Below are 72089 nucleotides of genomic sequence, written 5' to 3'. Positions count from 1 at the left end.
TTCTTTTTGACTGCACTTTTTGCTCATCTTTCCACCCCAACCACCCCCCACTGAAGTTCGGGTTCCCAGATAGTTGTGTCTGTGAAAATGTCCTTCCGACTTGAAAGACGCAATGCAAGGTGATTCAAAAGTCCTTGCTCATAGGTCTATATGAAGTGTTTAAACTACATGCAAATAGATGTTTAGACATATCAACTCAGTGACATAACCTTTCCCGATCACAATGCATCAGCTGCACACTCCCTACAAATCTTGGTGGCCTTAAAAAAAGAACATAATTAATAATCAAAAACTCTATGAGTAAGGGCTTCAGATTCACCCTGTACAAATGTAAACTAGTGTTGTTGCTGTTATGAGTTGCAATCTTAGTTGATTGTTTATGTGTGTGATGAGGATCAACACTTCATGATTCTTTAAGTCGCTCACTGAGGACCCCTCTTAAAGGTCATTCTTTAACAATCACACTCTGGGTTCCTCTTTATAATTCAGTTTGTCATAACTCTTCCCCACCCCTCCATACCATGCATCCACTCCAATCCCTCGGATTGAATGTTTTGCCATTTGTACAGTCACCTACAATAAATAAATCATTCCAACCACATTATACACATTTTTGAAACAATTTCCAAAATCAAGTGAACTTCTTGCTGTTAAAAGGTACCAGCTTTGAGTGCACTTAAAACAAAATCTGCACTAAAATTGTTGATCATTCAGCCTACAGGCTATGTTATTTTGAAGCCCTGTTTACATATATATGTATATGTTTTTGTATTGCAAACCATCTTCGGTTCTTCTTTCATAACTTCCATCAGATGGATCTATTTGATATTGATCCTGAAATGTAATTTAAACAAAGCATATGATTTCTATTGGCTGATGTACACAAACATGACATTCACTTCTGAAGAGAAACACTGGGTTTATTTATAGGTCCTTCAAAGCGGCACAATATTTTGACATTTAATGCCTGAGAATTTTAAACTACTCTCTATGTGGGACATAAGAGGAGATGTGACTGTCACCCAACACTATCACAATTAGACCTCATGATGCATTTCCATCTTACGTCACTGAATTTATAAACACAACATCAACTTGTAATTATATAGTGCCCTTCACATAGGATAACATCCCAGAGAGATTTGCAGAGACTGAGTCAGGTGACAAACAAGGGAGGTGGCAGAAGTAACTGTCTGCTGGGTTGATGAAACAGTTTAATTGCAGTTTGGAAAAAAATGGTATGCTGAGAAACGTATGAAGGGCCAAATACACTTCCATTTAATATTAAAATAATCTACATTGGAGAGAAAAATGTAATTTGGCACCCAACTTTATGTTAAATTGGCATTTCCTATAAATGTTGGGAGTTTATCACAAGCCTATAATTGGGTTGCAATTTCCAGCTTCCTTAATAGAGAGTTCAATCAGAGAAGAAAGCAGTGGATATGTTTGGATACTAGTCTTAATGACTTCTCACTCAAAAATTACTTGATGATCACACACGTTTAAATCATTTTAACTGCCACTAGTTTCAAAAGTTTGCACAGAATCCTGAAATCTAAGTGTTTTCCAGAGGCCAGAAATATAGCATCTTGCCTCGGACAGCCCATAAAATATACAGTCAATTGACTTTACAGTATATTTTGTGAAGCGCTTTGTGACATCTTAATGGCATGATAAAGCACTATATCAAAAGCAAGGATTATTAATATTATTAAAATGACTTACATGCACACTTCAGTTGGCATTATTTTCAGTGATGGGAGAAAAAAATTACAGAAGGATTCACTTTCATGGGTAAATCACTCAACTGAAAAAATTGTTTTCTTTGAGAAGCACCAAAAGGAGTATCAATGTAAAAAAATATTTTGTTTTACATGCATTATTAATTCACAAATGTTTTTGTAGATTGTTTCAGCAGATGAAGGCTGCATTACAAGAAGGAGGGAGCTCAGAAAATGTTTTTGGTCTCAGAGAACAGATCTCATAAGTCCTTAATGCACTGGCAAGTGCCAAGCTTTGTTATCTTCTTCAGTCTTTTTACTTTGTTGTTTGAACCTTTCTTCGACTTTTACCTCAACATCAATATTTCTTTTAACAAATTTCTAATATCACTTACAAGGGGTTGCTTTGTAATATTGTAATGTTGGCAATGATCAATGGCTGTTTGTGGGACACTGCTGTGTGAAAATTGGCTGCTGTATTTGCCTACAAATAAATAAACCTTGATTTGATATAGCAAGTTATCACGTTATCAAGACGTCTCAAAGCACTTCACAGGATTTTACTGTGAAGTGTAGTGACTATGTATTTGTAGGCAAATGCACAGTCATTACACTTTTGTCCTATGATAAGATGTTAAACTAATGTCTTATCTGCCTGTACAGGTAGATTTTAAAGATCCCATGACACTATTAGAAAAGAGAAGTGAGTCTTTCCTGGTGTCTTAGCCAAATATCCCCTAATAAAATTGGTTACTCACTTCATCACTGTTGTGGGACATTGCTGTGTGCAAATTGGTTGCTGCATTCATCTACAAGACATCTTCCGCCCGTGAAAGGTTCTATATCAAATGCAAGGATTATATTATTATTACTTTACAGAAAAATCTCATGAAGCACTTTGAGGAGCTATATCAAATTAAAGGATTGTCATTATTATATTTTTTCTCCTTACTCTACTCAGTATATTCAAGAAGGTTTGAGCTTCAACAATTGGGCTGCGTCACTGTAATTTCATGAAAAGTGCAACCCAACTGGCATGCGTTTTTTGACTATCAGAAGGATGCAGCCCTATTCTTTAAGACATAATCAACATTCAAGATATTAGTTGCAGGAACTCTTAAAGGTTTCATAACTAGGTACCTTGAACTCTTAGTTTTGCTCATCTTGGGATGTGCAAAACATTGACAGTTTCTCAGTAATAACAATACAGGAACAATTTCTTTACAGAATATTTTAACGAAACTTGCAACATTCTTTTAACGGGAATTTTCAAACAAATTTTATGTTTTTTCTCCTACTATGCATATTCTACATCTTTAAGAGTGTATTAGAACTCTGACTTACAAAAGTGTATCCACGGCTCATTTCTCTCCAAAGGAAAAAGAAAGTCAATTTCTGAAACTATCATCAATTTCTCAATCACCTCGAAACATGTTGCTACCAACAAATTAATATTCTCCAAATGCATAGTGGGGGGAGGGGGAATGGCATAGATTCCAAAGTGGAATATAAAGCAATTCGAGCAAATTATGAGTTTGCAGGTAAACCTTATTGTACAATAGTGGATATGCACAACCCATCATTCATGGAATTATTCTGAACGTATTTCCTGGGGTTCTACGCATATAATGCTGATGCTATTTTTCTCCTAATAGCTTTCCGTCTCTTAAGATTGAAGGATCATTTCATTGAATCATTTGTGTCTGGAGCTGTGTGCTTTTATTGCTTAATAAAAATGGTTTGTTCTTCCTTGATTGATTGTGCTCTGGATCGTATTAACATTTTATATTTCTAATGGATCCCCTCTATTTTTGTTGGCCCTGTGCAGCTTTATAAAATGTTGTCCAACTCAGCTTTATATGACCACCCATTGGGGAAACACAGCTTCCCAGAACCAACTCAGCGACCCATCAACAAATAGAAATGTTATAGCTTTAACCCAGTGTTACTCACTGAACTCACTGACATGTTGCCAAGGTCAACAGTAATGTCTTACTCATTAGCTAATAATTAGAGCAAAAGCAGGTGCTCCTTCACTACCCCACGTGAAGGGCACTAGATCAATGAAAGTTGTTGTTTTGTAATTAACAATGCTCCAACTTTCTACCCCATCATGTGGTGGGATGTACATCTGCACCATGTTATGCTACTGATATCAATTGATTCACTAGAGGCTATTGCCAGAGCCTAGTTGTAGGAAAAGACAGAATACCTGCTAATCTAATGAAGAAATTCTAACATTGATATTCTCTTAACGTGAAAGGCGTTATATATATAATATACCTTATATATATATATATAATGTAAATGTATATTCATTGTATATTCAACTAACCAGTAGTGCAATACCAAAATCCACCAGCTGGAAGCCCAGTGCATGGCCAGCGTTTTCGATATAACTATTGAGAAGGTTCTTGGGAGATCTGCTGTTCAGCACACCCAGGCACCAATCAATGTGTTTAATATCATAAGGTTTCTAAATTGAATACTAGCATTAATTATCACATACGTTTTGACACATTACAACCTCACAAAATATACCCCATTGATTTTCTTGAATTAAATCAATGAACTACTATATTTTCATTTTTTTTCATTAAATGAATTCCCGTAGATTTCATATATCCTTCATTTAGGATATATGAGTTATCCTTATCATTACTTTGCAACTTAACATTATGGGATGAACTTTGTTACATCTCATGCTGTGTTTGATAATGATAATCATCACATTGATGAAACGCTGCAAATTGCACCCTTAATATTATACTTGTACAATAATAATACTAATGATCTTACTTTTGACATATCATCTTTCATGTCAGGAGGATATCTCAAAGTGCGACACGGAATTTTACTGTAAAGTGTAGTGATTGTGCATTGTTGACGAACATCTACAATATAAGGTATATTTTAAACTTCTTTGTGTCTGGATCAACTTGGATGTCCTGCTCACAGAAGCTCTCAGTTGCTATGTTGAAGGCTCTTAACAGAATTCTTTGTATTGATTGTTGAGAAAGAGTGGAAGGAGCAGAATAAGATTGCAGCCACTGTAAATACTGTAATGTTCTTATATTACTGTGCTTCAACTTTTCACTTTGCCGCTGCAAAGGTCTCCATCTAGTGCCACAGCGAAGAATTTAAAAAATCACAAGGTCACCCACTTGAAACCATCCTTCCTGAAAACCCGCTCTACCATCCTTCCAATACGGAATCTAGCTGTTTCTTAAATGAGTCCAGCTTCCCGGCCTCAACCACCCTTTGTGGTAACCCTGTTCCAGTCGTTGATAACCCTTTGTGGCAGTCTCTCAGCATCTCTTCCCCCACACTCTGGAACTCTATCCCGCAATCCCTCGGCCTCATTCCCTCTCTTGCCTCCTTCAAGTTCCATCTAAAGACCTTTCTCTTCACCGTGCCTTCAGCCACCCTCCAAAGTAATTTGTTGTTGTTGTTTTGGTAGTCCACTTTCAGTGCCAGGCATGACCACAGCACTCAAAAGTACTGAAAAGCAGAACAGCCAGCTAAACTCATTGGCAAGACTAGAAGGGGCAGACCTGTAACTGAGACATGGATTCTTCCCCCTGACTCCTGTTAACCCTGCAAACCAAAGCCCAAACATTTAGGATGATCCTGGTTGCAGTCAGAGCTTTGCTAGTCAGTGATTTCAGTAGAAAGCTATGAGGTATATTTTAAAGTTTTAGTTGGTTAAACTCTAGCAGTTGCATAACACATTGGCTTCCAAACTGAGGTCTATCAACCCCTGGGGGCTGTAGGGTGGATTGGGGGTGGGGGGTGCACATGGCACTGTTGTCACCTTCCTGTCACTCTCCACACTACCTTATACCTCCTGCTCTGCCTCTCCATAGTGGGAGGAAAGAAATATTGTCAGTGTAGTGACTGTGTTTGAAAGTAAATTTGACTGCATTGCAGCGCACCACCAGCCATAATAACAATAACAACAACTACTTGGATTTATATAGCGCCCTCCATGCCGGACGGCGTCTCAGAGCTCTTAACAGTAATGGATCCCGGGGCCGAGCCGGGGGGAGGGGGAGGAAGGTGACCAAAGGCACAGTCAAAAAGAAAGGTCTTCAGCAGAGACCTGAAAGTAGGAAGAGAGGGGGTGAGGCGAAGGAAGTGAGGAAGGCAATTCCAGGGCCTTGGGGCATAGTGGCTGAAGGCACGGCCACCGAGGGTGGAGCGGAGGACTCGGGACAAGGAGGAGGCCAGACCCAGAGGAATGAAGGCAATGGACACTGTTTTGAGGAGAGAGGAGGTCAGAGAGGAACAGGCAGACAGGATCCGGATTTAACACCTCATCCAAAAGACAACACCACCCACAATGCAACATAACCCCAGCATTTTATTGGCGTGTGAATGAAAAACCCACAATTCTTCTGACTCAGAGGTGAGGTGCTATCAACCGAGCAAAACGACAACAACCATAACCACAACCACAAAATTACATTTGTATAGCACCTTTAACGTTGGGAGGACATTCCACGGCCCTGGACAGTCAGAGATTTGGATCCGAGCTGGAGTAACATGGTCTGGTAGTTGAGGGTAAAACTCACTATGTCACGATCAAGGGGATGATGATCGATTAGACAACTGCCCTTCGGTCAGGGGTCACATAGAGATCATTGTGCTGAGCAACTCCACCAGACAGTGACAGCGCCAAAATAATAATAATAATAATAATCCTTGAATTTGATATAGCGCTTTTCACGTCTTCTAGATGTCTCAAAGAGCTTCACAGAATATACTGTAAAGTGAATTGACTGTATATTTGTGGGCGAAATGCGGCAGCCAATTGCACACAGCAGTGTGCCACAAACAGTCGTGGATTGAAATTACCAGTTTGTTATTGTTTTTATTATTATTGTAAAAGGCATCATAAGGGATTTGACTCCTGAGGGGGAACGTCCTGGCCAAAGGAGAAAGCACAGATCAAAAGGTAACATTTTGCCACGCTTTCAATTCAATGAACCATGGTGGAGGAGAAGGAATGTTAGACTTTGGAGTTCCAGCATTTTCTATATTTCACAACTAGAATTCCCAGTATCTAAAGGATTTGTTTACATGGGTCCAGAGGCCTTTGTTTGACATGCTATCTCTAAAATTAAAGCAATAGTTGATAATTTGGGGACGAACAGGTTGGTACAGTGTAAATTGTGGCACTAACCTTTGAGAGAGCAGTCAAACTGTCAGGCACCAGGTAAGAAATCTGAATGTGTGTGCAATGAAAAAAGAGTCACTCAGGCAAATTATAGAACCTTCTGGGCAGGAAATTAATAAATTACTGAAGCTTGAAGTGGGAATATTTGCCATTTTCCTGTTGGAAATTAGATTCCCTTGAAATGAACACCATTATTGTGATAAAAAGTTCAAATTTGCTATGACACAGAAAAGATTCTGCTTATGCAGTTACAGACGCCTCTTGATCACATTAGGCATTATTCCTTGTGGGGATATGTATTTCTGTTTGGTGCATGCAAATTGGAATGTCACAGCCTATCAATCAAATGTTCAGCTGGATAGCAGTGATGCATTGCACAGAAAAAATCAAATGAATTATCTGCAGAGAACGAGTCTTCCAGATAACCCCATATGAATGGTTAACTTTATTTTTTTTTCTCCAAGGGCTTGAATGTTTGTGTTCATCAGGATGCAGCAATGACAGCTTTGAGGAACAGAATGTGTTCGTCCTTCATCTGCCCTGTGTCTGCACAAAGCACTGTCAGGTTAGGTGCAGCATAAGTTATGCCCTGTCCTGTGCTTAACCTGCCAGCAGGAGTGAGATGCAATGAATAGTGTCAGGTCAGGTTACACTGGCCATGCAATGCACCGTGCTTTGCATGCATGTATGCACAAGTGCGGTAGTGCCAATGACTGTGAAATCAAACTTTTGTCAGAAGGTAGATATAACCAATGATCACTGGGAATTATGTCGCTTCCAACAGTTACATTGGAGTTCATGAAACATTACTTTACCTCTGGACTACTAATCGTAGGTCTCAGTTCAGTAGCGATGATGCAGTCAAACTGCTTCGGTTTCAGCCATTCTATACTGGGAGTTTTTTGTCGCACATATGGGTGCAAATTTTACTAGTACAAGCATTAAATAAATACAGTTCATACTTATCAAAGACTATATCAAATGAAAGGATTATTATTATTATTACTCCTTCAAAATGGATTGGATTATATTGAAGCCCTTTTGATGATTTGCTGCAAATACCTCTTTGAAATACTGTGCTTTGAAATCTTTTACTGTTTTTCTCTCCAGGATAGATCCTTCTTTTTTGAGAAGCAAGAGATAATAGAGAACAACTTTCTCAGAAGCAAAAGTTCCTTCACATGCTTTGAAGTTTCAATGATGTGATAAGCTGCAAGACCAAATGCAAGGATTAATGTTACAAGAGCTATGTTTTTCTTTTTTTTTGATTTTTTTCTTCCCCAAGGATAAAAGTGACCCTCTTCCAGGTTGCCATAGACATCACTGGATGCTCATCCAGGAAGCAGTGTCTGTAGTGACCTAAAGATCTGGAAATTTGTAAAAAAATATATAAAGGTTGCTTAAAAAAACATGAAAATGTATTTTTTTTGTCAGATTGCAGAACATCGCAGAATACAACAAATATTGATGTTTACCAATTTTTATTGATTTCCATCAACCCTAGTTATGTTATTTATCAAAACCAGAAACAGCACATATTAGTTTCAGAATTGTATTATCTCATAATTTATGCAAAAAATAATCTAAATATAACATGCTCTTAACTGAACAATGCAGCAATATTTATGATAAAATATCCACATATTAATACCCCAGTTTGAAATAGAGATCACACTTCTTCATATCAGGTACAGCACCAGAATACTAGTTTGGTGTGAAATTATATTCTATCTTGTTACCTAGTCATATGCTGTCCATGTTAATATTTTACTTAGGAGGGTGGCCGAAGTTACGGCTGAAGAGGAAGGTCGAGACTTGAAGGAGACAAGAGAGAGGGTGAGGCAGTGGGATTGCGGGGTAGAGTTCCAGAGTAGGGGGCAGAGATGCTGAATGCGAGAGGCCTTGGCAAATATATGACAAACAAAAGAATTTGCAATTGTGAAGAGACAAAGATTGTCTGTGAACTTGTGTCTAAACTATAGAAACCGGTGACTGATTCTTCACCAAATTATTCATCTTTTGAAGATCTTTTACAAGGAATATTTGATCAGACTTATATTCATATTATTCAGCTGGTCATCCTCTGTTTCCATTAATCAATATAAAAAGTATGACACCAGTTGTCAGACTTAATCTGTGATGTTTTTAAAAAAGATATTTGTTTTTTTTTTGATGTTCAAAACATTGATGTTCTCGAGGTCGAAGTCCAATGCTGTGTACCAGATTTACTCTACACCAGCTGCTTAATCCAGGTCCTCCTTGGCAAATAGATGTGCCTGCTGTGAAGCCTCCTCCACCTCCAGGGTGCCTGGTGACAGGCGAGTGTAGGCCAGTGTCCTTCCTCCTTGCAGCCGCTTCTCGTGTTTGCCACAAATCCATCTCATCGCTTGATCCTGGACTTTGCAAATAGTTCAATTGCTGTAAATCCTCGGATTCTAAATGTCACTCAGAAAATGTCAATTCAATGGCACAGGGTTTTTGAATTGTCTTTTGGAGCTAAACCAATATTAAGTACCCCACAACAACAACTTGCATTTATACAGCACCCTTCATGCAGGATAGTATCTCAGAGCACTCCACAATGACAGGGATGGACACCAAGCAAGGGAGAAGGGGGAGAGGGAGGTGACCGTAGCTGCAGTCAGAGAGATAAGTCTTCAAGTGGGATTTAAACATAAAGAGCGGGGGAGGGGGGAGGCGGAGAGATTGGTACAGGTTGTTCCAGAGATTAGGGATGTTGTAACTCAAGGCATGGTAAAGGCTGGTGGTGTGGAGGGATCAGGGGGTGTGCAGCCCATTTCCACTGAGCAGAGTGCGTGGGCAGAAAAATGGGAGCAGGCAGTGGAGTGGGATACACATAGGTCAGAGAGATAGAGAGGTACTAGAGGGAGAAAGGATTTATAGGTGAGTATTAGGATCTTGGAGAGCCAGAGGAGCCTGGTGAGGATTGGGGAGCAGAGTTTGGTACGAGTGAGGATAGATGCAGGCAGCAGAGTTTTGTATGAGTTGGGCCTTGTGGATGATGGAACTGAGAGGACCAGCAAGTCATGTATCCCAGATACAATTGCCAAAATCATGATGAGCAAACCGTTGTGTCTTATTTGGCTAGCCATTTAGGCTAGAATTTTAATTCAAAATCAATGTATTTTATAATAAGTGCTTTTACAATTCAAAGTATATGATGTCCGAGCTTAGCTGCTGAGAGCACAATGAGAATCACTATCAATCTGGAACTCTGATATACTCAGTGACTGCAAAAACATTTGCGTTTATTTAGAAATGGACTTCTAAAAGTTTTCAGGTTTGTTTTTCAAAGGACCACCTAACCTAACACTGGAACTCTCTGCTGACACATCCAATGTGATTAGGAGAGGGAAGTATAAATCGGTTTCCCAGTGCACTTTGCTTTAAAACTGAAAGCCATTTCACCTCACCTCCAGTAGTATTAGCAAGGCATTAATTTATTTAGCATCAATGCTTTTATAATGGAAGATTAATGACAATTGAGCCCACTGAAGGACAAAGGAATATTATCCTTCATTATTTCCCTGTAATGGCTTACAGTTCATAAAAGGGACATATATAGAGCACAGAAGATTAGAAATCTAAATCCATTAAGATAACTAAATATAACACCAAGGCCACTTTATAATGATAGCCACATCATCTGATATGAAACAAACATTCAAGCTTAACTCTGCGATTTTCAACAGGGTCGTAAAAACTCTCCGCTGCCTCTGTGATGTAGACAGTTAAAACTAATGGATAGATAGCTCAGTGCAGCCTGAATCTACACCACAGATACCTCTAGATTAAAAAAACAGGTTCACATGACTTTCAACAACAACAACAACAAGATTCCATTTATTGAGCGCCTTTCACGTCGGGAGGACATCCCAAGGCGCTGTACAGTTGGGTCAGGACCCGAGCAGGGGGGAAATGGTCAGAGTGAGGGGAGGGAAGGGAGGGAGCGAGGAGGGGGTAGAGATTCGAGAGAGGAGCTGAAGGCACGGTCAAAGAGAAAGGTCTTGAGACCGGCCTTGAAGGAGGAAAGGGAGAAAGCAAGGCGAAGGCACTGGGGGATAGAGTTCCAGAGCCTAGGGGCAAAGCGTCTTTGCAAAGCAAAACCAAGTAAAGCTTACAAAGCACAGTGCATTATTTATTTGTGTGAAAAATTAAACTTTTGTAATTATTTAATCCCTCATATTATCACAACCATTTTGCAAACTCATTCAAAATCCCTCAATGTAAGATTCTAAAAGTAGGACTGAGTTGTATGTTTTGCAAACAGAGCTATTAGGAGCTGCTTCGAAACTACCCAACATTTTGAACTTTTATAGTATCCTTCATGTAAGGGATAAAGTCTCAAAGCATTTTACAAAGATTAAATGAGCATGCTGGGTGGGAAATGGAAGGGTGTGAGGGGTAGGTGGCTGAAGGCACGGTCTTTAGATGAATTCTGAAAGCAGATAGCGAGAAGCAGATAATTTTGAAACAGAGTTCCAGAGGATCGGGGGTAAGTGGCTGAAAGCTTGCCCTCCAATGGTGAGATGGACATGAAGCAGGCCAGAGTGGTGAAGTGGAGAGAATGACCAAGGGAATAAGAAAAGGAGATAGCAATTCTGTGAAGCGCTTTGGAACGTCTAGAAGACGTGAAAAGCGCTGTATCAAATGCAAGGATTATTATTATTAAGATTAGCAAAGTTATGGGAGATATTTGAAAGCTGGAGCGAGGATCGCACAGTTGATCTGCTGCAAGACAGTGATGCTGGGCAAGCTTGGGGAGATGGGCTTGTACAGTGGGAGAGGTTGTGAGCTGTGGAGTTCTGGATGGCTTGCAACCAGGGTATTGAAAAAGTCAAGACTGAAGATGGTTGAGTTCCAGAGTGTGGAGGCAGAGAGGCTGAAAGCCCGGCCACCGGTGGTAAGGATGAGGATCTTGAATTTGATCCTCTGGGGGATAGGGAGCCAGTGGAGTCGGGCGAGGGTGGGAGTGATCAGGTTACGGAGCCTGGTGCGTGAGAGTACACGAGCTGCAGAATTTTGGATGATCTGCAGCTTGTGAAGGGAAGAGTTGGGAAGGCTGATAGGATGGAGTTCCCGGAATCGAGCCTTGATGTGACGAATGAGTGGGTGAGGGTTTCGGCAGCCTGAGGGGTGAAACAGTAGCGGAGTCTGGCAATGTTGCGGAGGTGGTGGTGGGCAGTGCCAGTCCTGGCGCAGATGTGGGGGAGAAAGGACAGTTCACGGTCAAACAAGACACCCAGGTTCCTGACTGGCTTAGTGAGGTTGAGTGTGCAGCCATGGAGGCTGATGCTGCCAGCGCCTGAGGTGCAGAGGCGCTGGCACAAGCCAATCAGGAGGACCTCGGTCTTGCTGACATTGAGTTGGAGAAAGTTGCCCCTCATCCAGGACTTGATGTTGGACAGGCAGTCGGTTAGGACCCTAGTAGTCCTGGAGTTGAGGGTGGAGGCAGAGAGATAGAGTTGGATATCATCCGCATACTTGTGGAAATTTACCCCATGTCTGCGGATGATGTCACCAAGGGAGAGCATGTAGAGGGTGAAGAGGAATGGACTGAGGACAGAGCCATGAGGAACACCGCACAAGATGGTGCAAGGGCTGGAGGAGAAGCCGTTTGCTGAGACAAAGTCGAGGTGGTTTGACAGGTAGGATCTGAACCAGTCAAGGACAGAACCTTGAAGGTTGAGGTGGGAGGAGAGGTGGTGGAGGAGGATTGAATGGTCCACAGTGTCAAAAGCGGCGGAGTGGTCGAGGAGGATGAGGATGGGCTGGTAGCTGAATAGCTGTGTTGGGTCACGGGAAGGTTTCTTCAAGGTGGGTGTGATGGCAGCTGTTTTGAGGGGGGTAGGAACAGTGTCAGAGGACAGGGAGAGGTTGATGATGTCGGCGAGTAGTGGGGCAAGGAAGTGGAGCTGGGATTTAAGGAGAGGGGTGGGGATGGGGTCCAGGGAGCAAGTGGTGGGCTTCATGGAGGATATGGTGGATAAGGAAGGATGGGTAGTGGTCGGAGTGTGGGTGGGGTGGGGGGAACGGGATAAGGAGGGGGTGAAGTTGGGAGGGCAGTGGCAGCTGAGCGGATTCCCTCGATTTTGGACTCGAGGAAGTCCAGCATTCCCTTGCAGTGAGAGTCAGAGGAGAGAATCTGCGAGATGTGGCGGGGAGGGCGGAGGAGCCGGTTGGTGGTGGAAAACAGGAACCTGGGGTTGCCCTTTGCCTCCAGGATTAACCTGGAGTAGAAGGACGATTTGGCCGAGGTGAAAGCGGAGCGGTAGGTTTTGATGAGGTCCAGCCAGATGTGCCAGTGGATCGTTCGGCCGGATTTGATCCAAGTTCATTCAGCAGCCCGCACCTGGCCCTTGAGCGAGCGGAGGTGTCTGGTGAACCAGGGTGAGGATTGGGAATAGGAGTCAGTTTGGGAGGTGAGGGGGGCAAGGACATTGAGTGTGGTGGAGAGGGTGCTGTGGAGGAGAGTAAACGGAGAGGATGGGTTGGTGTGGCAGGTGGGCCAGAGTGGGAGGAGTTCAGAGGACTTCAGGGCAGCGGAGTGGGATTTCAGGGAGCTCTTCTTCCAGGGGTGGTAGGAAATGGTGGTAGGTTTGGAGGCAGTGAGGAGAGGGATATAGAAGTTGAGAGAGATGAAACGGTGGTCAGAGATGGCCTTGTCGGTGATGGCGACATCCGAGATGCTGAGGCCCCAGATGATCACCAGGTCGAGTGGGTGGCCGTGAACGTGGGCATTTACATTACATTTTTTATAGCGCCTTTCACATCAGGTCATTAAGAGGACATCGCCTGTCCCAAGGCAAGGGACAGTCAGGGATTTGGACCTGAGGCGGGGGTTGGGGTCAGGAGAAGGATAGAGGGTAGGGGTAGGAGGGTGGCCAAAGGTGCAGTCAAAAAGGAGAGTCTTGAGGAGTGCCTTGAAGAAGGCAAGAGAGGGAGCAAGGCAAAAGGACTGTGGGATGGAGTTCCCTGAATAATAATAATTATTATTCATAATTATAATAATAATTATTATTATTCTCTTATTATTATCTTATTATTATTATCCTATCCTCTGAACCCCTTGTTTTAATTTCTGTCTTGTTGAATATTCGCTTCCCCTTCATATTCTAGTGCAAATGGCTAGTGCACATGAAAACAAGACAGATTGATATAAAATAATTATACCATGATAAAACCTGAGAAAGTTACAGTACAGAAGGAAGCCATTCAGCCTTTGGTGGCTCTCAGAAAGAGCTATCCATCTGATCCCATTCTACTAGCTCATTCCTGTTGCCGAGAAAGAGAAATTTATAGTGTTTTTTGATTTTTGTGGTAGATTTCATTTCCAGGTTTCTACATCTGGTACAATAAATGGGTTGACACTTTGTCAGAGTAACAGACACAGGCACTCTGCACAGAGGAAAATCATTGTAAAGTAAAGTAATACTTCAGCAACATGCTGGGGCTCTGCATGTCAGAAATCACAAGATCAACTGAGAGGTTTGGATAAAGAAAGCCCTTTAGCCCATTTGATCTCGTCCTTCCAGAATACCCATCCTCCCATTACAGTATCAGACCGTTTCTTGACTGATTCCAGTATTATGGGCTTCACCATCCTTCCTGGAATCTATTCCAATTGTTAACTACCTTGTGTAAAGACATACAAATATTTTCTGGTGACTGTTCTGAAATTTTCTTTTCCAATCCTGAACCGTTGCCGTCTTGTTCTGTTGTCTTGTATCTGAAATTATTGTCCTGATTTTACATTCTCAATTCCATTTAGAATTTTCTATACTCTATAAAGTCCCTTATTGACTTCTCCTTTAACAATGGGGATTATTGACGTTTCTCTCCTCTGCACTTCCTTTAGGGCCTGGTCAACCCCTTCATGTCACAATGACCTGAATTCTGTCAGTTTTGTTGACTGGAGCTCAGACGGTTTTGACATGGTGAGCAATGTGTCAACTAATACCCCTAGATCTCTTGCCCCTTGGCAGAGGAGTAGTTAGATTAGACAAGCTCTTCAGTTTTGAAAGAAAACATCAAGGATTTACAAAGATTTGCAAAGAATGTACGGGATGGTAACAAGCCACTCGGCCCAACCAGTCCTTGGGGATGTGTTTATTGTACTCCACACATCTTCACCCTTATTTCCTTACGCGCTCCCATACCCTTCTATCCCCTCTCCCTTATGTGAAAGTCAAGCTTTCTCTTGAATGCATCTGCACTATTTGATTCAATCATCACTTCAGACAGTGAATTCCACAATCTCACTACACTCTGTCGTAGTTCCATCCAAATCCTCTTTTCGATCCTATGTGTCACTACCTTATACTTGTGTCCCCTGGTTACAGACTCCCCAACCAACCTGGAAACAGCCTATTTATGTTAACCTTTTCAAACACTTTTATCATTTTAATTCTTCTATTAGGTCCCCCCTTAAATATTTGTGCTTTTGTGAAAACAGGCCTAACCTCTCCAGTTTATCCTGATAGCAGTAACCGGCTAGCCATGCTATCATCCTCATAAACCTACGCAATACTCTTTGTTTCACTGCTATAACCTTCTTATAGTGTGAAGACCTGAATTGGACACAATGCACCAAATGTGATCTAACTCAGGTTTTGTATAAATTCAACATTATTTTTATATTCTAACCCTTTGGATATAAAGTCCAAGTGCCAAATGGCCTTTTTATAGTCTTATCTAACTACCTGTCATGCTAATTTTAGAGAGTTGTACATCTAAATCCCCAGATCTTTTGTCTGGGGCGTGGAGTCCTGTAGCTCAGTGGTTAGAGCACTCGCTTTGCAAGTGAGACACCTGGGTTCAATTCCAGGCAGGGCGAAACCTTGGGCAAGTTTCCTTACTCCACACGCCTAATAATAATCCCTCCAAAAACCCCAAACAATAATAAATTGGTCAATTTCCAATCTACGACTGTTTGTGGGACACTGCTGTGCGCAATTGGCTGCCGCGTTCGCCCACAAATATACAGTCAATTCACTTTACAGTATATTCTGTGAAGCGCTTTGGGACGTCCTCCCGACGTGAAAAGCGCTATATCAAATGCAAGGATTATTATTATTATTATACAAAGCCCTCCATGGCCTCGCCCCACCCTACCTCTGCGACCTCCTAACCCCCTACCAACCCACCCGTTCCCTCTGCTCAGCCGGCTCTGGCCTGCTCCACGTCCCCCGCCCCACCCGCCCCACCGTTGGCGGGAGAGTCTTCAGTCACTCTGCCCCCAACCTCTGGAATTCCATCCCCCAGTCACTCCGCCTCGCCCCCTCCTTAGCCTCCTTCAAGTCCCACCTCAAAACCCTCCTCTTCGACCATGCCATCGGCCACCCTCCTTCCCCTCCCCTCCCTTCCCCTGCTCCGGGCTGAAATGCTGTCCTCTGTCCAGCGCCTTGGGACGTCCTCCTGACGTGAAAGGTGCTATACAAATGTAATCTTGTTGTTGTTGTTGCGTTAGGAAACAATCTCAACAGAATTGTGTTAAATTCTTTGATCATGTAGCTTGCACTGTCTGTGGCATCTGCAAGCACTTTATCAAAGTTAACTTGTTTTTCATCGAAGACTCGTAGCAGAGCTTGTGACACAGTGGTGTGGTTGACTCACTGCAAGAATGTTACTCCAATAAGAAGAGGCTTCTCCTCATCTTTCTGCAGCGGCTATGCCAGCTCTGCCAGAACACTGCACCCGCTGGAATCAGTGGTCTCATCCAGGAACAAGTACACAAACGTGTCCTCAACATGTTTCTTCAAAAATACTTCATGCTCAGGAATAAGATCCTTATATTAATAATAATAGTAATAATAATAATATTCATTACTAAGCTGCGATGGTGTTGGAATAGTCCCTCCCTGTTTCGTGTACATGCAAAAAAACTGTAAAGTGAATTGACTGAGCGAAACACGGCAGCCAATACCGTTCAGCAGTGTCTCACAAACAGCTGTGGATTCATTGACCATTTATTGGGAGGAGAGGATTATTACCCCCGGAAAGCAATCCACCAGTCGACTAACAACTGGGTTCCTACTTACTGGAGTATTTGGAGTTATTTTTGACATTTTGAAAATATACAGACAATATCAAAGAAAGTTACAGAAATTAGATATCACTGGCCTTTTCTTATTTAATAACTCTTAACAAGCTGGAATCTTGTTATTTCCATTTTCCTTAATTCTATGTGCTTTACTGTTGAAACACATTTATCTTGTACAGTCAGATCATTAATGGGATAAATACTTTATTTTGTTTTAAGTACACTTAAAATTACCTTAAAAGCAAATATTACAATAATGTTCTATTTGAAAAACTTCTCCTGAGTAAATTTTCAAGTTATAAAATACTATTGTTTTTCTTAAACAATTATTGCTATTTTTAAGGATTGCTTATGTGAAGAATTCTGGGCACCTACAAAAAAAAATCCTCGCATTTGATATAGCATCTTATTGCGTATCTGAGACGTCTCAAAGCGCTTCATAGAATATACAATAAGGTGAATTGACTGTATATTTTGTGGGTAAAACGTTGCAGCCAATTGCACACAACAGTGTCCCACAAACAGTTGTCGATTGAGTGATCAATTTATGATTGTTTTTAAGAAATTATTACCTCCTGGAAAAGCAATCTGCCAATTGACTAACAACCTGCATGCTGCTAGGTAAACAGAGCTGTGTGGAGTAAGGAAACTTGCTCAATGTTTCAGCCTGCCGGGAATCGAACCCAAGTCTCTCGCTTGTGAGGCGAGTGCTCTAACCACTGAGCTACAGGACTCCAATCAAAAATCAAAAAGACTTGTGAATATTTTCTAGCCAAAACTTACACAAGTGTGTATGGTTGAGTAATACTGTATTTTATTGGACGTGTAGAGTAGCACTGCTTTGTGAGTAGCTAAAAGCAGGTACAAGCAAGGTAGACATTGAATTTACAATAACAACAAACAACAAATTACATTTGTATAGCCCCTTTCATTTCAGGAGGAGGTCCCAAGGCACTAGACAGTCAAGGATTATCACAGAATGTATCACAGAAAAAAGACCATTCAGCACAGCAGATCTTTGTGGTAGTCCTAGCAGACAGGCCATTCGAATTTTTAATGATTTTGTTACATGATAGATGTTCTAAGGTCATGCTTTATTAATAATTCATAACTTACCATATAAGAGTAAAGAAAAACTTCCTGGTGCCTGTCCTGAAACTACCATTTGCTACCCAGAACCTGTATCTTGTTTGGTGTCTGCATGCATCCAAAATATTGTTCCTGATTTACTTTCTCAATCCCATATAAAATATTGTTAGCAGGACACAAGGTGATGTGCTTGGCAATGGAATGCTGGAATCAAGTCAACCCTCTGTGATGGTTCCCTGAGCCCAGATGGGTCCACAATACTCCAAGACACTGCTGATGACAAACTTGCCACCCTGGCTCATCAGCAGAATTTGGAGGGGTAGGCCGGCTACTCGGTGCAGGGATTCTTCTCATTCAGCTCCCATTATCATTGCAAGCCAATTCCCTAAAGGGTAGGGCGGTCCTAATTGGACAAGCGGTGGGACGCTTGCCAGACAATGCTCGTAATGGCAAACTATACAGTTTTAGTTGGTTAAACTCTAGTAGCAATCTGGGTACGCTCAGCCTGGCTTAAATACTCTTAAATGTGACGATAGGTTTCTGCAAATGTGAGACACTTGGCTGACAAAAAAAAAGGTTTAGAGTCAAGGTTTGGGACTACAGAGTAGGCACTGGGCTACGGCTGGAGTTTGATGAGTTAAACGTCTCAAGACCTTCCTATTTGATGGTGCCTTTGGTCATGCTCCCACCTCCATCCTCCTTGCCTGCCAATCCCTCCACTCCAACTCCCAGCTCGGGTTTGTACCTTGGCCTTGTGACACCCCCCCAACACGAAATTCTCTCTATAAATGTAATTTGTTGTTGTTAAAACTACGTAGTTCGCAAATGAGAGCACTGCCTGACAAGCTTCAAGCGGCTTTTCCAGTGAGGACCACCCTACCCACTGCATTGTGGATTAGGCTCACATGGTCAACAGGAGCTCAGGGCGAGAGGCCCTGCCCTGAGGGACTGAGCTGTCCTTCCAGGTCCTACAGATCAGCCTGACCGGACTGTCCTCAGCCTGACCGGACTGTCCTCAGCCTGACCGGACTGTCCTCAGCCGCGCCGGGCAGCCCTGCCGAGCCGTCCGGCTCAGGAACCAGACAGGACACCACCACAGACAAGGGGTCCATTGCCGAACATCGGCAACAGAGAGGGGGCGCTGTGCACACAGCGAGACAGACCTCCGGGGGGAGGGGGCGCTGTGCACACAGAGAGACAGACCTCCGGGGGGAGGGGGCGCTGTGCACACAGAGAGACAGACCTCCGGGGGAGGGGGCGCTGTGCACACAGAGAGACAGACCTCCGGGGGGAGGGGGCGCTGTGCACACAGAGAGACAGACCTCCGGGAGAGGGGGCGCTGTGCACACAGAGAGACAGACCTCCGGGAGTGGGGGAGGGTCTGAGTGCGGAGCTATGTTGAGGCTGCGAGGAGCTGAGAGGAGTAGGAACATGGAACCCGCGGACAGAGGTGAGAGCGAGAGATGGGGGGAGACCGTGTGTGTGGGAGGGGGGACTGTGTGTGGGAGGGGGGACTGTGTGTGGGGGGACTGTGTGTGGGAGGGGGACTGTGTGTGGGGGGACTGTGTGGGAGGGGGGACTGTGTGTGGGGGACTGTGTGTGGGAGGGGGACTGTGTTTGTGGGATTGTGTGTGTGGTGGGGGGGGTAGGACTGGGAGGGGTTGTGGTTGGTGAGGGGTGTGTGTGTGGGTGTGGAGGGGTGTGTGGAGGGGTGTGTGTGTGTGTGGAGGGGTGTGGAGGGGGGTGTGGAGGGGTGTGTGTGGGGGTGTGGAGGGGTGTGTGTGTGTGTGGAGGGGTGTGTGTGGGGGTGTGTGTGTGGAGGGGTGTGTGTGGAGGGGTGTGTGTGGGGGTGTGGAGGGGTGTGGAGGGGTGTGTGGGGGTGTGGAGGGGTGTGTGGGGGTGTGGAGGGGTGTGTGGGGGTGTGGAGGGGTGTGTGTGGAGGGGTGTGTGGGGGTGTGGAGGGGTGTGTGTGTGGAGGGGTGTGTGTGTGGAGGGGTGGGTGTGGGTGTGGAGGGGTGGGTGGGGGTGTGGAGGGGTGTGTGTGTGGAGGGGTGGGTGTGGAGGGGTGTGTGGGGGTGTGGAGGGGTGTGTGGGGGTGTGGAGGGGTGTGTGGGTGTGTGGGGGGGGTTGGAGGGGTGTGTGTGTGGAGGTGTGTGTGTGTGGGGGGGGTGGAGGGGTGTGTGTGTGGGGGGGTGTGTGTGTGGGGGGGTGTGTGTGTGGGGGGGTGTGTGTTTGTGGAGGGGTGTGGGTGTGGAGAGGTGTGTGTGGGTGTGTGGAGGGGTGTGTGTGTGTGGGGATGTGGAGGGGTGTGTGTGTGTGGGGATGTGGAGGGGTGTGTGTGTGTGTGTGGGGGGTGTGGAGGGGTGTGTGTGTGTTGGAGTGGGTGTCTCTGTGTGGTGTGGGCTGTGTGTATGTGTGTGGGATACCTTGCTGTTAAAATTACTGTCTGGCAAGCTTCCTGCCGCATGTCCAGCGAGGACCACCCTCATTTGACATTTGGCATCCTACAAATTTGTGCCCTCATATCATAGCTATTAGGTACCAGAAAAGTCAGCGAGATTCCTGGTGAGGAGCACAGCTCAGCATTAAATCGTGACAGCGCATCCTCTGTCCTCTTGCCAACAGCGCTGTCACACACTTCTACCTATTGAGCGATGGTTCCATCAGTTGGATGTGTGAAACTTGAGCAGCAACAGACTTAACTCTCTAAAATCAAGGTGCATACCAAGTCCTGGATATATAACTGTGTGTTCACAAACCTGAAGTCCAGGTAATACCTTCCAGCAGCTGTTGTTCCAACCCTCAAAGTTTCCTTAATAGCTGTTTGGATACCTGTCTTCAGTGTGGTGGGAGGAACGTTACAGGACTTCTTGTGACATGCCAGCCACCTGGGTGGTTTGGAGATTCAAGTCCAGTGTATCGGGCTTACTAAGCACCAACTCCTTAATGCAGATCCTCATGTGAGGGTTTTGAAGAACAGATATGCCTGCCCCGCACTTCATACTCATGAGCTCAGACCAATGAAAGGAAAGTGTTTGGACACCAGGTTAAGCTGGTGGTGTATAAAACCACCAGCTTAACCTGCATCAGGACCTCGCTGTCATTGAAGAGAGACAAGAATGACCAGAGTGCCCATTGTCTCTTCTCATTGCAGTTCCATAGGACATTGTCCAAGCTAAAGCTCGTGTCCACCACACCACCACATATCAATATGAATCAACAATTGGGATGGATGTCCCTTCTATCTTCTTGTCAATATGTGCAAGGTCCCGCCTCACTGCACAGTCATAATACCCTTGATGCCACCCACTTCTTGTCCCACTCACTGGCCCAGAGTTCAAAATTGTGAGTGCAGTGCACATGAATCCCAGGTGAGTCCACTTACAGCACAATGTGACCTGCAAACCGAAGAATCTGAAACGTCTGGAAAAATGCGCTTGAGGTCCATCCCGCCCCTCACCCTGATGCTATCCAATACGCTATTGATGAATACATCGAATAAGGTTGGTAACAGTAGACAGCCTTACCTCACACCTCTTTTGAAAGGAAATTATTTAATGTGACTTCCATCAACCCTTATGAGTGCAGTGCTCAAGTCTAGGGACCAGTGTGGGACTCAGGTTCAGATGATGTTTGGAAACTTTTTTCAGCACAGCTTACACATCTAAGCGTGTATTTCTTCCTCTCTGACTGAGCCATTTCCAGCCTATCCTGTTTATATTCCTATTTTTAGGCAGTGTCTCTTCACACTTTCATTAATTCATTTACTACCCTGACCCTGAGGAAAACATTTGGTTTAAATCCTTAGCAACAAGAACAGCCACACTGCTCCACAAGCAGATTGTGCGTGCGTGTGTATCACACACCTGACTGGCTTGCAAGCAATAAATATCTGCATGCAAAGAATGTAGAATCTCTGCTTTGAGATCTTTATATCTCCACATCCCCCGCCCCAACCGCCCTACCATCGGTGGCCGGGCCTTCAGCCTCTCAGCCCCGAGGCTCTGGAACTCCATCCCCCAGTGCCTTCGCCGCCTCCTCCCTTTCCTCCTTCAAGGCCGGTCTCAAGACCTTTCTCTTTGACCGAGCCTTCAGCTCCCCTCTCGACTCTCTACCCCCTCCTCGTTCCCTCCCTTCCCTCCCCTCACCCTGACCATTTCCCCCCTGCTCGGGTCCTGACCCAACTGTACAGCGCCTTGGGACGTCCTCCCGACGTGAAAGGCGCTCTATAAATGGAATCTTGTTGTTGTTGTAGAGCAGCTGGAAAAAGCATTTCCTCCACATAATTAAAATAATTTCTCTTTTCCTTTCACTTTTCTGACAATCTGTTCATCTCCTGCTTGGATGGTGATCTGCTGTGGTAAAATTGCACTTTTGAGGGGCAAAATAGTTTTTAAATAGGATAATGAATTAGACAAATCTGCTGCTCAACATACAGGTATTTGCAGATGTTAGCACAGTGTGTCTTGAATTCATCATTAATGCAGTTTATTTTTTGCCTATCCAGTAGAAATGCTTTTGATTGATATTTGAACAAATGTAGTGATTTGGCATTTTACAAGAGATGCCATTTTCAGTGTTTGTGAATTTGAGGGAATCCATTGTGTCTCTTTAGACCTGCAGATCGAACTTATTATCCAGGCTCTGTTGTGCACAGATGGACATAATATAATGAATGTTTCACTATATCACCTGGAGAGAAGATGGATAATTGCATTGACTGTAGTGAAGAAATTTAGGGCAATAATTGTACAAAATATGTTGTCATGAAGCCATGCAGATTGTCTCATTAAACCTTGTATTGTATCACTGTATTGTATTGCGATAATAGCATTCTGGAGAGTTTAGAGCTCAGCTTTATTTCTGGAATCATCTTTCGTCAGTCTTCTCTAAGCCTTGTAGCAATATATCAGTGGCCTTTTGAATGCCAAAATATGCCTAAAATTCTAAATATTGATCTATACAAGCAATATACTACAGATCGCAAAATTAACCAAAGTTCTATTTTCTATCCAGTGAAAACTGATGAAATGTGTATGTAGGTGGACAACAGGTAAGGACAAGAAGAGGTTAAGCTGTTCCCCAGTTTGGATAACCTGCCAGCATTCATTGTCTGATCCCATCTGTCTCCTCAGGTAGATGTTAAAGAATCCATGGTATTCAAAAAGGGAAGGCATTTTATCCCTGTCTTGGCCAACACATCCCCTAATAAAGTTGGTCACACTCCATGGCTGGTTGTGGTACATTGCTGTGTACAAATTGGCTGTTGCGTTTACCCATGAAACACACACAGTCACAACACCTCACAGTGTACGCTGTGAAGTGCTTTAAGACATCTTGACTACCTAATAAGGTGCTATATCAAATCCAAGGATCAATGTTATCATCATCAAGGGGTGCATGTAAAGAGCTGCCACTTGGTGAGGTACGTAAGACGACTGCCAGTTTCAGTTCCAGTTTTCAGGAATGGAGACATACAACCTTCATCTTGTGTGGATAATGTATCTAACTTGTATTTATTATAACCAAAACTAAACTAGCAAAGTGGGAAAAAAAATAGTATTTTGTATTTGTAAGCAAAATAAAACCTTATGGATACCAAGAAAGAAATTATTTTGGCAACAGAATATGTTGACTGAAGAGCATGTAAGTGTAATGCTGTTCTTATGCAGGATTGAATTTTGCCAGTGTAATCCACAGAAATATCCGTAGTCTTGGATTAGTGGAATCTGTGGAAAAATCAGACAAACCCTACAGGGAAAAAGAACATTTTGAGTTCAATAATTTAGTGTGCACATGTTTTCATTGAGCAGGTAGCAGATTGATGTGACTCTCTGCAACAGTGGCTATCTGGTGAAGCAAACTGAAATAGACATAAGTTTCAGTTAATGATGGCTGCTGTCATTTACAGAAAACGGTCCAAAGACTATTAAACCAAAGCTCTAAAATATACTTGTATATTGTATGCAATCCATCATACACGTATCCTCTCTCACATTCTGGGAAAACCACAGCTGAACAAGAAAGGTGAACCTCGAAATTTGTAGTATGGTACAGAATATGTAATATTTGATTTGAATGTGGAAGGGGCCTGAATGTTTGTCCAAACTGGGGAAAGGAAATTCAAATTAGGCTGAAAAGTCTGGTAAATTGGCACATTCATGCTGCATCAGACAGCTACTTTTTGTGTAGACAACAATAACATTAACTTGCATTTATATAGCACTTTTCACATAGACTTCATGTTATAATTCTACTATGCCTTAATGATGAAAAGATACTTCAAATCAAAGTTTGATCCTAAACCATGTTTCAGACAATGTCAGGCTTCAGTTGTTTTTAAACATTTGAATAATAGATTCCTGCACTTCCAATGCTCAGTTGATGCAATACTTTCAAGTATTGAATGCTGTCAACATTGAGTTAAATACATTTCTTTTAACCATGTATTTCCAATGATTGCACCTTAATAAACTCGTATTGAAACTGGAATGGTGCAAATTTCTTGCAGGAGCAAGAGTTATACATTTTAGTAATACAGTAAAATTTGCATAAGTCATATCAGTTGGGACTATAATATTTAATCTGACTTGCGTAAAGTATGAGTTTCAGTTAACTTGCATAAGTCGTATCATATATGATGGGTCAATACTTTCCCATGATTCAATGCAGCCGGTGAGTGCCCTCGTGGAGATGGATTTGGGGTGTATTGGGGACCAAGAAACCATTACAATTTAGCTATTTATCTGATCTACTAAATACGACTAGTGCAAAGAAAGTGCTTTTTGGTAGGAAACCGAATGAACTCTAGTGCACGTACAACTTGGGCAATTATACGATTATAAAGATAAGACTTTTTATTGTAGTCTAGTAGTGTTTGGATGTGGCTAATGATGGTTGGATGTCAATGGTGGATCAATGTTTTACAATGGATACTCATCTCATTGTGTCATTAAATGCATAAAGCTTCTTGTAGACATTTTGAAAGTTGGCTCCCAACAAAACTTGTGTGCAAAGGACAGTGAATGGATTTTTACATTTTCTACTATACTGGAAGACCAGTTCTTTGATTTGATTTAGTGATTAATATACTCTCCATTTGGCAACAGATTTTGGTGAAAATTGCAATGAGTTCCATTCTGACAGAACCAGAGAAATGTGTAGCAGGAAGCCTGATTTTTACTTATTAAAAAATCAACATCTAATTTTATTATTCTGCGAATATACATATATATAGCTAACTCTGCAATCAGGTGTTAGTTTTTTATACTATTAAAAGAGCTAGTCATATGATTGGCTCTTTAATATTAAAAGTCAATTTAAAATTCTTGGGATGTCTGTTGACTGCACAAGAGCTCTGAATATACAACTGTGACGTGAGCTTGGTTCCATTCAAACCCACTATGTTATTTGTTTTCGTCAGCTCAATCACAATAGAGAACTCTCAGAAACTGGTCTAGTGGAGTCTGTAGCTTAGTGGTCAGCGCCTCACAAAGAGAGCACCTGGGTTCGATTCTTGGGCAGAGCGAAACTTTGGGCAAGTTTCCTTACTCCACACGCCTCTGGTTACCTACCAGTAAGTTGGAACCCGGTTGTTGGTCGATTGGCGGATTGCTGTTCCGGGGGTAGTACGTAAGCTTTGGTTTAATGGCAATTGGATCGGTTTCTGAGTTCTGCAGTATTAATAGAAAAGATAAATCGACCGGGTTCAGATACCAGTCTTACTGTCTGTATTTGTTGCCTTAATTTGTAGATCTTAACTTGACTATAAATATGTTAACCTACTTGAAGTTTAATACTTTCCTATGATAACTGATAGCCTAAGCATTAACAATATTTTGACCTTTTTCTACTGCTCTTATAGAGACTAGACGCTTTAGTGATGCAGGTGACCCAGGCACTGTTATTGATCTTAACCCACTCTCGGAAGAAGAAAAAGAAGAACTGAGCATGGAGATGGCCAAGGTAAACCAGAATGTTCCTGCAAAATAGCTTTTAGACATTATTGTTTTGCCAGAAATAAGTTTCAAATTATGTATTTCAATGACCTTAATTAATCCTGGGCATTCATTCCTGGAGGTGTCCCTTTAAGATTGTTTGATATCCATGACATCAGCCTTGTGATTTTTTTGCTCCACATTGTATATAAGAGTGCAGTGCCTGCTGGAAGTTAGGTGTTTGATTGACTTACTGTGGCTTTGGGGTCTTTTGAGATTTGTTTTGTCAATGTATGTCTTCCAGAGCTGGTGTCTTGCACTGTAAACTGAACACAATTTGGATGTGACAGTGAATTATTTTATAGCAAATATTATTTGTAATGTACTTTAATGCAGTAGAAGTTAAGCAGGTTCTTGAATTTGGTGATGCATGTGAAGAGCAACTAGGAACAATGTTGGAAAAACGTTCTGTGAGTGCTTCTCTAGTAGGAAGCCTCCTTTGCACAGTTGTGCTTTGTGCAAAGCAATGTCTTATAGCTGTCTAATGTTTTACAGTCTTATAGCTATTTCTCTTGCTTTTAATATCAGCTTGAAGATGAAATTTCCACATTGCGCCAAGTGTTGGTTGCCAAGGAGAAACACCTAGTTGATATAAAGCAGAAGATGGGCATCACTCCACTGAATGAATTCAAACACAATTTAAGCAAAAGCTGGCATGATGTGCAAACTTCCATGACGTAAGTTTTTAGATGAAGTTGTCAGCTGCACCTTAATTGGTTAAAAAGAAGTTTAAAAGCGAGATAAATTAAGATCAGAAGGGCCAAAGGGCCTTCTTCATCCAAACCAATCTTGTGATAATTGGGAAGCAAGGTTATTAAGAGGGATAAGGAAAAGGTGGAGAATTAAGAGTTCTATGGTGATGTAATCAACTGATGGAACAGGCTTGGCTGGCGGAATAGCTTCTTCCTGTTCTTGAAGACTGTGCAAAATGTTTTGTCTTGCTGTGAGGAGAAATGTTTTCCTGCGATTCATTTCAGTAATATTCAATTTTGACTGATCAGAGGAGTTATCTATTGAAAATGAAGATAGATTATTAAACTACATAGATATTGAATATTGCCTATTTTGAAGAGTGCTTCTAAGTTGAATGTAACAGATGTTGATGTTGGTGATGCATCAGGAATATTGCCCCAATATCTTCTGTCAAGTCAAATTAGGAGTCAGATTTGCACCTACAAGTTTAGTTCTTATTCTCTCACTGTCTGTGCCAATATGATCACCCATCAAACTGATAATGTGATTTTGGCTGGGGGTAGAAAAACACAGATTACTTTTCGACACATAGAGCAAGGAAATCCAAAGACTCAATCCATAACTACATGTTAATCAACTTGTTATGAGCAGCATTGGTAGAGACGTAGCTTGTCTCGTGCTTTGCCAAGTAGTTTAGCAGCTCTTTTGCAAAAACACTGTAGAAGTGTTGTTGCATCATTATTCTCAATGGGATTTGCCAGGTGTGAATTATGACCCATAATGTGTGGAAAAGAAAACAATTGTTTCATACCCTCATAGCTAAAACACTGATGCTGTTAACGTGTTGCATAATCCTGTTAGAATTCCTGGTATCTTTTAAATCGATGATGAAACAACTATATCAATTTGCTTCAGTTCTGCAGCTCTGTATGTTTTTTTTCTCCTTTCAATTCCATTTTAACTTGACATATTACCTGTTGTTGTGCACTCACAATCTGGATAGAGAAACCATCTAATTAATTTTTAAACATAAAGTCATTTGAAACTGTGTCTGTGAAGTAACACCCAGTTTGATCTTTTGTTTACTCACTGTACATTATAACCGGCTGCCCTAAATAGATCGTTATTACCATGGAGAAGTATCCACATGTGAGGAACCTTCCTGAGTCAATTTACTTTAGCTGTTCGAGCACTGACTCGGAAGAATAGCTGGATTAAGTTTAATAACTGTGCCTGAGAGCTGATCTTGGAGACTCATGATGTGTACCGCTGTCTACAAATGTCATTTGAGCTCTGGGTGTTCGTTTCTTTTTATAAAATATTTAAACTGATGAGCAGCTTTTTTAAAAAAACCCTCCTAAATCTTGCCTTCAAAATAGGCTTATAATTGAAGGAACTGCTACTTATTGGGATACTACAACGCAACCAATTTACATTTATGTACAGTAATGCCTTTCGCATCAGGAGGATGTCCCAACCCACTGGACAGTCAAAGATTTGCAATTGTGTTGTTTTTCTTTGGTCAGTCAGGTCTGATACATGCAGAAACCCATCACCATGCTGAAGAGCACCCAACCAAACAGTTGGGACCGTGACAGATAATAATAATCCTTGCATTTGATATAGCGCCTTATCAGATAAATTAGTCGGTGGGATTTTACACCAGGATTTCGCATTTTAAAACAATGTAGTTAACCTCTTTAAAGAAGATTAATGACATTGAATTAGTGATATTTTTAAGTATATTCTTAAGGAAATGTTTTAGGGTTCAAATCCAAAAAGTCAAAGTCCAACAGCAACACTGTTGAAAATAACAACAACTTGCATTTGTATAGCGCCCCTCGTGCAGGGTAGCATCCCAGAACGTTTGACTGTGGTGGAGCACGATGCCGAGCCGTGGGCATGGTCACTTTCCCAGCTTGTAGCAAGAGCTAGACTGCTTTCATTTTTTTCAAAAATCTTAAACACTGTCAGCTTGACATCACTTGTAACTTGGCAGCTTAATTGGTTGAGCACTTAACTCCCAACCAAGAGCAATTCAAGTAGATTGCTACTGCGAACAAAAATAGAAGTCGTTGGGAACACTCAGCAGGTCAGGCAGCATCTACGGAGAAAGGAAAGTGAGTCAGAACGGACCATTTCTCAGCGAAAAGTTTGTTTAAACACTCGTCCATGCATTCGTCACCTCCTGCCTTGACTGTTTAAATGCCCTCCTCGCCGGTCTCCCAAGCTCCACCATTCACAAAATCCAGCTGATCCAAAACTCCGCCACCCCCATACTCACCCATATTAAACTCCTGCTCCCTATTGCCGAACGGATTTCAAGATCTTCACACTTGTCATCAAATCCCTTCATGCCGTGGCATCTCCCTACCTTTCCGACCTGCTTACTCCCCAACCCACTGCATGTCCTTCGTGCCCTCCGTTCCACTATCGATGGCCGTGCTTTCAGCCACTACGTCCTAAAACTCTGGAACACTCTTCCTCTATCCCTCAACCTTGTTCCCTCCTTTCCCATCTTCGTTGCACCTGAAGACCTTCCCCTTCGGCTGTGCCTACGGTCGCCTCCTCCCGGCTCGACATCGTGTTCCACCACTGTTAAGTGTTCTGGGAAGCTGTGTTTTTTTTGTTGTTAAATTGCCCTCCAAGCAATGTTGCTGAGCAAGTATATTCTGTGACTTACAGTATAAACTCCCAAGTCAATCATCAACTCAGAAGGTTGTGGGTTCAAGCCCCACTTGGGACCTTGAATTCACAGTCTAGGCTGACACTCCAATGCGATGGAAGAGGTGTGTTGAATGTTTGGAGGTGCCATCCTATGGATGAAATATTAAACCAAACTTCTGTCTGGCAGTTCGGGTGGAAGTTAAAGATCCCAGTCCATTATTTGAAAAAGAGAAGGGAGTTTCTCAAGGTGGTTTGACTAACAGTCCCATGCATTTCACTTCATGTGAGATGTTGCTGTGCGCAAATTGGCTATTGGGTTTACCGAGATAATGCATAGTTGTTACACTTACAATCTTTAAATCCTGTGGAGCGCTTTGAGATGTTTCAATGATGTGATAAGGCACTATAATAATGCAAGGATTATTATTGTTAGAACCAGATTTCCAGGTATCCTGAACTTTTAGTCATCCAACAAATAAGATAATAATCAATATACATCTGGTGCTAAATTTGAAATTAGGCTTGGAATGTTTATGCTTAGGTTCAATACTGATGCTCTGTGAAGGGAGGGGTATCAAATTAATTTTCTATGATCACTTCAACATGTAACATTTCAAGAATGCAATAAATTCAGGAAGGTCCTGTAGTCGGTGTATTGTGTAATACAGCTGCAGATGAATTGTGTTGCTATGGAAATGTGGTGCATTCTCCTTCAGAGTGAAAGCTCTGAGCACAACATTTATCATTAATTGTGTGTTTGATGCAATTGAGAAGTGTGGATGTCTAATAATAACAGCGACATCCTAACCCATTTTTGCTCTTTTGAATGGACCAGACAATCAAAATGAGTTGAACTTGTTTTTTTTTAAAAATGTCCTTTGATTTTAAAGGAATTATAGGCAAAGATCTGTTTTGTACAAATATCCTCATTGGCTTGGGACACTCTCATAACGTGAAAGATGCTCTATAAATATAAATAGCATTGCATTATATTAGCTCTTCTACTTTCCTTGAAGATTCTTGTAGTTTCAGGTAGTATTTCATAAACCATGAGGATAACTTTTCACTATTGACCACTACTGTCTCTTGTATATTAGAAGCCACAGTAGCCACAGTCTTGGCTACTGTGGTGGCGCCCTGAAGAAATGGGGAATAAAGATTTGAAACGATTGCTGTGAGCAAACACGTGCCCTGTTTTATTCATTTAGCACAAGAACAATAACAACAAGATTAGATTTGTATAGCGCCTTTCACGTCGGGAGGACGTCCTCTATATTGGTTGAAGTTTCAAATCCTATGTGCAGGAGGTATTTGGAGTTCACAATGGAGTTATCCATGTTTTTGCCACTATTTAAAGCATTCCATCCAAAATTGTCATGAATAGGAATCTTGGCTGGATTTCCGCTCTGACCAATTTCGCCTCCCTGTGCAGCCCTGGCTTGAGATCAGCAAACTCATCACAGACTGGGATTTAAATTAACAAGCTAGGTAGTGCAGTGAGCTACTCTTTATACCGTATAATGTTTTCACCCTTCCCCCACTTGTGAGGGATCTCTGTTGTAAACTGGATTCCAATCATTACATAAAGCAGTGGATCAGTGCCCCAAACCACCTCCCACCTCGCTCAGCAGTTGGGTTATTAAATGTACAAAGTTAATCTTGATAAAAACCTGTTTTCAGGTAAAAACCTAAAATCAATCTCTCTCTGTTTTACAGGTGTTACTTTACTTTCATGTTTTTCTTCTTGTTCCTTCATCACACAGGTACAAAAAGACACAGGAAACTCTTACTAATGCAGGACAGAAAGCGACAACAGCTCTAAGTAATGTAAGCTCTGCCTTTAGCAAGAAGCTAGGAGAGATGAAGTAAGTACAAATTGAAACAAATTGGTACTGAAAATATATTTTACTTTAGAGCCAAAAGTATTTTTTGTAGGCAGCACATGCGGAAAGACCCTCTTGCTTCATGACATTTTGAAGTAAGTCATGATGACCTTCATTGTTCATAGCCCTGTAATACAGGACACATATCAAAGCATCCTCTTTATAATGTGCTTTTACTTCTGCAACATCCAGAGGAAATTTTAGAATGGAGGGAAGCGGGTCTACTGTAGCTGAAAACATAGATACTTGTATGCGCTATTCCAATGTGAGCCGCTATTCTTTTTCCAGTTTAGTGTTGTTTGTGTTGTTTGTTAGATATGTTCATAACTCTGGCTGTTGTTTTGCTGTAGCTTGTATTACTTCAACCTACTGGTCCCACAAAGGTGAGATTGAAATTGGTTTGATATTTTATTTAGAAAAGATGTAGCTACCAAGAGGCCCGTTTGCTTCAAAATTCACTCTTCTTGTAGTTAATGGGCTAGTGCACGTACAGTTTTGACTGCAATTTAGAAATTGTGGCTATCCTTTTAACTGAGAATAACAAACTCTTTCTTCTCGTACTCTTCAGATTTGTTTAAACATGTACTTGTATAATATTCTTAGTTGACATGAGTGTTACAGAAGAAATGCTAAGCAATAACACTAAGATAAATAACATACAGCATAATAAGCACAAGTTTAGGAACTAATCAATACAAAATAACATCAGATGTGCTCCGGACCTGGTTTGTATAAGCAATTGGAAATGAATGCACTATCATCTTGCCTCAATCTCTGTCTTTCCATGTTTGAAGGAAGTATGAAACTATGAACAAGAAAGCTGACTAGAACAGTGACCACAGAAGTTGCTCCTGCCTAAGAGCGGATAGAACAACAGATCCTGCGACTATTTCCTGGTCTTTTTCATCCACCTCCTCCCTAATGACAGCCCAACTAGACTCGATCAGTAATTCAGCAGATCTGAACTGGTCCTTGGGTCAGCAGTAGTCTTGTGGCCATACTCCAGGAAGGGAGCCCATATTTGTGAGAACATATTGCTTGTGACTACAATTTTTAACGTTGACTGATTTCCATATTTTTATTTTCTTGGTAATGATAATTGTACTTGGTTTAAAGTGTTAGAAGCCAATTGCACTCCATGTACAATTTTCACTCACTTTCATATTGAAGCATTCTATTTTCCTTTAATGGTTATTGTATTTTTAAACACATTAGATACTGTGGCCCCAGGGGAAACTGGGTCATGAAAGGAATTCATAGGAAATATTAGCTGAGGCATAAGTTTTGCCATGAATCTATTCCTCTTTCCCCACCATAAAATTGCATTTAATTCTCTACTGTCATTTACCTGTCAGCATTGCCAGAACAGTTTCTCATTAAAATCTAAACCAAAAAGGAACGAAGCTTTCCAATAAAATAGAGTAGTGTATCACCACATAAAATGACAGGACGAGTTTAGAATTATGGCTTTTCACAGCATTTCGTGTGAACCTTCTTCCAAGTGATTTTTGTGTCCTGCTGTTTGGAACTACCTGCAATCAAAAGAGCCTATCTCTGTTAGGTCTAACAGCAAGAACTGTGAAGCATGAGGGAAGGATGTAAAGTCCTTTTGCAAACAATTTACAAAGCATGTTTAGAATGATAATGAAATAATCTCAGTGTTGTAGTTGACCATCACCACCGCTGTATATTCTAACTGCTCCCCGAGTGAGTTTTTTCTTGTAGTTGAGGTCTGCTTTCACTTCTAATTTTTTTCTTATATAACAACACATTACATTGTTTGTGGTTTCAATTAGGATAAAATTGAGATTTAATGACAATACTGATTGATGAGGATTTTGGGTAGTATTTTTTAAACATTGCCACCTGTTGGCACTTAGTTTTGCCTTTATAACCTTATGTTCTCATACTTTATCAATCATTATTGCCTAAAGGCACATCTAGCCACATGATTATAGCACTTCTGCTTGAATGCAAGTTTTGTTCTGAAAATTGTCTGTAGGCCCGATTTGTATTTCAAAACGATCTTTGATTTTCAGTGGCATCCGCATTACGTTTTAAACCTTGAGAGTACAGAGAAGAGAGCTTTTGTTAAAAACTCTGCATGTGTGTGATATATGTTAAATTTGCATGCTTTAACTTGATTTTTTCTCTCTTGGCCTTACCAAATAAAGATCATGAAATTGGATTATGTGTTTGAGTGGAGAACGGGAGTTCCAAAATGGAGAATTCAAATTTTAAACATTAAGGCCTAATGGATATAATAATTCTTGCATTTGATACAGCGCCTGATTATGTCGTTAAGACGTCTCAAAGTGCTTCACAGAATATACTGTCAAGTGAATTGACTGTATTTCATGGGCGAAATGCGACAGCCATTTGCGCCCAGCGGTGTCCTGCAAACAGTCATGGATTGAGTGACCAAATTATTTTTTTTTGAAGGGGAAGACAGTCGAATAGTTTGAACTTTGGAATCTGAATCAGTAGTTGTTTTTATTCTTTTCCCTGTTAAAATAATAAACTTAAAAATACATGTGACAAGTAATAAATACAATATTAATCTTAAATTCTTCTTTGGTGCCCAAGGGGAAGTTCATTTAGTTGTAAGAGCCCCACGCTGTAACGCACCAAGTTTATTGAAAATAATTTCAATATTTTTTGTTTCACTAACTGAAGCAAAATGAGTTTCAATATTAAATGCAAGTCCTATATCATTCTGTTTTTTTGCTATGCGTGGTAAAGATTTTAACAGATTATTCGTGGAGTCCTGTAGCTCAGTAGTTAGAGCACTCGCTTTGCAAGTGAGAGACCTGAGTTCAATTCCAGGCAGAGGGCGAAACCTTGGGCAAGTTTCCTTACTCCACACGCCTAATAATAATCCCTCCAAAACCAAAAACAATAATAAATTGGTCATTTTCAATCTACGACTGTTTGTGGGACATTGCTGTGCGCAATTGGCTGCCGCGTTCGCCCACAAATATACAGTCAATTCACTTTACAGTGTGTTCTGTGAAGAGCTTTGGGACGTCCTCCTGACGTGAAAAGCGCTATATCAAATGCAAGGATTATTATTATTATATTGTTCAAGAAATGCCCTGTCTTCAGAAAAATACAATTTCATAGATTTCTGGGTATAATTTCTCTGCCTTAAACATTTATTTGGTAGGGCCTTTTGCATGTAGAGTTCTGAATATAAAATGACTTAATTCATTTAAATGAAAGCCTGCCAGAGCTAGTAACAATCAACCGGGATGAGATGGAATCAGTGGAGGTATAAGTACTATAGTTAGCTGGCAGTGCTAAACCCTGCATAAGTATTTGCATTGTTTTGGTACAGCTTGGTTATAGACTTGTCTTAATTGCCTGAAAAGACCGGAGGTGGATTGTTTGTTCTTTACAAAGGGCCAAAGAGTAAACTAATACATTAAAAAATGCGTCAGTAATGGGATACTGTAAACACTAGTAGAAATGCTCAGCTGTAATAATATAACTTTGAAGGGGTTGGTATGGTTTAATATTCTATTGGAAGTGGCTGGTTAGCCTGGAAAGATCATTATATAAATGTTGGTTAAATGTGTGGCCACTTCAGACTATAGGGGAGAGCTTCTGTGGCATGGAGAAACTGTGGTGTTTAGGAGTAAAAATCTGAGGGTGATGGTCACGAACAGGTAACGTTAGCATGATTTGACAATGGGCGCAATCAGTAATTTGTTCACTGCCAAAATACGCTTAACATATCAGCCCACAAAACTCCAATCCATAAATGATTTTGAGTCCTTCAAATAGCTGAGAGTATGGTAAATTAATCTATATGTAAAGGATTTTCAAAAAGTGAACTGTTGTACTTGATTGTTCAGGACTGTATATGAAAAGGATCATTGAAATGGAAATCTTTAATCAGGAAGGAAAGAAAGAGAATTGCCTGCCACCAGCAACACTTTCTTTTACATAAATAGAAACATTATTATCTTGTGGGGGGAAGAGGAAAAGAAAAGAATCTTAAAAGAAAGAAAATTAAAATGGGAATTAAAAATAAATTGAAGTTATTAGAAAACTTATATGTGCTTATAATGATTAAGCCATTCAGAAATGGCTGTTTTAGTTCACGAGTCATAGATGCATAGATTGTAATTTTGTAATGTTGAGGCGGGGAAAACCATATTTTAAGTATGGTCGTACTTAATATATCTGAAGCTCAAGGCAAGTAACTACTCTAGTACATATCAACATATTTATATTCTGTCTGTTAAATTGACATTTTAGTGGCATTGAGTATTACCACAAAGTCACAATAAATTGGTGACATTTTCTACCCTGCTTTAACTTGTGTGGCAGCTTCCCTAACTCTTTGCAACCTCTGTGGATTGAATACCTGTATTTACTTGAATTACATTTGCTGCTTAGAAACCTAAATGTATGGGAAAGTGCACCATAAAGGATTTTGTATTTTTTGGAAAATGGCACACAGGAGACAGAACTTTTGGCATTATATATGGGATGTTCATTTGGTAGGTGAAAATGTCTTGCTTGGTGACCAGTGTGTTACCTTTAAAGTTGTTTATGGACAATCTGGCCATGACCTTATTCCCAGTTTATTTCCTATCATTGTGTAAGCCTCTACTCAATCCTTGTGTGGGAAAAGTGAAGCAGTGTGATTGTTGGGCTTGGCCAAGACTGCTGTCATTTATGAAGGGACTAGTCTGCCTCGGAGATGTTTCTTTAGTGCAGTGGTTGTGCTGGACGTTCCTCTATTTCTCCTCTTAGATGAAGCATTTTAAACAGTGATCCATGTCTTGCAGAAGCAAAAATAAGAAAGTTGATGCTGACTATTGTATGCCTTCTTGTGGCAGCAGAAGGCTCGGGAAGAGGTTATGTATTGCCCTTACTTTGTTTTGGCGTGTTTGTTTTTCTAATAAATGTTTCCTTGTTTTTGATTATCTGCTGCAAGAAGGGCACAATCCATTGGGTAAGCTGCACAAAGATGGTGCTTCTTTCTCTTTACTTGCACGTGTGTTATGGTAAGCAGCCAGATTCCAATCAGCTGTTGCAGTGTATTGATGTGAAGATGTTGTTTTATAGAATCAATAATTATTGGTATAAAGCATTCTCTGCAGCTTTTGTAAAAATGTTTTGATGCTCTGATGTGTTATGGTAAGTGTTTTGCATTGTCAGATTGTTTATTTTTAATTTGTTCTGTTATTCAGAAATAATTTTACAATTTTGTCTTTCATCCCTTATAATAAATACTTCATTATTTTTATTTATGGAAAAGCCCTTATAATACTGAACATTGTTTTATTTAGGCAGTGTAAGACTGGTTTAGATTCTGTAAACTGAAACAGATTATTTTGAATTTCTGTCAGACTCTCCTTATTTCCCCTTCCTTTTTTTAGGTGGTACAGAATTATTCTAGTAAAATGTCCACTAGCTATACTAATGCGGACAACCTCTTTGCTTTTATTAAAACATTGTGGTTTTAGATGGTAATCCCCACAGCGTATTGGCTTTCCAGATTCTTCTCTATTGTTGCCACAACAGGGAGTTCACTAACTCTAGTCTAATGATGGGGAAAATAAAAAAAAAAACTGATTAGAACCTACATCCCTTAGCAGTTCAGGACAGGAACTTACATGACCTGGAGAATTATAGGAAGTTGCAGTGGAATGAACCAAGACTGACCTATCACACACATGGACTGATAGCAACTGTAGGCAAAGCCAACACACTCCCCACACTCCCGGTAGAAAGACAGAGAGCAGTAAATTAAGGGATGAAATCCTCAGTGACTGAATGTTCAAAGAAAGTGGTCAACTGCAAAGATGAACAGGATAGGTTACAGGAGGACTTGAACATTCTTGGGATTTGGGCAGATTGATGGCAGATGAAATTTAATGTAGAGAAATGGAAAGTGCTTTACATGGGAGCAAAAAATCCAGGAAGGGACTATTATTTAAATGGTAAGAAAATAATCTGTATGGAAAATGAAAAGAACCTGGGGATCCTCATTGATAATAAATTGAAGCTATCTAAACAGTGCTCGGTAGCAGGGAGTAAGGCAAACCAGATGCTGTGTTGTATTAAAAAGGCAATATTGAGCTGAAATAGTGGAGTAATTCTGCCACTTTATAAATCACTGGTGTGACCGCACTTGGAATACTGTGTGCAGTTCTGGTCACCAAAATATAAAATGGATATTGCAGCGATTGAGAGGATCCAGAGGAGGGCGACTAAAATGATTGAGGAGATGGAGGGACTGGACTACGAGAGGCTAATAGATAAACTGGGCATGTTCAAGTTGGAGAAGAGAAGTTTGAGGGGCGAGTTGATTACGGTCTTTAAAATTCTGAAGGGAATAGATAATGTAGACCATGATGAGCTTTTTATCTTGTACTGAACAGTAGAACCAGAGGACACGGCCCATGACTGAAGGGGGGTAAATTCAGAACAAATCTGCGGTAACACTACTTCAATGAGGGAGCAGTAATCTTATGGAACAGATTCCTTAAGGAGACAGTGGAAGCAGAAAATGTTGTTTGTTTAAGAACAAATGAGATAAGTTTCTGGTATAGAAAATAATATCTTGGGATACAGTATATAGTTTGGGACACGACATGTCAAACAACTCCCAGGATGGTGAAAGGCGAACTAGATCGACCTTGGTCTTCTTTCGACTTGCAAATTCTTATGAAGAGTAGGGACACAACAAGAGTGGAAAAATAACAGACTGATCTGAGCATGATCTCTCAGGGAGCTCTGAAAATAAAATGTTCCTTACTGAAAAACATCTATACCAACATTCACCAAACAGTTATGCAAGTCCACTGGTCTAAAACTTATATTTTACAATCAAGGTGACTGAAACTGACATAACTAAAGCTATACTCCATTGAAGACTATGCTTTCTTTTAAAAGTGATTACTTTTTCAATATTATCATTGGTATATACCAGCCTTCAAAATATTAGATTTTTAAAAAACTTAAAATGTGCAGTAGTATATGAATTTGGTTACTGTGTTGAGTAATCTCTTTAACAGATGTTTAATTTTAATAATGGCATTTTTCTGTCACTTTCTGTTCTACTAAAACACTTTCAATATTCTCTCTTAATGCTTGCATGTGCCAGTTACTCCATTCGCCATTCAATTAGCTTGCCAGCAATGAGGTAAAGTGTTATATGATGACAAAACTCAGAGATAGCTAAATGTTGGTGCCACTTAAATATACAGCCTGAAGGAGAAACTAAGTGCTTTCAAAACTTTTTTTCAGTAATACAAAGGAGTGGTATTACTTATTTAAAATAAAGTAGGTGAAACAAATGTGCTGTATTAAAGATGATAACAATTGATTTCTGATAAATTAAGTTGTCGTTTCAGAGATATGTGCTTATTAACCAAGTTATGAGGTTCAACACGAGTTACAAAGTCTATTTACCTTCTCAGAATTTGGCAAAATTGTGTTGTTTTAAACTTAAGTATCAATATCATTACTTCCTAATATAAATCAGTCACAAAAAGTTGGTATTAGCTTTAATACTGTTTTTGTTAAAATATTTTTGGTTTACTTAATTGCCAGTCATATAAATGGGAAAGTGACCTTGAGATATTATTACTTACTTGACATAACAATGTAAGGATCTGCAATTTAAATTGAAATGCTTCACCATTTGATATTTTGATTTTACATTAATAGATAACAAATCAAAATTGAGTAAAAGGTGCTCTTTGCCACAATCAGAATTGGAGATGACAAAAAGCTGACTCAAAAACAATGTTTTAGGGAGTTTTGAAAATGTATTTTTCTACTGTTGCATAATGGCAGTGTTGACAGCCAAATCATGCTGTCATCATTCTATGCATCGTCCTGCGTACCACAACTGCAGTAGTTCTGGAACCACTCACGAGTATTGTGGCTTGGATGTACAACTGGGGAAATGAATAAGTATCTTCTTCCACCAAACTTGAGCTGTTCAGTACAGGAGCCATAGTACTGATAACATACAACAACAACAACTTGGATTTATATAGCGCCGTCCACGCCAGACGGAGTCTCAGAGCGTTTCACATTAATTGATCCCGGGGCCGAGCCAGCGCGAGGGGGAGGGAGGTGACCAAAGGCGCGGTCGAAAAGAAAGGTCTTCAGCCAAGACCTGAAAATAGGAAGAGAGGGGGCGAGGCGAAGGGAGTGAGGAAGGGAGTTCCATAGCCTCGGGGCATAGTGGCTGAAGGCACGGCCGCTGAGGTTGGAGCGGAGGACTCGGGGGACGAGGAGTATGTTAGAGTAGTCCAGCCGAAAGGTGACAAAGGCATGGACCAGGGTTTCAGTGTCTTTTGGAGTTAGGTATTTGCGGAGAAGGGCGATGCGTCGGAGTTGGAAGAAAGCGGTGCTGGTGACGGACCGGATGTGGGGGAGGAAGGATAATTGAGGGTCGAACCTGACCCCTAGGTTGCGTACAGGTTTGGAGAGTTTTAGGTGGAGGTCGGGTAGGTGGAGGAGGTGAGAACTATGTGATTTTCAATGTTGACGAGAGCCAAAGAGTATGGCTTCTGTCTCGTCAACGTTCAACTGAAGGAAATTTGCGCTCATCCAGCTGCTGAGTCTGACAGGCAGACTGACAGAACATCAGGGGACTGGGGGTCGCAATGTGAGGTGGAAAAATAGAGTTGGGTGTCGTCCACATACATGTGGAAGTGTACCCCATGTCTGTGGATGACATCCCCAAGAGGAAGCATGTAGATCAGAAAGATCAGGGGGCCAAGGATGGATCCTTGGGGAGCCCCGCAGGTAACCAAAGCCATTTGTGCAGATGTACTGCTGGCAGTTTGTGAGGTAGGACTCGAACCAGGTGAGTGCGGTCCCACTGAGGTAGATGTCGGAGGAAAGGCGGTGGAGGAGGATGGCGTGATTGACTGTGCTGAACATGGTGCTGAAGGTTGAGATACTTGGGAGTTGAGGTGATAAAGGCCATGAATTGTGGCCGGTCCTTTTCCTCTTTTGCTGTGAATACTCAGCTTGTGGTTACCTTGATTCAGTTCATTGTGGGGTACTAGTGGTCTGCAAGTTCATAAAGACTGATTCTGCATTGACATTTTAGTGCTATATAAAAAAAGAGAAAGCAAATTGACTTTGTAACTAGTGCTGAACCTTGTATCACAGCTGATCAGCATATATCTCTGAAATGGCTTAACTTATTTATCAGAAACCAATCATTTCCAGCTAAGCTCATTCAGAAGTTAAAAAGTTTTTAATTTACTGCTTAACTGACAAATGTTCAAACAATACTCCTTTTTGTGTTATGCAGTTAGTTTTACCACATTCAGTGCAAACTGAACAGTTTTTGATATTTCAAAATGTACAGGCACATCTCTCATATGTCAAAAATGCATACTCGTGTAGTTAATAACAGTGATTCATACAAAATTAATGACTTTGCCTTTGTAGGTACAATGAAAACTCACTAATAAGGCCAGCAAACAGTCTGAGCAATTTTCACAAGATTAGTGCCTTGACCTCACTACAATAAAATATAGGTTTGTCGGTGTTCGATAGTAATCGCTAAAATCGCTATTGGTAAAATATGGTAATTGTTACCTTTTCTTATTTTCTCCAAATTGACGAAAATTTATTTGAATTTTTAAACTTTTTTTAGTTTTTTATCATGTATTGAACTACAAAAATAGCTGACTTCCGAGACAAAGTTGGCACGACAGTGCTTCTCGCTGAGCATGTGTGTTATACTAACGTCGATACTGTGTTAGAGGCACAGCATGTTCATAATACACATGTACCACATAGGAATTCACGGCCACGGCATCTTTAGAAAAGGATTTGGACATTTTTGTAGCCGGAAACCTCAATGAAAGTTTAAAATATCCGAAAAAGATTGGACTAAAATAACCATTGATATTATCCATCGAAATTTCAAATAAATAAAAATAGAAAACGGCAAGTTTAAACATAATGTTGAAATGAAAAAAAACTGCAAACACTGACCACTTTTACTGGGTGATCTTAAGGTATGTTTTCACTGCATCTTTAATTAACTACTACCAGATATATTCACTTTGACTTGCTGCTGAATGATAGCAGTTTGAAGCTGGTGATAAACTAACAAATGAAACCAAGTATTGCTTGTGCTGCTGGAGAAGGTGCACACAACCCAGTGTGGTGGCTTTGGTTTATGCCTTTGACCTTGAATGTAGTCTCTGGTGGCAATATAAATTTGAAAGCTGCCCACTGGCAGGATTAAGTGGTGTCACTCCCTCTGGGGAGTGTTTACTCTCTTCTACTTTTGAAATCAAACCGTCTTCTTTCTTCTGCCTCTTGACTTCCACCCTCCATTCAGAGGAGGCACCACGTTTTAAAATGTTGGGTTTTGGTTAGCAAATCTATGTGTCAATCAGGTTGACCCACTTCTGTATAGATTTACCCTGGAAGAGAGTGGCCCAAGATCCAATAGATCCTGAACAAATAAATTTGATTTTAGTGCTCGAAAGGTTAATATAGATCCAGCTGTTGAAGCTGCAAATATAATCTGTAATATAAATGCATCATTAATGCAGTGACAGCCCAGCATGTTAATACGTAAACAAGTGGATAATGAGATATGATCCTCAGGGTAACCAAAAAGTCTTTTTTTAGCTATCCTATTATTCTAAAAAAAATTCTTTAAGACTTATTAGAAATTGTAATGGTATCATGATGTTTTTTCACCTTGTATATAATAATAATCCTTGGATTTTGTACAGTTTCTGTGAGGTCAAATGTCACAAAGCACTGTAAAGTGTAGTGACACTCACTTCTGAAAGGGTAATTTCACAAGAAAACAATGATTCTTATGTGTACACCTGTTAACGTGGACGACGTAATGTACTGGATTATACGTGACCTGAATCACTTGCTAATGCTATTTGCATATTAAGTTGGTAGAAATCTAAATACTATGCTAAGAAATCAAAAGATTTATGAGACTAAATGCCTCACTGGGCATCCTCTTCCCACAGAAATTCTCCTACATTCAAATCCTTTGAGGAGCGGGTGGAAACTACAGTCACCAGTCTGAAGGTAGGCATTATGTTGTCAAATGGGTGCATCGTTATGCTGTCAGATATACATAATTACTATATTTCAGCTTGACAATTAGAATTGTCTTAGCAATTGAAAATTATGCCTTTTTTAACTCCTCCACAGCACTGTTGCAATGTTATAGGTCAGATCTATACAGTAGCTCTTAACTCATTATAATCTCTAGTTAAGATGTTATAGTTTCTAGGCAGATAACCCCATATTTCCAGGGCTTGTAAGTGTAGCTGTTCCTTAGGATACTGAATGTATTATATAGATTTACAAAGCACATATGCAAATAATTTTCTCTGAATTTCCAAAATTATAACATGAATTTGTAACTATGAAAACCACAAAAACAATCTTTCACTAGCAATATTTTTTAGTACCACTGTTTTCTCTATTCCCATTATCTTCTAAAGCCTTTAACCCTTATCCTTCTATTAGGTGTAAAGTTCCATGAGTGTTGCGCATCTTCTCCCACTTGGAAATCACTCCACATGCCTATTGCTCATGTGTGAGTCTGTTAGCATGCAGTTGATGTTACAGTGCCATTAAAGTGAATTTAATTATAATGGTTGAAAGTGGATCCCATTCACTGCACAAGCACATGACTCACGTTTGCTTCCCACGCGCCAGGCAGGATGTGATGTCAGAGTGCCCTGATGACCCAGAAACCAGCTATATTTAGCGTGGTAACCGATTGCCCTGACAGCTGCATGCACGCTCACTGAAACTATAATGCCTCATGGTTTGGGATTTTATGCAGTAATTTTGTTCTAGAAGCAAAAATATCTATAGGTTTACATAATCTGATCTAAGCATTTTTTTTTTTGGTTCTGACCTCCTGACCTAATCCTTGTATTCAATTTAATTCTACATTTCACTGTAGACGAATAGTATGAAAAATCCTCACACTATTTTCTGGGATGTTCATTGTAATTATTGCTGGTGTTGCCATAGAGAGGCAATTACTTACTTGACATTTTGCTTGCTGCTTGAAACACAATACACAAAATTAGAATCTGGATTAGTTGAGAACAATAAACATGGAGAAGTTCATGACTGCTATCTATCTGGGTGTTTTGACTTAAAACAGTTCTGCACTATGAGCTACTTCTATTGCTGTAGAAACTATCCCACTTACATTGTGCAGTGGTTTTGCTTAAATTGTGTTTCCGCTAGTGCAATCCGTTACAAACTGACCATTTCCTGAGGGCTTGTACCTTAAATAATATATTTTAAAAAAACGATGGCTGGGAAGGACAAGCAGTAATAAACCAGTTTGACCACTAGAGGGATGATATGAGTACTCTTGCTTTTGGCCAAAATGATGGCCATCTGATAGTTCTTTGCATTATCCTGCTATACAGGACCACCTCCTTTCACTTTAAAACTATTGCCAGCATCAAACCAGCTCTGTAAGCACACTCCTAACCCAGGGTGCCAGCAAGTCTGCAAAAACTCTGGACTGACTGATTCTGTCTTTGTTTCAGTTAGTGCACTATTTGCAAAAATAAAGCTGCTCAAAATGACAGGATCATTTTTATTATTGTAATATTAACTATAACCCACACAAGTTGGCACAAAAACAATTTATAAATATCTTTAATCCTTTTCTGCCTATTCTATCCATTCATTGTCCCTCTAGCTAATTCAACATTTTAAAAACTCACCTGTTTTGCTTGTTTCACTAGTTCTCATTATCCATTGGACAAGGAAACTGTTTTTTAGGCTTTTTTTTTGCAGTTGATGAAAGGATATAATACTGAAGACCAATGGAGCCAGTTTAGTGTGGGTGAATTTTAAATTTACAGTAAAACTCACATAAGTCATATCCGTTGTGACCATTACATTTAATGTGACTTACGCGAAGACATTTTATAAAATTATGAAAATATTCTTGGATTTAGTGAGCTGATCACTTAAGCCTACGTTTTGCTTTTGCTTATGTACAATACACAAATCAGCCCCACCAACATTAGTTACTACAAATGATGGTATTGAACAAACTGCAATGTATTTAGAAATGCACAGGTTTGATGTTGTTGATTTTTGTTCAACTAATTTAACATCCTGTCAAGTCCAGGGTTGGAGTGCCCGTCCACAGCGGTGGGAGTTTTGAAGATGTTCTGAATTCTACTGCTAATGCCAGTCTCCAACAACCTGCACCAGGAAACCGGCTGAATGAGGAGTCCATGAATCTCAAATAACTTAACCAGATTTAGAGATTCAACATGAAAACCTTGATTGATTTTATTTAAAATTTCACTACATCTACCTACGCCCAGGTAGACTGACAACCTGAATGCTAAGAGTTGGCATTATGGCCTCTCCAATCCTAAAACCAAAAGAAGAAAGGGCGGATAGCTGCATCTTTCTCATAGCAAATTATTTTCCACACTATGTTCTTTGGTGTATCTTTTGTGATGGTGCATATTATTCAGAGCTCCATTTGCATCAAAGAAAACTTGTACAGTTTGGCAATGATTTACTGCATTCTTATGTTTCTGGACCAAAACCAGTTTGTATTTTTAAAATGTTTTAAAAGCCACTGTTCTGAGGATGTATAACTACTGGCTGTTAATTAATTTAATATATTGTATTGTTTGTGTTTTTGTCTAAAAATTGTTGCTACACATCAATCTATTTCATTTATATTCACCTTAAACTTTTAAAAACTGCATGTAAATACACTACAGATTAGGATTATTTCTTCGAACCCAATCTATTTACAACTTGCCTGCAGTGATGGAATGCTATAAAACAAACTCCTTTGCAGTAAAATTAAATAATTGCACTTTTTTTAAAATGGGCCGAGTGCCATGAAAGAATAACCTCTTGGGGCTTTGTTGCACTACCTGACTCTTCCAGTAAGGTGACATTCCAAGATGCAGGGGAAAAAGTTCAGAATGTATGATTTCTTTTACCAAAACATTGGAGATGTTCTGACAAGTATATATTTATTATAAAACATTTATGAGGTTTTTTTTNGGAGGGTGTAGTTATGCACTGCTTTATATGCTAGCAATGTGGCGCATCTCAGGATGGGCAGTTTGGAGGTGGGCTTATTTGGAAGCGAAAGTCTTTGAACGAGCTGTTGGTAATGACCCTAACTACTTTGTGAATGAGTCCATGTTCTGTTTGTCTTTGTGCTTTTCTCTCCTTCGATTCCTGTTTGTCTCCGTCGTCCCCATTTCACTGTGGGCTTTATTTGTATGTCACTCTTTCTAGTACTCTCTGTAACACTCACTTGTTGCTTTCCACCTGAACAACTTGGATTTATATAGAATCCTTTAAATACAGTAATGTGTCAAGAGCATGTTATAGAGTGTGCTGAACACTGATCGGGAGTGAGCCACTCTCACTTTTCCTCTCCTTGGTCCTCCTTCCCTTTCACTGAGACTCTTTCTGTTTCTCTTACATCTCTTAGTATGTAATTCACTCTTCTCATGAACATTCTTTTGTCCTTTCCTTTATCTATTACCTCACCCACTCGCACTCTTACACTGTCTCTCGTACATTCGTCCCTTGTGCTCACTCGGGATTCTCTGTATGTGTGCCGGCGTCCATGGGAACCATTTTTCGCTCAAACTAGACTTTATACATGTGCAAAAGAAGAATTGGAGTGGCTAGACGTTGAGGTGCTGAAAATGAAAATGGCAGGTGCTGTAGTTCTAAAGTTGTAAACCGGATTGTAAGGTAGGAGCATGTTAAAGATGCTTGTGCTTAACTTCATTTCCTGGGCAGGAAGTAACATCAAGGTAGGCATCTTGACCATCCTTACAACATGGTCCCTTGATGTCTGTTCATATCTGTGAAATGTACACCACACAAGGCAGGGCGAAACCTTGGGCAAATTTCCTTATTCTACACGCCTAATAATAATCCCTCCAAAACAATAATAAATTGGTCATTTTCAATCCATGACTGTTTGTGGGACATTGCTATGCGCAATTGGCTGCCGCATTTTGCCCACAAATATATGGTCAATTCACTTTACAGTATATTCTGCGAAGCACTTTGAGACGTCTAGAAGACGCGAAAAGCGCTACATGAAATGCAAGGATTATTATTATTACACAAGATGTAACATCACGTCATCAATGTTGCCTCAGTCCTCCCTCACCATGTGGTGTAGAATGTTTAAACAACCAGGAATTAGAAACCACAGCTGCATATTGTATAAATCTTAATTTTGTGTAAGTGCATGATTTCAGTTTCAGAGATGTATGAATGGCTATCTTTGGGACTCAGCTGAATTTTAGGATTGGACAGAAGGGATTTTGATTGACGTGAGTTTTTTTTGGTCTCAATTTATGCGAGATTTTTTTGTAAGGGGCCAACAACAACTTGCATTTATGTAACACCCTTTACAAGGGGTAGCGTTTCAGCGATGAATGATCTAATGACTTACAAGTAGGCAACAGTTGAGTAATTTGTAAGTTGTATCCCAAAGTTTGTCAATGGAAAAGGGAGAAATCTGAAAAGTCAATCAAAATTGCAGAAAGAGGTAGTAGTTAATGGTTTGGTCTCTCTCACACACACTGAGATTTGTTCGATGATCCCATTCTCAATTGGAGACCCAGCAAGTGAAGGATAAAAAGTGTCTGGAGAAATTAGTCATTGATGCTACTGCTGTTACAAGAAAGAGGTCAATGTCAAAATAGTTATCGCAACAGTGTGAATTAAGTCATTTATGTAAACTAAATTATCCTTTGCAGCTGTTTTCTGAAAAACACTTGCTCCAGTTAGTGCTCTAAAAAGTAATATTAACAATGTTAGATATTGTTCTCAAGATTGATTCCACTCAAGTCGACAACAGGTACAGGTGAGTGGTTAACCTTCAGTACAAGAAGGTAATTTGAAACTTTCCAACCTATGCTTAGTTCTTCTGCCTTGCAATTTCAGGAAAAAACGTCCTTCAATTTTTTTTCCCCTTAAAAATAGAACTATAATTTTGGGACACTATAACCATTCCTAAATTCGTAGAATTTTTGAATAAATAATCTATGTAAATCTTGCATTTTGTTTCAAGCACAGAAATGCTACTCTAGTCTTTCTCATCTGGCAATTAATCAATCATTTCTCCCACCAGAATTGTGCATCTGGTCTGCTCTCTTGGAGGAGCAATTATAATTGTGTTTTGAATTTATCTTAATGAGTTGAAGACCTATAGATTTTCATCATTTAGTTTAGTGGTGATTTACTGAATGTTTGTGTACTGTTTACAAAATGTACTGTTTAAAACAATCTATTTTAGTAGCCTGTTAAATATAATCTTCAAATTGTACTTCAGAAATATATAATCTGAAACTTTTTTGCTTGGCCGGTGGAGATTTGCAACTGTTAAAAGAATTTAGTAAGCACACCTATAAGTCAATATGTTTATAAAGTTATATTGTACTTAAAAAGTGTGTCTGCCTGATTTTATATAAGTTAATCTGCTCAAATCCACATCTTTATAAAACTATATCGGAATAAAAATACCAGATGTTTTACCTGCTTCACTAGGTAAGACTAACCACATAATCTCAGACATTCCTCCTAATATAGCAGTGGCTCAGCACCATACTCCAGTGAATTTAACACAGGAGTTTTTGTTTTGGTTCTTTTCCGTTATTTTTCTTCCTTTGGAAATATTATTATTACCTGTAGTTTGAGAGACCTCTCCTAGCTCAGCTCTCAGCTGCATCTGCTTGTTTAGAATCTCAATTTTGTCATCCCAGGTATCAATATTATATTTCACCAAAATGTAGCATCAATGGATTGATTTTAATAAACCATGTAGTTGCTCAGAACTGAAAATGAAAAACTAGAATTTCTATAACTGAAAAACCTTAATTCTCAGTTTATTCTACAATGCAGACTGATTTCCCAGGGTTTAATTTGTTTATTTATACTTTTTTTTTTACAAAGTATTTAACTGCTTTCGTTAAACCAAAGTTTCAGGTGTTGTGAGGTAATATGTTGGGCTCACTTTCCTGAGCTGTTGGTGGGGCTGAAATACATGTTCCCATTATTCTGGAATTCCTCTCTGTGTTTAAAGCCGTCACCAGCTGAAGAATTTCTGGGTGATGAAACTTTCCTATAAGACAAGTTCATTGTGATGTAAGGTAGCGTTAAGTAAAAAGCCATTCAACCCATCTGCACTATTATAGTATACTAGATATCGTGACAATCTTCAGAATTTAAAATAATTATTGCGCTTGATATAGTGATGGTGTTTCCTACCGTCCATCACCTTCTCCGTGCACCTCCCCTCTAGCTCCCTCTATCCTCGCATCAAACACCAAGTGCAAAGAGGTCCTAGACTTAATCGCCTCAAAAACTGAAAACATCCACTTGGCTGCATAGTCCCCTGCCTCCCCGGATATCCACTTCCCAGATCATCCACACCCCGTCTTCTCCCTCCGCCACGGGTCCTGCCACTTCCCCCACTTTACACTCCTTTGATTCCATTTCTCCATTCTCCTCTCAACCACAATTACCCACATGAAGTTCACCATCTTCTGCCTCGACACCCTCCCCGCCCAGCTGCTGGTCACTCAACTCCCCCTCCTCTACCCCCTGCTGACCGGCACAGTCAACCAGTCTCTCCTCAGGCTCTGTTCCACTCCCCCTGAAACCCGCTGTCATCACACTCCTCTCAAAAAAAAAACACCCTCGATCCCTCTGATCTCTCAACTACTATCCCATTTCCAACCTACCCTTCCTTGCCAAAGTCCTGGAAATCATTGTTGCAGCTCAACTTCGGACACACTTCTCCCTCCTCGAGCCCCTGTAGTCTGGTTTTCACCCTGCCCACAGTATAGAATGGCGCTTGTCAAAGTCACAAACGACGTCCTCCCTCTCTGTGACCAGGGCTCCCTCTGCCTCCTCGTCCTCCTGGATCTCTCTGTCCAGTTCGACACAGTCGACCACATCATCCTCTTCCACTGCCTCGCCTCATCCACTTTAGTGGGCCGCACTCGCATGGTTCAAGTTCTACTTAACCAACCGCCTCCACTTCATCTCAGCAAATGTTTTTTTCCTCCTGCCCCCGCTCAGTCACCAGCAGGGTACCAGAGGGCTCCATCCTTGGCCCTCTTCTTTTCCACATCTATATGCTCCCTCTTGGCAATGTCATCCGCAGACACGGGGTAAACTTCCACATGTATGCGGATGACACACAAATCTACTTTGCCTCCTCCAGCATCGACTCCAGGTCCACTGATGTTCTATCAGCTTATCTGGATAAGTGCAAACTTCCTGCAGCTGAACGTGGGACAAGACAGAAGCCATACCCTTTGGCTCCCGTCAACATCTTCACTCCTGCGGATCTAAACATGAACCTCCTTGGGCTCTATCTCAGACTCACTGAACCAGTGCGCAATCTAGGCGACCAGTTTGACCCCCAGCTGTCCTTCCTCCACCACATTGCCTGCCTCCAACCGTACCTTACCCCAAATGCAGCGGAAAACCCTCATGCATGCATTTGTCACCTCCCGCTTGGATTATTTCATCGCACTCCTCGCCGGTCTCCATATCCCGCTATTCAAAAGATCCAGCTCATTCAAAACTCTGCTGCTCGCACACTGACCTGGACCAAACTCCGTACCCCATTCTCACCAGTTCTGGCCAGGCTCCACTAGCTCCCCATCACCCCCCCACTCCCCCTGGCTCAGACTCAACCTCTGCCAATGTTAAGCGCTCTGAGATGCTACCCTGCATGGTAGGCGCTATATAAGTACAAGTGGTGTATCAAAACATCTCCAGGGCCTCAAAAGGTAAATCGAACGAAACTCATGGAAGGTAAGTCTGACAGCGGCGGGTTGTCACAGGGCTGGTCTCCCGGGGATTGGGACCAGCGTTAGCCAGAGGCAGGGGCCGGTAGCTGCAGGCTGGGCTGGGGTCTCGTGGACCCTGAGGTGGGGTGGGTGTCGTGGGGATTGAGCGGTGGCCATCAGCTGGCCAGGGGGAGCCGCCATTTTGGACTTCAAGATTTTCCCACCATTCTGCGTGACTTCACTTCCGCCCGCCAGGTTTGAATCACTGGTAGCAGGTACAGCATAGTCTGTAACAGTGTCTCCGTCCGTCCCTCCCTCCCTCCCTTTCCCCCCCCCCCCCCACTCCCTGCAGGCTGCTCGTTGCTAACCACAATGAGCGCCCTCCCCCCTCTGCGCCACCTCTAGCCCCCACAGCCTCCTGCAGGCTGACAATGTCCTGCTAAATCCACCGCCTCTCGTCTCAGCGTGCATATCTTTGCTGCCGCCCCCGTCCCGAGCTGGCCCTCCTTCAAAATGCCCCCTCCCCACCCCTCTCCTTAAATCCCAGCTCCACCTCCTTGTCCCACTACTTGCCGACATCATTAACCTCTCCCTGTCACCTGGCACTGTTCCTTCCCCCCTCTCAACAGCCATTATCACCCCCACCTTAAAGAAACTTTCCCTCGACCCATCACAGCTATCTATCTATCCATCTCAAATCTCCCCTTCCTATCCAAGGTCCTTGAAAGAGCCGTTGCCTCCCAGGTTCACTCTTTCCTCTCCTCTCACTCCCTCCATGAGCCCCTCCGCTGAAACTGCTCTGCTCAAGGTCACAAACGACATCCTGACCATGTGTGACCAGGGCTCCCTCTGCCTCCTTGTCCTCCTCGACCTCTCCACTGCTTTTGACACCGTGGACCACTCAATTCTCCTCCACCACCTCTCCTCCCACCTCAACCTTCAAGGTTCTGTCCTCGACTGGTTCAGGTCCCACCTTTCACACCGCCTCCGCTTCGTCGCAGCAAACGGCTATTCCTCCAGCCGCCGAACCATCTTGTGCAGTGTTCCTCAGGGCTCTGACCTCGGTCCCCTCTTCACCCTCTACGTGCTCCCCCTTTGGTGACATCATCTGCAAACATGGGGTAAATTTCCACATGTATGCGGATGACACCCAACTCTACCTATCTGCCTCCACCCTGAACTCCAGGACTACTGGGGTCCTGACCGACATCAAGTCCTGGATGAGGGCAAACTTTCTCCAACTCAACATCAGCAAGACCGAGGCCCTCCTGATTGGCTTGTGCCAGCGCCTCCGCACCTCAGGCGCTGGCAGCATCAGCCTCCACGGCTGCACACTCAACCTCACTAAACCAGTCAGGAACCTGAGTGTCTTGTTTGACCCTGAACTGTCCTTTCTCCCCCACATCCGCGCCATGACCGGCACTGCCTACCAGCACCTCCGCAACATTACCAGACTCCGCCACTGCCTCACCCCTCAGGCTGCCGAAATCCTCACCCACGAATTCGTCACATCAAGGCTCGATCATGGGAACTCTCTCCTCATCGGCCTTCCAAACTCTTCCCTTCACAAGCTGCAGATCATCCAAAATTCTGCAGCTCGTGTACTCTCACGCACCAGGCTCCGCGACCCCATCACTCCCACCCTCGCCCGACTCCACTGGCTCTCCATCCCACAGAGGATCGAGTTCAAGATCCTCGTTCTCACCTTTAAGGCCATCCATGGCCTTGCCCACTCCTACCTCTCTGACCTGCTGACTCCCTACCAACCTGCCCACTCCCTCTATTCATTGGGCTTCGGCCTGCTCCATGTCTCCCACCTGACCCACCCTACCATCGGTGGTCGGGCTTTCAACCTCTCTGCCCCCACTCTCTGGAACTCCATCCCACAGTCCCTTTGCCTCCCTTCCTTCCTTGCTTCCTTCAAGGCGGGTCTCAAGACCCTTCTCTTCGACCCTGCCTTGGTCTCCCTCCCATCTCTCTGCCTTCTCTCACACCTACACCACCCCTCCCCCATGCTCGGGCCCTGACACCTGACCATTCAGCGCTTTGGGATGTCCTCCCGACGTGAAAGGCGCCTTATAAATGTAGTTTTGTTGTTGTTAAAGGTGGGGAAAGGATGAACTGCAGGATGGAGTTCAAGAAAGAACAATTTTGTGCATAAAGAATCCCATAATGCCTCAAGTAATATAAAATAGAAACCTTTTGTTGAGTCAAAGAAGTCCTGTAATCGGCCAGGCTTTGGTTCCAGCTCTTCATATTCAAAGGCTTGCATAATCATCTCAAAGCGATCCAATTCTTTCACGTACTTGGCTTCAAAACTTGACTGATTCTCATATTCCTGTGGACAGGTACAATCAGTACTTCCATTAGATTGTCAGACACAGCATGCTCACTGGTACCTGGTACAAGTAAGAGATGCCATATTCAGAGACAAACATTTTGTGTTGTACAAGAATAATTACATTTCATCAGTAACTAATGACACGCACACCACTTAATTCTGTAACTATAAGTTGATGGTTCAATACTCAAAGCTGATATGAAATAAGGAGAGAGTTTAGCTAGAGATTGATCGTCAATGTATTTATCTGCACTCAGCTGGGATAAAAGCTCCACTTTATGGTAGTGGCAGCAGTCTGGCTCCAAGCCCAAGGGGCAGTGGTGGCTACTCTTCATCTGCGAGACTGGACAGCAACGTTTATTTATCCATTTAACTGAAAGCAACATAGCTGTGCTCACCAGACAATCTACACCAGACAGTCCTTGCTAATTGGAAGCAGGTACCCTGCCTGACATGTTTATTTCTCAGGAGCACTGAGGTCAACTACCACAAGCCTAAGTAGTTAATTCAGTATACGCCAAGGAATTAAACCTGGGACCTTTCTGCTGTTATTCTGCCACAAAGAACATCCATTTATTAGCTATCTACATTTTTCTTAAAACCTCTCTTATATTCCTAAACGTTAGTCAATGACCTAAACCATGAGACCATTAAATAAAGCAATACAATATAAATTAACATTTATATATTGCCTTTCACTTCGGGAGAATGTCCCAAGGTGCTTAACAATACTGGCTTTACATCTGAGCTGGAGGTGGGAGCCAAAGAGGGTGGAGAGTGGAAAGATGACCGAAAGTGCAGTCAAAGAGATAGGTCCTGAGATGTACCCTGAGCAGTGTTATCATAGTATACATACTGTATAATGTATTAATATGTCTCTAAATCTCATTTGAACCATAGCTCACCTCCCAAAGGTCAAATATTTCTTTTCCCACATCTTCATTCAAGAGTCCAGTCAGATGTTCCATTGCCTCCTGTAGGAAAATGTAACACATTGCATCAAAATGTGCTTGCCCTACATGGTAGCAAAATCAACCAATTACCTACATGCAGAGGAAGTTTCTGTTCGGACCTACTTTTTCTCTTCTGTGTTTTTCCTCTTTACTGATATTGTCCGCTGGCGCTATGTCACCAACAATACATTCTGCCATGTCATGAACCAGGGCTAATCTTACACATCTGCGAAGAAGAAATTATTATTCTAATTATTATATAGTAAAGAATGAAAAGTATTGTTCCATATCTCATTCATTCAACGTTTTATGCAAGGCGCCAGATTACTAAAGATCACAGTTTACATGGTTGGGTTTAGAATCCCTCATATTATTGTTAAGTGTACAAAATGGGGTTATGCAATTTTGGGTAGTACCATAATGACATTTCATGCAGTTTAAATCAATTAAACAATAGATTAGATGAAAGACAGTACTAAGTACTGAGGTACCTGTCTTTGTTTATTTTCTCATCTTTTACCAGGAAAGCTATGACAGCCATTCTGTACATGTGATCCGACACACTCTCTGGTTTCCCCACATTTCTATATACCCAACCTGTTCGAGGTACTCGCTGCAGAAAAGCATATGGTTATTTGACACAGTTCAGACTTCCAGGCATTTCAATTACATCGACTCTCATTTCTCTTAAATCTGCAAACATTTACTCAATGGTAGTACTGCTATAATAATTACATTTGGTATAGTGCCCTTCATGTCATGAATGAGGGTATCTCAAAGCGCTTCACAGGATATACTGCAAAGTGGAGTGAATGTGTATTCTGCGGGCGAACACAGGAGCTAATTGGCACACAACCATGTCCCACAAATAGCTATAAAGCAAATGACCAATTGTATTCTGGAGGATTGCTGGCCAGGACACTGGAAGAAACTTCCTTTTCTCTTTGAATAGTGCTATGGGATCCTTAACATCTATCTGAATAGGCAAACAAGACATTGGTTTAACTTTGCATTGGAAGGATGGCACCTCCAACAATGCAGCACACCCCTAGAACTGAACTGATGTGCCATCTTAGACTATATGAGTTCCAAGTCCTGATGTGGGGCAAGAACCCACAACCTTCCTACTCAAAGACAAGAGTGCAATCAACTGAGCCAAGCTGACACACAGTGTCAATTCACACTGTATGGTCTGACTTCCAAATACCATACAAAGCATCTTATACCTTAAATAAATATAAGCAGAACCAACTGGTATTCAGACCCAACATTCCTACAGCAGCATCTTATAAACAGAACAACATTTTGGTTATGCAGTAATATTCTGAATTCTCTGAATGACATGGGCATATTTGTTTTCGGGTATCTCCTATTGTTTATGAGTTATTTCAGTTTTGCGTTTTTCGCTACAGTTACACCCGGTGGCCGCTGAGTCAAAGTCGGGCTGTGGCATCGTACGTCATAGAGCACCTACGTATGTATGCACACACTGCATATACACCTGGTGGCCGCACCGGCCAACCGTGGCGCTGTGGCTTCCTGTGTCACAGAGCGCACACGGAGCCAAGCGGTGGGAACAAAATAAAGAACACAGACGAAGCTAAGCTGCGGCAACAACGACAATTTTTAAAACACCCTTCATGTCGGGAGGACGTCCCAGTGATTATAAATTATGCGTTCACAACACAAAACTTAAATATACAGTCAATTCACTTTACAGTATATTCTGTGAAGCACTTTGGACGTCTAGAAGACGTGAAAAGCGCTATATCAAATGCAAGGATTATTATTTATATTTAGCATTATAAAGAAGCCTAAGCAAAAATCAAACCTTTCAAGGATAAGTGAAAATGCAAGAGAGAAGGCCCATTAAATTAAACTTAAGAACAAAGTCCTCCCACATGAGTATATGTGTGGAGTCCTGTAGCTCAGTGGCTAGAGCACTCGCTTTGCAAGTGAGAGACCTGAGTTCAATTCCCGGCAGGGCGAAACCTTGGGCAAGTTTTCTTACTCCACACGCCTAATAATAATCCCTCCAAAACAATAATAAAATTGGTCATTTTCAATCTACGACTGTTTGTGGGACATTGCTGTGTGCAATTGGCTGCCGTGTTCGCCCACAAATATACAGTCAATTCACTTTACAATGTGTTCTGTGAAGCACTTTGGGACGTCCTCCCGACGTGAAAAGCGCTATATCAAATGCAAGGATTATTATTATTATAGATAAAGACAAAATGTGTGTCTATCTGTGTGTCAATCTACATTCTATATTGGATCCTTTGATTGCAAGCGAAGCTGCAACATGTTATAGCTAGTACTGCAATAAAGGGAAACTGAATCACATATGGGATTACGATTACAAGGTTTAGTAAATGGGTGTCAATTTGGTTCACTTGGTAGCACTCTCGCCTCTGAGTCAGAAGGTTGTGGGTTCAAGCCCTACATCTTGACTTTGAACTCATACAGTATAAGAAGGCTCTCCAGTGTAGTGGTAGCAATGCATTTGTCGGAGGTACCATCAATGCGACATTAAACCGAGGCCTCGCCTGTCTGACATGTGAACATTAAAAGATCCTATGGCACTATTCGAAAAGAGAAGGAAATTTCTATTAGCATCGTGGCCAACAATCCCCCACTCACAGCATGACTGCTTGTATGGCATTGTTGTCTACAAATCAGCTGCTTTGTTTACCTACAACAACAAGATTTCATTTACAGAGCGCCTTTCACGTCGGGAGGACGTCCCAAGGCGCTGGACAGTTGGGTCGGGACCCGAGCAGGGGGGAAATGGTCAGGGTGAGGGGAGGGAAGGGAGGGAGCGAGGAGGGGATAGAGAGTCGAGAGGGGAGCTGAAGGCTCGGTCAAAGAGAAAGGTTTTGAGACCGGCCTTGAAGGAGGAAAGGGAGGAGGCGGCGAAGGCACTGGGGGATAGAGTTCCAGAGCCTCGGGGCTGAGAGGCTGAAGGCCCGACCACCGATGGTAGGGTGGTTGGGGCGGGGGATGTGGAGCAGACCGGAGCCAGAGGAACGGAGGGTACGGGCAGGTAGGTAGGGGGATAGTAGGATGGAGAGGTAGGAGGGAGCAAGGCCGTGAATGGCCTTGTAGGTGAGGATGAGGATCTTGAAATCAATCCTCTGGGGGATGGGGAGCCAGTGGAGGCGAGCGAGGGTGGGAGTGATGTGGTCACGAAGCCTGGTGCGGGACAGTACACGAGCTGCAGAGTTCTGAATGACCTGCAGCTTGTGGAGGGAGGTGGCGGGAAGGCCGGCGAGGAGAGAGTTCCCATAGTCCAGCCTTGAGGTGACAAAGGCGTGGACCAGAGTTTCAGCCGCGTGAGGGGTGAGGTTGTGCCGCAGTCTGGCGATGTTCCGGAGGTGGTGGAAGGCGGTGCCAGTTGTGGCGCGGATGTGTTCCCTCCTGTGTACAAATACACAGCCACTAACTACCCTTTTCTCTAAATCCTGTGAAGCACTCTGAGACAGCCTGCTGACATGAAAGGCATTAAATAAATGCAAGAATTATTATTCTGTGGAGTCCGGTAGTGTATTGTAGAGTTCCAGTCGTGTATCGGTTAGGGCACCCGCCTCAAAAGCAAGAGGACCCGGGTTTGATTCCCAGGCAGGGCGAAACTTTAGGCAGGTTTCCTGACTTCACAGTCCTGTTTAGCTTAAATAATTTAGTCATTCAATCCCTGACTGTTTGTGGTTCTGTGCTGCGCGCAATTGGCTGCCGCGTTGCACCCACAAAATATACAGTCATAGTATAGTCTGTGAAGCGCTTTGAGACGCCTCGAAGACGTGATCAGGCGCTGTATCAAATGCAAGGGTTGTTACTGTTATTATTGTCATATTTCACCGATTTAAAACTCGCACAAACAGTGAGGCTTTCAAAGATATGATCTTTCCCCGCGGTGGTGAAAGCACCGGAGTGAGTGAAGACCCTTTCCCTTTCGGATGACCTGAGGTCCAGGGTCAGGATGATCTGCACTGGAACAGGATGTGAAGGGGACTGAGAGCCACAAGATGCAAACTCCTGCACTGTCTCAATCGCACTCAAAGGCTGGATCCACTCAGCGCTGCCTTTCCAGCAGCAGCAGCTGCAGCAGCACAGGTGGCGGCCATGCCCTGGGCCGGGGCTGCCTGTCTGAGCTGCGGGGTCGGTGCCGCTCACCTTCAGTTCCCCCAGAGTCCTGATGAACTGGATCAGGCTCCGCGCGCTCCCGGGTCCGGCAGCCATCACTACCCCGACACGTCACAGACCCCACCCCCCATTCACACGTCACAAAGCTCACACCGCAATGTAGCCCAACACCAGCCCAAAACTAGCCCAACACCAGCCCAGAGCCATCCCAACAATAGCCCAACACCAGCCCAACAATAGCCCAACACCAGCCCAACACTAGCCCAACAATAGCCCAACACTAGACCAACACCAGCCCAACACCAGCCCAACAATAGCCCAACACCAGCCCAACACTAGACCAACACCAGCCCAGAGCCATCCCAACAGCAGCCCACCACCAGCCCAACAATAGCCCAACACCAGCCCAACACCAGCCCACCACCAGCCCAACAATAGCCCAACACCAGCCCAAAGCCATCCCAACACCAGCCCAACACCAGCCCAACAATAGCCCAACACCAGCCCAACAATAGCCCAACAATAGCCCAACAATAGCCCAACACTAGACCAACACCAGCCCAACACTAGACCAACACCAGCCCAGAGCCATCCCAACAGCAGCCCACCACCAGCCCAACAATAGCCCAACACCAGCCCAAAACCAGCCCAAAACCAGCCCAACACCAGCCCAACAATAGCCCAACACCAGCCCAACACCAGCCCAGAGCCATCCCAACAGCAGCCCACCACCAGCCCAACAATAGCCAAACAATAGCCCAACACTAGCCCAACACCAGCCCAGAGCCATCCCAACACCAGCCCAACACCAGCACAACACCAGCCCAACACCAGCCCAACACCAGCCCAGAGCCATCCCAACACCAGCCCAACACCAGCCCAGAGCCATCCCAACACCAGCACAACACCAGCCCAACACCAGCCCAACACCAGCCCAACACCAGCCCAACAATAGCCCAGAGCCATCCCAACACCAGCCCAACACCAGCCCAACACCAGCCCAACACCAGCTCAACACCAGCCCAACACCAGCCCAGAGCCAGCCCAACACTAACCCAACACTAGCCCAGAGCCATCCCAACACTAGCCCAACACCAGCCCAACACCAGCCCAACACCAGCCCAGAGCCAGCCCAACACTAACCCAACAATAGCCCAGAGCCATCCCAACACCAGCCCAACACCAGCCCAACACCAGCCCAACACCAGCCCAACACCAGCCCAACACTAGCCCAGAGCCAGCCCAACACTAGCCCAACACTAGCCCAACACTAGCCCAACACCAGCCCAACACTAGCCCAACACCAGCCCAACATCAGCCCAACACCAGCCCAGAGCCATCCCAACACCAGCCCAGAGCCATCCAAACACCAGCCCAAAACTAGCCCAACACCAGCCCAACACCAGCCCAGAGCCATCCCAACACCATCCCAACACCATCCCAACACCAGCCCAACACCAGCCCAACACCAGCCCAGAGCCATCCCAACACCAGCCCAACACCAGCCAAACACCAGCCCAACACCAGCCCAGAGCCATCCCAACACTAGCCCAACACTAGCCCAATACCAGTCCTACACCAGCCCAACACCAGCCCAACACCAGCCCAGAGCCATCCCAACACGAGCCCAATACCAGCCCAATACCAGCCCAACACCAGTCCAACACCAGTCCAGAGCCATCCCAACACCAGCCCAACACCAGCCAACAGGAGCCCAACACCAGCCCAGAGCCCAACACGAGCCCAACACTAGCCCAACACCAGCCCAAAACCAGCCCAACACTAGCCCAACACCAGCCCAACACCAGCCCAGAGCCAGCGCAACACTAACCCAACACTAGCCCAGAGCCAGCCCAACACTAACCCAACACTAGCCAAGAGCCAGCCCAACACTAGCCCAGAGCCAGCCCAACACTAGCCCAGAGCCAGCCCAACACTAACCCAACACTAGCCCAGAGCCAGCCCAACACTAACCCAACACTAGCCCAGAGCCAGCCCAACACTAGCCCAGAGCCAGCCCAACATTAGCCCAACATCATGAATGGCACTATACAAATGTAATTTTGTTGTTGCTTAAGAGTATCCAAACCAAGCTGAGATTTTCATGCATCCCACCTACACATGGAAAGCCCACAGATAGATTGTTGGATTAGAATTTGCACTCTATCTGCGGAGGGACACTTCCTGCTTACCTAATTCCAGAAAGTATTAGGCACAGGTTAGCAAAAGACAAGCCTTGGGAACCCCAGAGTATGTGTTGGGGTACTGTTGGAGTCTAATCATCTAAAACCAGGTAGGTTGGCATCTGCAGTATTTTGTGTTTAGTTCAGCTTGCCATTGATATTGCTGTCCAGCAAGCTTTCCCGCTGCTTGTTCAGCTAGGACCACCCTACCCTTTAGGGCTTTGGTTTGCAGGGTTAACAGGAGCTGAGTGGGATGACTCCCCATCCCCAGTGACTGATCTGTCCTTCCAGGCCCTCCCGATGAGCCAGGCTGGCTATGGTGTCACCAGCATTGCCCTGTTATACTGCGGTTTCGCCTGACTCAGGAACTGGACTACTGAGACCGCTCCAGATGGCTGGCACAATTCTGATATTCCATTGCCAGGCATGTCACCTTGCAGTCAGTTCAGCTCCAAGAAGAAGCCTCTCACCTCCCCCTCAAGGATGATAGTTCAACATCCAACAAGCGCAGGTTTGAGCCCTCACTAGGTGGATGGTAGGTACCTGGAACTCCCTGCGAGCTCCCTGGTGGGCAACGCATCTCAGTGTGAGAGCATTGCCACCATCATCCTGTCCGCAGCTCGGGCACACATCTCTTCCCATTGAGGATGGTTCCACTAATTAATACAATGTAACAACACAATGACACAATGTATCACACAGTCTAATAACACACTGCAACAGTGTCACAGTGACACAGTAACAACACATTCTTTAACACTATAACATATTATAATAACAAACTGTAACTCAGTGTAAAACACTGTAACAATACACACTGTAATGCCACTCAGTGTAACACTCACTGTAACACTCATTAACAACACTCAGTATAACATTTCCCTGTAACACTGTAGCACACTCACTGTAACACAAATGGCACTGATAAATTTCACAAGTGGGTGTACTGTACAGAGATGAAGAGAAAAATGAGAAGGACATTTATTTTACTATATTCTTGTCTGTCCCTAGTTTCACACTGGCTCAGTGGATAGCACTCTCACTAATGAATCAGAAACATGTAGGTTCAAGCTTGATGTCAGGATTTGGAATTCATATAGTCTAAAATGACACTTCAATGCAGTGCTACGGGGCTGTTGCCATCCTTCAGATGAAACTTTAAACCAAGTCTGCCTGTTCAGATGGATGTTAAAAATCCCATGGGATAATTTGAAAAGAGAAGGGAGTTTCTCCTTATGTCCTGGCCAACAATCCCCCAAATAAAATTGGTCACTTACTTCATGGCTGTTTGTGGAACATGGCTATGTGCAAACTGACTGCCACATTTGCCCACAAAATGCGGTTACACCACTTTCCAAAATATATCCTATGAAGTGCTTTGGGACATTCTGCTGATATGAAAGGTAGTATACCAAATGCAAGAATTATTGTTATTATCTTTTTGATTGCTCTTCTGTTCTGGAGCTCCCCTGTGCCTTGCTGAATACAAATATCAGATGTGTGCTTCTGCCACACATCTGATATTTGTATTCAGCAAGGCACAGGGGAGCTCCAGAACAGAAGTACATTTTGAGAAACAATTTAAAGAAAAATACAGCTACAATAAAACAATAAGAAACTTTAGTAACTTACCTAAAAACTTTAAATAAAACAAGATCCATTATTTGTTGTTTGGCAACCGAAAAATCTGAACATTGTATTACAATAATCTTATTCTTTAATGAATGTCAAGTTCTCTACAGCCCTCCTCAAAAAATCAACATCATCTCTGGATTGCATTGATTTAAACCTCAATGTTGGGAAAAAATATTACATTCCATCTCCTTTGCATAAAGCACTTAATAGCGTTTAAAAGGAATTGAATTAAAATGTAATGACCACAGAGAAAAGACTAGGAATTGAATTAAAGTGGATAGTTCATGGGGGGTGTAGATGCCACCAGTATATGATGGATAACATGCTTTCATTCTGTGTTACAAACTTTCTATGATAGAAAGTTCATGGGATGTCCTCCCACCATACAAATGTAATTTTGTTGTTGTTGTTGTAAAACTTATTCACTATTTCTGCAGAGTGAGGTGGATTAAATTGGAGCTGGAGAGAACCAAGACTTGCTAAGACCACATACAGTACTTAGCTAATTGTTCTGATGTCATCTAAGTCTGTCTTTGATGCCACCAGAAAAAAGCAAAAACAGTGTAAAGCTGGTTGCAGTCAGAGATCTGAAAGTCTAATGGCTGCGATCTTAATGCCATTGTTTCCAAATCTAAAATTGTGCAGAGATTTGAAGGATTCACAAATTTGGGCTTTAGCTAATTTATTACAGTACACAAGCTTTCAAATGAAAAGTGAATTACAAAATGTCATCACTTCTGCAGAATTCTAATCTTTAAGACAGTGATGTAAAAGGCTAAGATAATGAGGCATTTCAGCATTAAATTAGTCACCAAATTCTATAAAAAAGGGCTCTCACTATGGCTTGCCTCCATTTGACAATGTTGTGTGCAGTAGCACGAGTAACCTAGATTTATAATCATTGGTCATTCACTTCATTGTTGAATTTGGGATATTGCAGTATGCAAATTGTCTGGTTCATTTGCCTACAAAATACATTTTATAACTCTGGATCACTACCCTGCATGAGGGGCGCTATATAAAAGCAAGTTGTTGTTAAATCTTGTGAAGCAATTTGAGAAGTCCTCCCAACTTGAAAGGCGTTATATCAAATGTAACAATTATTTATGAGTAAGGCATTTATCTTATAAAACAATTTCAGAATCTTTGCAAACATCTTAAATACATTAACAATTTTAGTATTTTTCAACGAAATAATCAAAGCAAGATTCTTTGGTTTGATTAGCCAGATGAAAATTACAGCAATGAATTTCTTGTTGATGGTAACAATACCTATACTGTATTATCTACCAAGGGAGCAATTGATTCTGCAAACTCATTCCCTGGATTCAGAAAAAAAAACAAATTGGTTTAGCTGCCTCACCGCTGCCGAGATCTTAATTAATCACTAGATTGAAATTTACAATTGAGTTGGCCTGAATTCGTCTAACCTGGGATTTGTTTAATGATATGTCACAAAGTGGCTGAATTATGACCATAATTTTCAGTAGTAGAGATGTAGTCTTCAAATTTAACCGAGCGAATCATATAGACTACTTTGTTTCCAGGCAGATTGCATCTTGTTCTGTGTTCGGGGAGGTGGTTTTTGAAATATTGCTCCAGTAGTTTGTCCTGTGCAAGTGTTCCTTTGTGATTTGTTTATACTGAGTCAGAGCACTTATTTTACTTTGCAAACCGCAACAAAAGTGATGATGTTATTATTGATAATATTTAACCACTCAGATCAGTTTACATATGTATCAAATTAATTTATGAGCTCTTCACAACCTAAGCAATTGTGAAGATGCTAAAGTACTAAAATCTCTGAATTCGATACATTTGGTTTTACGAGCTATGAATCATAGAAAATACACAGTGAAGGCAATTTGACCCATTGAGCCTCCTCCACCAGAGCTAACTACAACAGCTACTTGCTTTTCTATAGCACTTTTCATGCTGTACTTAACTATCAGATGCGGAGCCTGACTCCAAGCCGAAGAAAACTACTGTACTGGAGTAACTACTCAACTTTAATCCCAATTCTCTGCTTTGCTCACTTTACCCTTTAATATTATTTTCCTATTTTAAATAGTAAATAAAAAGGTAATAATAATCCTTGCATTTGATATAGAGCCTTTCACATGATCAAAATATATCAAAGCACTCCATAGGATTTTTACATGAACACAACAGTCAATTTGTACAAAATAATGTTCCACAAACAGCCATGAAATGAATGATCCTGTTGCCTAGGATACTGGAAGAAACACTTTTTGAATAATGTCTTATGATCTTTAACATCCACCTGAGCAAGCAGATGGGACCTTGGTTTAACATCTTTTCCAAAGGATGGGTAATGCATAATATATAAAGGATAATAAACAAAAATAGATATTGATTGTTGACAGCACAATGAGCCATAATTGTGGTATTCCTGGATGCATTCCACTCCTTAATATATTGTTGTTGTCGTTGAGAGCATTAAGGAATTGATTATCAACTGGAAACTGCCCTCACCTCACTAATTTCAGGAGAATGTTTTCTCCCTCCAAGTCTTTCGGAATTGCATTGTGCCATCTTCGCTTTTAATGCACTGAACAACTACAGCCCATATTAAAGGTCCCGATCCTTGTCAGTTCTTTCACCACATTCACTAATCTTATGGGTGTCAGCCTGGCTCAGCTGATAGCACTCTCGCCTTTGAGTCGGAAGGTTGTGGGTTCAAGCCTCACATTGGAAGAACTTTGAGCTCACAGTCCAGGCTGACATTCCAGTGCAGTTCAGGGGATGTGTGCAATTGGGCTGCCATGTTTGCCCACATATATAAAGTCACTCCACTTCACAATAAATCCTATGGGTTTTACTCAGGGATTCCTCCCAACTTGAAAGGCGGGATAACAAATGCAATGATTATTACAAACTGTCTTGTATCCTGCTGTCTAATTACAGTAGATGAAACATATGGCTGTTCCCTATCAATCTGTCCAGTGTAGCTCAGGTTAATGTTGCTGGAGCCAAGGAAGCTGTCCAGTGACTTTCAAGGAACATGAGAACAAACTTTGAAAGATAGTGTTTCCTAGTGCTTTAAATTGTCGAGGACATTCAGCAAAGGATGTCTTGCACTCACAGCCTTCATTTCCTCATGACCATGAACACTGCTAAACGTATTAGCTATAACAACATATCTACATTTACCATATCCTAAGGCAACAAAAAATTGAACAACTGTTGTTTCTGTCGCTGTTGAGCAGAGCTGCACATCTCAAAGAATCTTCTGAATAAATATATATTTCCACCAAAGAATGGTGTTTTTTGACTCAATCTCCAGTGTGCCATAGTTTTAACACTACAGTTTGTTTTGTTGGGAGTGTGGATCATCTGACAAAGCTGGAGGGAGGCAACTTCATCATTGAAAGATCCACTGAGCCTGACCTTACAGATAGCAAGAGGAAGCTGTGCCTGGAGGCACTGGGCCTATTGTTAACAGATTTAAATGGTAGATTTGCTTCTGATATTGGTAGTGCACCACTTACCACAAACTCAATGACATTGGAGAATTATTTTCTTCTTGTCTCCTGCTGCTTTGGTTTAAGTATTTTAGGATGTACATTGTTCTTCCAAAGGAAGCATATTGTTCACTCTTAGTAACCACAGATTTGCAGTGTACACAACCTATACGGCATTTGTCCTTTGTCTGAATTTTATTAATTGCTGTTGGGAACTAGGTGCTAATTTGAGTTTTTTAAATGAAATGTATAAATATCTCTGCCCAGCCTGGAACCTAAGTTACTCTTAGCAAATGAACATTTCAACACAAAAGGCATTTGTGTCACATCTATGACTATTGTTTCTATAAGTCATCCTGTTAAATTTTTTCCACTTTCCAGCTCCTTTCCTATATCCCTTCATATTTTTACTTCTTAGATCCTTTTTGAATGGTTTTAAGTCTTAGGCTTTTACATGGTTACAAATGGCTTGTTGTGCAGATTGATTTGTACTGAAACATCAGAAAACTAGAGGGCATAATTATGTTACCCCTGAGATAAACACAATTTAAGAATTAAATACCAAATAATTATAGTCCATTTATACTGCTGAAGTGATGCAATGTCACTTCCAGTTTGAGAACACTGCTAGGGATCATACTACATGCCGGCATCAAACAATTAGAAAACATATTCTAGGAGTGTCTCAATGTCAGCCTGCTCAGTTGGTAGCACTCTTACGTCTGATTCAGAAGGCTGCAGGTTCAATCAAGTACTGGGAGAATGCTGGATTAAGGGAAGTGGTGTCTTTCAGATAAGATAAATAATAATAATAATAATAATCCTTGCATTTGATATAGCGCTTTTCACGTCGGGAGGACGTCCCAAAGCGCTTCACAGAACACACTGTAAAGCGAATTGACTGTATATTTGTGGGCGAACGCGGCAGCCAATTGCGCACAGCAATGTCCCACAAACAGTCGTGGATTGAAAATGACCAATTTTATTATTATTTTTGGTTTTGGAGGGATTATTATTAGGCTCTGTGTGGAGTAAGGAAACTTGCCCAAGGTTTGGCCCTCTGCCTGGAATTGAACTCAGGTCTCTCACTTGCAAAGCGAGTGCTCTAACCACTGAGCTACAGGACTCCAGATGTCAAATCAAGGACCTGCCTGGTCAGGTGGATGTTAAATATCATATGACACTATTCGAAAAGAGAACAGAGTTTCTTGCAATATCTTGGCCAATAATTCTCCTTGGTTATTTGTGGGACATTGGCTACCGTGTTTGACTACAAATACACAGTTACTGCACTTTACAGATAAATCCTGTGAAGCGCTTTGAAGCGTTTCAACAATGTGATCGTTAGGTATTATTATTAATAAATACTATTCAATAAAAATAATACTGAAAACTGCTAAAACAAGGTGCAGGACCTATCTGTGAACAGCAGGTGGTGGTATAGACCAGCTAGTCAAGTTTTGCAGCAGTACCATTCAATCACTGCTGACTACACAGTACAGTACGTGGATCTACTATGCATGTCAACAAAGAGAAAACAATTGTTTACATATAGTTTACATTGCAGTAGTTGTTTGTGTGTGTCTCTATGAATGTGTGTTTTGTGTGTGTTTCTGTTTGTGTGTACAACATAATTGTTAAATTTGCACATTTGGGAACATTGGGATAAAGTTTGACGTGGAGAGTTAATTTAGTGACCTTATGGTATTTAACAAATCGACGAATGTCTGAGTGCGCTGGAGGCAGAGTCTCCATGCCAACCCTGCTAAACAGTTATGCCTGAGAAACTATATGCTTAAAAATAATAATCCTAATAATCTTTGCATTTAATGTATCACCTTTCATGTCAAGAGGTCTCAAAGAGCTTCACAGGCTTTGATGTAAAGTGTAGTAACTCTGTATTTTGTAGGCAAACACAGCAACTAATTTACATACAGTAATGTCACACAAACAGCCATAAAGTGCATGATCAAGTTTATTTGGGGGATTGTTGGCCAGGGTATCAGGACACCAGGACAAACTCCCTTCCTTGTGGCTATATTTGTCAGCATTGACTGATCTTTGAGTTCCTAGACTAGGTTGATGATCAAATGAAGAATTATGTTGTTGGAGGTTCTGTCCTTAGGATGAGATATTAAATCCAGGCCCTATTTGTCTGTTAAGGTGGTTATTAAAAATCCAATACCACCTCTTGAATGAGCAGAGAGTTTCTCCCAATGTCCTGGCCAACAATCCCCCAGATAAAAAAGATGGTCAACTACTTTTTGATTGTTTGGGGACATTGCTGTGCACAAATTGGCTGCTGCGTTCACCTATAAATACAATTACTACATTTCTCAAAAACTCTGTGAACCTCTTTGAGACATTTTGATATAATAAGGCACAATATCAAATTTATGGATTATTTATTTCTTATTAACACAAGATGGTGAATGAATTTGCAATGTGTATAGGTTCTGCTTGCGCATTTGAATGTGTATATGCACGGTTGATATTAATTATGGGATAGATGGATGTATTGATTGTGGGTTAATATTTGTGTGCATATCTTTTGTATAGATGTGTTGATGGATAGATTTGCTCAAAGATATTTGCACGTATCCGTGTACTTGACTGTGAAATGGTATTATTTTATAAATAGTGGGGATTAAAAGACAAATTTTAAATAATTCTAAAGGTTTCCTTCAACCATAAACATATTTCCTTCCTATCCCCCATCTTTGCATTTGGTATGGTATCTGAGACATGTTCAGGATTGAATAACAACAATGTGGAAGAGAAAAGCTGTGAAAAGGCACGCTTGTTACTTTCGGGTAAACAAGAAAGTGTGTTGGAATAAAGTGTGCGGCATTTCTTGTATACATACAACGTGGGAGGCAATGGCTGATGTGTTATGACAGGGCATCCTGTGCTTACGTTTATCCACCATAACAATTTTTCCAGTGAGGAAAGATGAATACTGTGATTCTCTCATGTGGAACATTTTTAGGAGACTTTATCCTTTCTGATTTGGGGCCCTTTTTAAAAAAATAGCCTGAGGCTGAATGGACTTTGTCTTTGAGTAACTAAGTTATTGTCCTCGATTTTACACATGCTGTTCAGGCTAACATCTGCTTTGATGTGACTTAACAGATGCATATTTTGGGATGTTAGGTCTTCAAATGCTTTATGTCATCACTGTGAAGTACATGGATACAAAGTTACATGGGTAACAAGTACGCAGGAGCAAGCACTCTAGGTGCCAGTTTCTGTGATAGTGTGTGCAGCTCCATGCGGTAACACTGGTTGCTATGGAGGTTATTGAAGAATCCTGTGCCATAACTTGGGCTTCCTCTGCCTGCAACTCCTGAGACTACTTTGCTACTACTGTGGATTTCTGACAACAGCAACAACTTGCATTTATATTGTGCCCTTCACAAAACAGGTATCATCTCAGAGCGTTTAACATGGAGCTTGTGTCGTAACACAAGACAATGTGCGATGGCTGCTACTCCAGAGGAACACAGCTGTACTACAGAGTCCAATGTAGATTAGACTTATCCGTGCATCATTCCTCAGGTCATGGACTTTCTTGTGAACCTCTCCTCAGGTGCTCCTGTTTCAGCTTTCACCAGGTATGTGCTTTCTTGCGAAATGTGCAAATCAGCATGACCAGCGTGTGCAGGTGTTACCAAGCTGAGTACTGCAGTATAATTTGGCATTTAATAATGCACCATAGCAATTTTTTGTTGGTCAGCCACGTGTTTGACATATATAGAAACCCATCATACATTCTTAAAAGGATCCAAACAAGACTGAGTGTTTCATTATGCCATTACACATAGAAATACTTGTGTTCAGAATGGAATGCACACCCTCTCCCTGGATGGATGCATCCTGCTTATCTAATTCTGGAGAGTATTAGGCACAGGTTGGCAAGAGCCAAGAGCCCAGAATGTGTGATGGGGTACTGCTAGAACCTAACCAACTAAAATCATGTAGATTGAGAGCACTGACTGGAGTATCTGGGTTTTGGCTTGAATGGTTAACAGGAGCTGAGTGTTAAGTGCTCCAAGTGCTCCCACACGAAGGGAGTAATGCAAGTGTAATTTAAGAGCAAGTTGTTGTTCTTGTTGAGTGGGGAAAATTCCTGTCCCAGGCACTGGTCTGCCTCTTCAGATCCTACTGACGAGTCAGGAATGTCACCAGTATTGCCCAGCAGTACTGCAGACCAACCAGGCTCAGGACCCAGACTACCAAGTATCCAGAAAGGGTTGACTTGGTTCCAAGCATAACAAAAGAACCATTAAAATTGATTTTTATTCACAAAAATAAAATCTAGCTATTTTAAGGGGGTATTTACTGTCACGTTTTCTGCCAAAAAGTGGCAGGAAATTAGGGAGAAAAAAATAACACAAGGTTCCCAGATAAATTTGGTGAAAATTGGGAATATTTTTGAAACATAATAATTCTTACATTTGCTTACTGAATTGTTGCATACTGCACTTGCTCATGAATTGTAAATATATCCACCCTTTTCTTTGTTCAACATACTTTCAAATGTATTTTTACTAAATGAATGCTCACAAATGTTGGCCTTTGAGGCTTTTAGCAAACAATTTTGGAAAGAATGATCTTGCATTTTTATCGTGACTTATAATGTTGAAATGCTGCACAAGTAATTACTATCAAGTGTACTAAGTATTTTGGAGGCAAACCTGACAGATATTTGTGGCAACAAGGTCTTACAAACAGCCATGAGGTGAATGACAATTTAATCTGGAAGCAAGATAGATTTAAGATAGATTGTACATGGTCTGTGGGAAAAGTGGGCTTGGTGGGCTGAATGTTTTTTTCTGATGAAGTGAAGAGCGCTGCTGTGACTGTAGGAATCCTCTGGGAAAACAGCCAGATTGTGAAAGCCCATCACTCACTCCGTGAGAGGAGGCTGACTTTGACTCTCCCTCTGCCACGGTTGAACCACCATCAGCAATGAATCTGTGGGCAGGCTGCAGGCTGCTCTGCACTAACTCACTCTGCTGCGCTATGTTCTTCATGAGGCAAATTACACAGTCCCAAAAGGAAAAGATAAAATTTTTTGATAAGTAACTGTTTGGTATACAATCTGAAGTATTCAAAATTAGATTTTAAATTTGGTTTGAAGAATTCAGAAAAGTTCTCCTCATGGGTAAATGCCCTACAAAAGCATTACAGACTAGAAAATCACAGAAAACAAAACACAAAATACTGCAGATGCTGGAAATCTGAAAACAAAACAGAAGTCTCTGGGAACACTCAGCAGGTCAAGCAGCATCTATGGAGAAAGGAAAGTGAGTCAACGTTTCGGGACCCGAAGCGTTGACTCACTTTCCTTTCTCCATAGATGCTGCCTAACCTGCTGAGTGTTCCCAGAAAATTGCAGATTCGACTGATCTGATCTGAGCTAGAGAGCAGCAGCTGAGGTGCTATCATTTGCATTTAGTGGCTCGAACAAAGGAAGAGAAAATTAGTCTGAGGCCCCAAATTCTAACTCTTCATTCTTTATCTAGAAGAAGGTTTTCCGCAGATCTTAAAAAGAACCAACTTTCAGATTACGACAGAATTGAAGAGATCTTACATTTTAAGACAAAATAGGTTTACAGACTAAAACAAGTAGAGTTTTGGACCTCAAGGATCCTGTTTCTGATTTCTCCCATTGGCTATTAATGGAAGGTTCATCTGTGATCTTGGCTCAGCTATCATGCCCCCTCCTGATGGAATAGACTATCAACACAGAGATGAAGAACAGCCAGTTGTGTGAGAGGGTTTGGAGGGCAGCCATATAGAGCTGTAACCCATCAAGAATTGGAGTCTAAAGGAGAGAAGAAGCAGACATCAATGGGGGTAAGGCGAGGAGATTCCAGGAGGATAAGAATACCAATTTTATTTTTGGAGTAGAATTAATGCCTTGATATTTTTATTTAAATATTTTACCATTGCCCACTTTCCACAGCATTGCTGCTGCCTTTATTAGAAACGTGTTTAGTCAAGAGCTACAGCTGGGCTCGGAGCTGATGTGTACAAAGCTACTACACAAGACAAGCACTGTAATCAACCAGTAATAATGAGATGTGGTAATAATGTGGAAAAACAGGCAACACCAGTTACTGGCTCTCTCCCATGGCCTCCCCATCCCCCATCAGCCATACCTAGTGTAGTCTCCATTATAATGAACCTGCAAAGCCCATCAGAGCCAAGACTGAAAGGTTCACGCACCATGTAACCTCCTAAATCACACATGCATGCTCTGAATTCTAGAGCAATGCTCTTACCACAATGTGAAGAGGCCCTGCCTGATGACTGATTAAAGAAGCTGGTTCGATTTAGAATTTCTAAAGTTTCTGCTGCACAGGTTATTTAAAGCTTCACACACAGAGTCTGGGGAGCTGCGCACCGGCATTGGCCGGTGTTTTAAATTTAACAGGAACTTTTATTTCATTGCCATTAAACATGAAGGGAAATGGAAACCGATGTGTTTACTGTATTTACACACTGGCAGCTAAAATTTGCCCAGACATGGTACAGTTTGTGCATACTAAGAAGCAACAGTACTCAGTACAAGGCTTTCTTTGATAAGCTGGCATGCAGCAGCATTCTGTTACAGTTAACATCAAGTGTTGCAAGTTATTACGTCTACATTAGCAGTCCGATAAAACTTCACCAGTCATTTAAACTTCAGCATATTGATCGCTCCCAGAACAACCTCACATTCTGAATAAAGCTTAACCCTTCTCAACCAAACTGTTTTCCAGTGCTTCCTGAAAGATACAATGGGTGACCTCATCTGTTGCCCAAAGCCATATAAACATTATGCTGCAACGAGGTCCAGTTGACAGTGGTCACACTCTTTATTCTGAAAGTTTCAATGCTGCAGCTAGTGGAGTGATGCTCTGCAGTGTGTTTGGTGTGGTTTTTGTATCTGTGTCCTTACTCGATTGTCTTCCAGTTGCAGCTATGCCATCAGGAGGGTGGGAGCAAGTGAGTGGAGATGAGCATTTTGCCACATAGAGGGCACAGGAAATGCATGGAGCTCTCAGTCTGGTCTGGATACACTTAAGCATGGTTTCTGCATGTGTCAGATGCCCGGCTGACAAAAAAAATCCACAGAAAATAATCATCATTGTCTCTCCTCCCCCCCCGAACACAACAAACAAACTCTCTCCTGCTCTATCCCTTCGAATGATGGTGTCCAGCTCTTTGCAATTC

At 41.9% G+C, this 72089-nt stretch overlaps 2 protein-coding genes across 8 annotated transcripts; one reads left to right on the top strand and one right to left on the bottom strand.

The window, feature by feature from the left end:
- Window positions 1–19387: 19387 nt before the first annotated feature.
- Window positions 19388–46243, top strand: LOC103182307 (tpd52 like 1). Of its 6 annotated transcripts, none has more exons than XM_042333626.1 (8): window positions 19388–19505; window positions 25920–26020; window positions 26581–26729; window positions 31176–31277; window positions 31646–31678; window positions 36247–36261; window positions 42296–42356; window positions 44441–46243. In XM_042333626.1, exons 1-8 carry the CDS (start codon window positions 19451–19453, stop codon window positions 44567–44569), a joined length of 645 nt encoding a protein of 214 aa, XP_042189560.1. In that variant the 5' UTR covers window positions 19388–19450; the 3' UTR covers window positions 44570–46243. The 6 variants fall into 6 exon arrangements, with proteins under 6 accessions (XP_042189560.1, XP_042189559.1, XP_042189562.1 ...); XM_042333625.1 differs by having other exon boundaries at window positions 36244–36261; XM_042333628.1 differs by having other exon boundaries at window positions 36244–36261; window positions 44446–44543.
- Window positions 41268–57714, bottom strand: hddc2 (HD domain containing 2). 2 transcript variants are annotated; one of them, XM_007899275.2, is made up of 6 exons: window positions 57593–57714; window positions 53911–54032; window positions 53543–53645; window positions 53372–53440; window positions 52325–52463; window positions 41268–41754 (listed from the first exon to the last, which is right to left on the bottom strand). In XM_007899275.2, the coding sequence occupies exons 1-6, from the start codon at window positions 57656–57658 to the stop codon at window positions 41681–41683; spliced, it is 573 nt and encodes a 190-aa protein (XP_007897466.1). In that variant the 5' UTR covers window positions 57659–57714; the 3' UTR covers window positions 41268–41680. The 2 variants fall into 2 exon arrangements, with proteins under 2 accessions (XP_007897466.1, XP_007897465.1); XM_007899274.2 differs by lacking the exon at window positions 41268–41754 and adding an exon at window positions 48212–48444.
- Window positions 57715–72089: the final 14375 nt, after the last annotated feature.

Source organism: Callorhinchus milii, unplaced genomic scaffold, assembly GCF_018977255.1.
Source record: "Callorhinchus milii isolate IMCB2004 unplaced genomic scaffold, IMCB_Cmil_1.0 Scaffold3, whole genome shotgun sequence".
Taxonomy (NCBI): domain Eukaryota; kingdom Metazoa; phylum Chordata; class Chondrichthyes; order Chimaeriformes; family Callorhinchidae; genus Callorhinchus; species Callorhinchus milii.
The sequence above is the reverse complement of the archived record's forward strand: the minus strand, read 5'-3'. Positions and strand labels throughout refer to the sequence as shown.

Excerpts from the sequence above, each read along its gene's own strand:
- LOC103182307 (XM_042333625.1), top strand. The coding sequence starts at position 19,451 with ATGTTGAGGCTGCGAGGAGCTGAGAGGAGTAGGAACATGGAACCCGCG. Across the intron at positions 26,021-26,580 it reads TGAGCATGGAGATGGCCAAG|CTTGAAGATGAAATTTCCAC; the intron begins GTAAACCAGAAT and ends TTTTAATATCAG. Across the intron at positions 31,278-31,645 it reads AAGAAGCTAGGAGAGATGAA|CTTGTATTACTTCAACCTAC; the intron begins GTAAGTACAAAT and ends GTTTTGCTGTAG.
- hddc2 (XM_007899274.2), bottom strand. The coding sequence starts at position 57,658 with ATGGCTGCCGGACCCGGGAGCGCGCGGAGCCTGATCCAGTTCATCAGG. Across the intron at positions 54,033-57,592 it reads GGACTCTGGGGGAACTGAAG|CGAGTACCTCGAACAGGTTG; the intron begins GTGAGCGGCACC and ends GCTTTTCTGCAG. Across the intron at positions 52,464-53,371 it reads AAATATTTGACCTTTGGGAG|GAATATGAGAATCAGTCAAG; the intron begins GTGAGCTATGGT and ends ACCTGTCCACAG.